The following is a 72,089-nucleotide window of genomic DNA, read 5'->3' on the forward strand; positions in this document are numbered from 1 at the left end:
GAGCTATGGCACAGCTCCAGCCTGTGATGCCTAAATGCTATATGGATGCCGGTTTGAGTCTTGGGTGCTCCACTTTCCATCCAACGCTTCACTAATGTGCCTGGGAAAGCAGTGGGAAATGTCTCAAATACTTGGCCCTGGCACACACATGGGGCACCTGGAAGAATCCCCTGCCTCTTGGCTTCAGATTGGCCCAACTCAGGCCATTGTGGCCATTTTGGGAGTGAAGCAGTGGATGGAAGATCTCTCTGTCTCTACCTCTCTAACTTTGTGTTTGAAATAAACAAAACAAATCTTTAAAACAAAAAAGAACTCTTGATGTAAACAAGGCAAATACCCCAGTTGCCCCTCTTCCAGGTCAGCTCTCTGCTGTGGCCTGGGAGTGCAGTGGAGGAGGCCTAAGTCCTTGGGCCCTGCACCCCATGGGAGACCAGGATAAGTACCTGGCTCCTGCCATCGGATCAGCGTGGTGCACCTGCCACTGCGTGCCGGCCGCGGCAGCCATTGGAGGGTGAACCAACGGCAAAGGAAGACCTTTCTCTCTGTCTCTCTCTCTCTCACTGTCCACTCTGCCTGTCAAAAAAAAGAGGCAAATACACATCTCATAAAAGTTAACATGTTATGTTTTCTCAGAAGTGCCATTAATACTTACTAATCTTGTAAAATCTCTTATATTTGCCCATTTCCACAATAACATTTCTGATTCCATTTTGATGAGCTGCTATGTTGATTTTTTTTAATAGGAATCAGCAGATGCCATCTTTTCTCACTAAGGACACTGATGACAGAGTGCAGAAGCCATGTTCAATGTGAGTGAGGCCTGGATCCCCTCCCTCCTGGCTGTGTTTGAGGGAAACATAATTTGGTCACCCCTGGCATCTTACACTAGGTGGAAGCAGGCGTGCCTTGTTATGAACATAGGACCATTTGTTCACAGCCAGGGCTAAATCCTGGGGCCTGTGCATTCCCTCATAAGATGTGCATGCCTGAGCCCCAACTCCTCATGCACCAACACTGCCACAGCAGGAAGAACAAGCATGACCCTTGCCCCTGCAGCAGGAGCTAGTTCTATCCTCACTTACCACTTGCACTGACAGGTGGGATGGATCACTCCCTGAAGTCCTGGGATGATGCTCTCAGTAGAAGACATGGATTTGTGCCAGGGAAAAGCATCAGAGCTTGAGGATCATACAAGCCCAACCCCATTTCTGCATAACAAAATATTTCTTCTGTTGTGTTTCCTTGGAGTAGAAGTTTTTATTTTTTTCTTTTTATTCATCATTTTCTACATCTTGAAAATTTATTGAGTCTTCTTCAGGGTTCTATGTATATTTTGAATTCCTCATTTTGTTCCCATATTATTCTTGATATTGAGTTGTCCACCTGTGTACTTTTCTAGGTTGAACAACATGTATACTCAACCACAGAGCACTACAATATGTAAAGCAAATGTTGACAGCTCTGAAAGGGTAAACAGCAATGGAACAAACAGAAGAGGCCAATACTCCACTTTCAAAATAAAAGAGGATATCTAGGTGGGAAATCAATAGAGAGTGGTAGATTTGAACACTGTAAATCAACTTTTCCTAACAGTTACACAGAGAGCATTCTACCCGACAGCAGCAGAACATGTGTTCTTCTCAACAGCTGTCAAAAATTCTCCAGGTGGGATCATCTAATTCAGAAAAAAATATGTCAACAATTTTTAGAAAATTGAAGTCATACCACTGTCTTTCATAACCCCAATAGAATAAAAATAGGAATCTATTTGAGAAAAACTGGAAAAGTCACACATACGTGGATCTCAATCCACACTGTCAGCCATTGGCTTGAAGAAGAAATGAAAAAGGAAATAAAAAATATTTCAGTGAGTACATTCTGAGTTTTTTTAAAAGATTTATTTATTTATTTGAAAGGCAGAGTTACACAGAGAAAGAAGGAGAGCCAGAGAGTCAGGTCTTCCATCTGCTGGTCATTCCCCAGATGGCCACAATGGCCGGAGCTGAGCCAATCCTGAGCCAGGAGCCAGGAGCTTCTTCCAGATTTCCCACATGGGTGCAGGGGTCCAAGAACTTGTGCCAACTTCTGCTGCTTTCTCAGGCCACAGTAGAGAGCTAGATCAGAAGTGGAGCAGCCGGGACTTGAACCGGTACCCATATGGAAAGCTAGCAGTGTAGGTGGTGGCTTTACCCACTGCACCACAGCGCCAGCCCCTATTTTGAGTTTTGAGCTGGGACCCATATCAACAATCACAATCCTCAAGTCCAGGCTTGGGTACAAAGAGAAACCAGGTGGACATGGAAGGTCACCAGTAGAAAAGCTCTTTGAACACTGAGAACCATGGGGATCTTTAAACAGAGCAGACAGAAGTCTTTTTTTTTTTTTTTTTTTTTTTTTTTTTTTTTTTTTGACAGGCAGAGTGGACAGTGAGAGAGAGAGACAGAGAGAGAAAGGTCTTCCTTTGCCGTTGGTTCACCCTCCAATGGCCGCCGCTGCAGCCGGCGCACCGCGCTGATCCAATGGCAGGAGCCAGGAGCCAGGTGCTTTTTCCTGGTCTCCCATGGGGTGCAGGGCCCAAGCACCTGGGCCATCCTCCACTGCACTCCCTGGCCATAGCAGAGAGCTGGCCTGGAAGAGGGGCAACCGGGACAGAATCCGGCGTCCCGACCGGGACTAGAACCCGGTGTGCCGGCGCCGCAAGGTGGAGGATTAGCCTATTGAGCCACGGCGCCGGCTTTAGACAGAAGTCTTCTTACTGCCCACAACAAATTTAGGAGACCAAGATGCTGATGCTTATGACCGAGTTCAAAGGCAGACTGCAAAGTCATATATATTTTATTTAAAATATCAACATTCCATAGTCTGCTGAGCTTTATTTTATAAATGGATTGATTATACATGAGCTCCCCCATAACACTTAGTAACTAGCTCAGTTTGCTCATTCAGCATATGTTCTTTACATATCAGGCACTAGACACTATTCTAAGTATATGGGATGGAGCAGCAAAAAGACACAATCAGGAAGGCTGCTTTTTAATAGGTCACAGACTAGATACGAGAAAATGAATGAAAATTCACACTGATGCCATAATAAGTGCTATAAAAACATAAGTGTGTGATATAAAAAAGCTGCTTTGAGTACTCTGACCAAATCAATCCATTTCCTCCTAAAGTGTAGTATCCCCAAATGCTTGATCATGATGGGAGATTTTATTTTGCTGAAAGGCAGAGTAACAGGGAAGGAGATTCACATACATGAAGGAGGAGTGCAGAGAGAGAGAGAGAGAGACTTCCATTCACTGGTTCCCTCCCCTAAATGGCTGCAACAGTTGGGCCTGGGCCAGACTGAAGCTAGCAGTCAGGAACCTCATCTGAGTATTTCATGTGGGTGGCAAGGAGTCAAGTAATTGAGCCATTATCTGCTAATTCCTAGGCACAGGTTTAGAGGATTGGATCAGAAAGAACATAGCTAGGATTCAAGTTGGCACTCTGATAGGGAGTGCAGGCATCATAAGTGATAGTTTAATGTGCTGTACCACAATGCCAGTCCCAGCAACTGAGTTTTATGTTCATGTTCTTGATGATTATTTCCTATTCCATTTTTGCATTGGAACCTGTGAACTAAACTGCAGTAGAAGGCAGAGAAAAGTTTATGTTCCTGAGAACAAATGTAGGTTTCACTCAGACTTGTTCCTGGAGGCTATTTAACACATCTCAGGTTGTTTCTTTGGTTGACTTTTCTTCTAGATGTTCCAGTGTCTCAGGGTCTTTCACATATTAGTCTCCTTGTGCTCCCCTCTCTGGATTGTCTGTTCCAAGGGCTCTTGTTTCCTCACCTATTAACATCCTCCCACTGTCTCTAACTCTCCTCACTGTGTAAATGAGGGCATAGGCTTTTGGCTTGGTGCAGGAAAAGTGCCACACATGCCACCTTAGCAGCCTCCATGTGATATCACTTATCACTTCCAGCTTTTGCATGACAAGGGTAAACTCCAGTGTCACAAAACAGCCCAACATGGACTGACCCAACAAAAAAGCCCACAGACAAGTCACACACCAGTCAGCTGAGATGTGCAGATTTGTGGATCAAGAATCTAAGTATATTGCAAACCCTCAGCAGTTATGTCACTGTTGCATCCCAGAGTCCTTTCAACAGAAAGATAAGACTAAGGGAGGTGCTTTAATTCAAGCTGTTGAAAGCATGTATGTTTCTTAGACAAATACTAAAATTACAGGAATTTCTACTATCCAGATCTTTATCCTTCACCAACATTCATCAACTTTTCAAAGCTTGGTTTACACTCTAAATTGCTTAACATCCATTGTAGTGTCATAGTAAATGTTACTATTGTCTGAAATTCTGTGACAGTGGGCATACTTGATGTGAGATTCCTAGTACGTCCAGATCTATATGACAGATTAGCATGGTGTCTTTGGAGTGACTGTCTAACTGCTTGTTTCCAAGAAAACAAGCATTCTATGTGACATCCATCGTGACCAATAGAAATCTGTGAAAATCAGGGCCAGCACTATGTGCAAATATTAGGCCTCAACCTGCAATGCCAGCATCTTGTATGAGCATTCATTTGAGTCCTTACTGCTCCTCTTCCAATCCAACACCCTATAAATACATGTTGGAAAGCAGTGGAGTCATCACCCAAGTACTTGGGCCCCTACACCCACATGGGAGACCTGAATGGAGTTCCAGGCTCCTGGATTTGTTCTGGTTCAGCCTCAGCTATTGTGGCCATTTGGAGAGTAGACTAATAGATGGAAGATCTCTCTCTCTCTCTTTCAACTATCTATCTTTCTCCTTCTCTGTCACTCAGCCTTCTATATTTTAAAGATTTATTTGTTTCTTTTGAAAGTCAGAGTTGCACAGAGAGAGGAAGAGACAGAGACAGAGGGAGAAATCTTCCATCTGCTTGTTCACTCCCTCCAGATGGCTACAATGGCTGGTGTTGGTTCAGGCTAAAGCCATGAGTCAGGAGATTCTTCCAGTCTCCATGCGAGTGGCTGGAGCTCAAACACTTGTGCCATCCTCTGTTGCTTTTCCCAGGCCATTAGCAGGGAGCTGGACTGGAAATGGAGCAGCCAGAACATAAACATATAAGATGGCAGCATCACAGGTGCTAACTTTACCCATTACCCCTCAAAGCCAGCCCTTCTGCCTTTCAAATAAATAAATAAATCTAGTTTTAAAAAATAAATCTTGGAGTATCTTCCTGGTTGTGTCTGAAATCATCTAGCCAATGAATGCAATGGTGTGATAACATCACTACAATGAACAGGGACCCAGACACTGGGAATTGATCCTGTGCCCAGCATGTAGAATTTGGTAGGTTGTTTTCTAAGTCTTTTTAAAAATCTATTTATTTGAAATAGAGCTACAGAGAGAGAGAAGAGACAGAGAGAGAGAGAGAGAGAGAGAGACCTTCCTTCCACTGGTTCACTCCACAAATGCCTGCAATATCCAGAGATGGGCCGAGCTGAAGCCAGAAGCCAGGAGCTTCATCCAGGCCTCCCACATGGCAGGCAGGGGCCCAAGTCCTTGGGCCAGCTTCTTTTAAGATTTATTTTGCTTATTTGGAAGTCAGGGTTACACAGAGAGAAAAGGAGAGACAGAGAGAGAGAGAGAAAGGTCTTCCATCCACTGGTTCACTCCCCAGTTGGCCACAATGGCTGGAGCTGCACCCATCTGAAGCCAGGAGCCAGGAGCTTCCTGCAGGTCTTCCCATGTGGGTGCAGGAGCCCAAGGACTTAGGTCATTTTCCACTGCTTTTCCAGGCCATAGCAGAGAGCTGGATCAGAAGTGGAGCTTCCAGGACTCGAACTGGTGCCTATATGGGATGCCAGCACTGCAGGCTGTGGCTTCACCTGCTATGCCACAGCACTGGCCCCTGGGCCATCTTCTGATGCTTTCCAGGGCACACTAGTATTGAACTGGATCAGAAATGGAGCAGCCAAGTCTCAAACTGGTACCCACATGGGATGCTAGAATCACTGGAAGTGGCTTAAGCCACTATGCCACAACAGTGCCCCCCCCAATGTTTTGAGAGTGCTCCTGGGATGGCAAGTATTTGTCAAGGGGTTTGTATGTGTCAGACTCTACAGTACCTCAACATGTTATGAGTGTCCCTCATATTCAGAAACCGAGTCACCACTCCTCCAAACCTGTTTCCTCTGAGACTGAGTTTCTGAACAGGATACTGCTGCCACAAGAGCCCATCCATCCTCCAGGTCACAAGGGATGCTGGGATGACAGCAGCTGTCAGCTAGCAAGGGGTCATAGAACACTTCAGCACTGGCTGGGGGTGCAAAAGAACATTTCAATTTTGCAGAGACCTGAAATCTGGGGCCTGACCCTGGAGGAGAGAAGCAGCCTCTGTGCTACTGGGAGGAAACATCACAAGATTTCCCTGCTGGGACCCCAAGTTACAGAAAGATGCTGCTGCTCCCTTTTCTGAACCTCCAAATGACAGGTTTGCCAGCTGCAGTCTTTGCAGCCTTCCTGGGCTCCCTTAACCCACATGAGTAGGCACAAGACCCAACAGACAGGTGCCAACCAATCACTGGATTTGGAGTTTTACTGCACGTCACTATTGCTCCCTAGAGAGTCCAGTTGACACATTTCAGTAATTTCTCTCTGTGGGACACTCGAAGCAAGTTTACTCATCAGTGCAGTGTATAAGCCCTCTGAGAGTGGTTCTGAATTGGATGCTGAGGAGCCATTGATATTTAGCTCTACCCAAAAGGTAAGGATGAACCCTGGGATGTATGTCATTTACCTGTGTGTTTACCTATTCAAATATCCCCAAGATATCAAGCATTACAGTTATTAAAAATATATCTTGGGTCCACTGTCTGAAATGATGACACCCTATATAGGCACTGCTTCATGTACTAACTGCTACACTTCTTTCTTTTTTTTTTTTTAAAGATTTATTTACTTATTTGAAAGGCAGAAATACAGAGAGGCAGAAACAGAGAAAAAGAGGTCTTCCATCCAGTGATTCACTCTCCAGATGGCTGTAATGGATGGAGCTGAGCTGATCTGAAGCCAGGAGCTAGGAACTCTCTCTGGATCTCCCACTCAAGGGTAGCTGCCTGATGACTTGGGCCATCTTCTACTGTTTTTCCAGTCAGAGAGCAGGATCAGAAGTGGAGCAGCCAGGACTCAAACTGGCATCCATATGGGATGCTGGTACTGTAGGTGGTGGCTTTACCTGCTACACCACAGTGCCAGCCCCTTCTGCTCTTCTGATCTAGTTCCCTGCTAATAGGCCTAAGAATGCAGTGAAAGATGACCCAAGGCTTTGGGCCTCTGCACCCTTGTGGAAGACCCAGATGGAGTTCAAGCCTCCTGCTTCAATCTGTCCCAGACCTAGCCATCACTGATAGATTCTGTGTGTGTGTGTTTGTGTGTGTGTTTGTAATTCTGCCTTTCAAATATATATATATGTATGTATGTAAATATATATATAGTACATCAAGCTACTGCCTAAAAAAAAAAAAGAAAAGAAAAACACTCAAAATCAATGGCTCCCCTTGTGGCACAGTGGGTTAACCCACCAGCTGTGGTGCTGGAGTCCCATATCAGAGTGCTAGATTAAATTCTGAATGATTGACATTTTGCCCAGTTCCCTGCTGTTCCAGCAGAAAATGGCCCAAATACTTGAGTCTCTGACACTCATGTGTGAGATCCAGTTAGTATTCCTGTCTGATGGCTTCAGCTAAGTCCATCTTGGTTGTTGTCATCATGTGAGATGTGAACCAATGGATGAAAGTTCTCTATCAGTATGCCTTTCAAATAAATCATTAAAAATAAAAGAATAAAATGCATAAATATTTAAGCTTAATGCTAGAAAGCATTTGATTAAATTCAGCATCTAAGCTTTAAAGAAACTGTTAGCAGAGAAGTAAAATATCATAATTTTTTATTATAATCAAAATTGTCTCTGAGGAGCCTATAACAACCATTATCATTAAATAAGACAATGAAAGCTCTTTTCCTGGGAGTTTACCCTGACAAAACTACCTCCTTCCATTCTATTTCTGCAACATTGTACTAGAAGTGTAGTCAGGAAAAGGAAACAACAAAATGGAAGCATTAGATAAATGGATCAAATTCTAAGCAACAAAATTTTATTTTGTTTTTAGAAAACTTTTGTTTAATAAATACAAATTTTGAAAATACAACTTTTGGATTATAGCAGTTTTTCTCCCCATCACCACCCTCCCACCTGCAAAACATCCCATCTCCTACTCCTTCTCCCATCCCGTTCTTCATTAAGATTCATTTTTAATTATCTTTATATACAGAAGGTCAACTTAGTATATACTAAGGAAAGATTTCAACAGATTGCACCCACACAGACACACAAAGTGTAAAGTATTGTTTGAATACTAGTTTTACCATTAATTCACCTAGTACAAAATATCAAGGACACAGATCTTACATGGGAAGTAAGTGCAGGGTGACTCCTGTTGTTGATTTAACAATTGGTACTCTTATTTATGATGTCAGTTATCACCTGAGGCTCTTGTCATGAGCTGCCAAGGCTATGGAAGTCTCTTGAGTTCACAAACTCTGACCTTATTTAGACAAGGCCATAATCAAAGTGGAAGTTTCCTCCTCCCTTCAGAGAATGGTACCTCCTTTTTTGATGGTCCCCTCTTTCCACAGGCATCTCACTCACAGAGATCGTTCATTTAGGTCATTTTTTGCCACAGTGTCTTGGCTTTCCATGCCTGAGAAACTCTCATGGGCTTTTTAGCCAGATCTGAATGCCTTAAGGGCTGATTCTGAGGCCAGAGTGCTGTTTAGGGCATTGGTGATTCTAGGAGTCTGCTGTGTACCCTGCTTCCCATGTTGGATCATTCTCTCCTTTTTAATTTTTTCAATTATTTTAGCAGGCACTGATCTTATTTATGTGATCCCTTTGATAATTAATCCTATCTTTATGATCAATTATGAACTTAAACTGATCACTTTGACTAGTGAGATGGCATTGGTACCTGCCAACTTAATGGGATTTGGAGCCCCATGGCATGTTTCTAGCTCTACCATTAGGGGTAAGTCCGAGTGAGCATGTGCAAAAATGTACCTCTCCTCCCTCTCTTATTCCCACTCTTATTTTTGACAAGGATCAATTTTCAGTTGAATTTAAACATCTAAGAATAATTCTATGTTAATTAAAGAGTTCAATCAATGGTATTAAGTAGAAAAAGGAAATACTAAAAAGAATAAAATAGTAAGCTACTCCTCAACAGTCAGGACAAGGGCTGACCAAGTCATTGTTTCTCATCGTGTCAGTTTCACTTCTACAGGCTTCCTTTTAGGTGCTCAGTTAGTTGTCACAGATCAGGGAGAACATATGATATTTGTCCCTTTGGGACTGGCTTATTTTACTCAGCATGATGTTTTCCAGATTCCTCCATTTTGTTGCAAATGATCAGATTTTTTAAAAATTGCTGTGCAGTGTTCTATAGAGTGCATATCCCATAATTTATTTATCCAGTCTTCTGCTGATGGGCATTTAGGTTGATTCCATGTCTTAGCTATTGTGAATTGAGCTGCAATAAACACTGAGGTACAAATAGCTCTTTTATTTACCAATTTAATTTCCCTTAGGTAAATTCCAAGGAGTGGGATGGCTGGGTCATGTGGTAGGGCTATATTCAGATTTCTGATGAACCTCCAAACTGTCTTACATAATGGCTTTACCAGTTCACCTTCCCACCAACCGTAGATTAGTGTGCCTTTTTTCCCACATCCTCTCCAGCATCTGTTGCTGGTTGATGTCTGTATGAAAGCCTTTCTAACTGGGGCAAGGTGAAACCTCATTGTGGTTTTGATTTGCATTTCCCTGATGGCTAGTGATGCTGAACATTTTTCATGTGTTTGTTGGCCATTTGGATTTCCTCTTTTGAAAAATGTCTGCTTAGGTCCTTGGCCCATCTCTTAAGTGTGTTGTTTGTTTTGTTGTTGTGGAGTTTTTTGATCTCTTTATAGGTTCTGGTTATTAATCCTTTATCTGTTGCATAATTTGCAAACATTTTTTCCCATTCTGTTTGTTGCCTCTTTAATTTTCTGACTGTTTCTTTTGTGGTACAGAAACTTCTCAATTTGCTGTAATCCCAATTGTTAATTTTAGCATTGACTTCCTGTGCCTCTAGAGTTTTTCCCAAGAAGTCTGCCTATGCCTATATCTTGCAGGGTTTCTCCCATGTTCTCTAATAATTTGATGGTGTCGGGTAGTAAGGTTAGATCTTTAATCTAAGTTGAGTGGATTTTTGTGTAAGGTGTAAGGTGTGGTTTTGCTTCATACTTCTGCATGTGGAAATCCAGTTTTCCTAGCACAATTTGTTGAACAAACTGTCCTTGCTCCAGGAATTGTTTTAGCTCCTTGATCAAATATAAGTTGGCTGTACATGTTTGGATTGATTTCTGGTGTTTCTATTCTGTTCCACTGGTCTATCCATGTGTTCCTGTACCAGTACCATGCTGTTTTGATTACAACTGCCCTGTAGTATGTCATGAAATCTGGTATTGTGATGCCTCCAGCTCTGTTTTTGTGTACAAGATTGCTTTAGCTATTCGAGGTCTCCTGTGCCTCCATATGAATTTCAGCATCATTTTTTTCCAGATCTGAGAACAATGTCTTTGGTATTTTGATTGGCATCATATTGAATGTATAAATCGCTTTTGGGAGAATGGACATTTTGAAGATATTGATTCTTCTAATCCATGAACATGGAAGATTTTTTTCATCTTTTGGTATCCTCTTCTATTTCTTTCTTTAAAGTTTTGTAATTCTCATCATAGAGATCTTTGACATCCATGGTTAAGTTTATTCTAAGGTATTTGATTGTTTTTGTAGCTATTGTGAATGGGATTGATCTTAGAAGTTCTTTCTCAGCCATGGCATTGCCTGTGTATACAAAGGCTGTTGATTTTTGTGCACTGATTTTATATCCTGCTACTTTGCCAAACTCTTCTATGAGTTCCAATAGTCTCTTAGTAGAGTTCTTTGGATCCCCTAAATAAAGAATCATATTGTCTGCAAAGAGGGATAGTTTGAGTTCTTCATTCCCAATTTGTATCCCTGTAATTTCTTTTTCTTGCCAAATGGCTCTGGCAAAAACTTCCAGTACTATATTGAATAGCAATGGTGAGAGTGGGCATTGCTGTCTGGTATCAGATCTCAGTGTGTTGTGTTCCAGATTGCCCAGATAGAAAGAACCAGTCAGACTGACCATAATGCAAAGAATGAAGGGACTTTATTTGTAGGTCCAGCATGCTGGGGCCCCAGCCTCCCATGCAATGCAGTGCTGGGAGACCAAGACCCCCTTCTCTTTGTTCTCAGGGTTTTATAGTTCCCAGGCAAACAAGTATTACATCTGCATTCCTTCCTTCCCCTGGGCCTGCAGGAGCAAGGGCGGCCCACCTTATGGGTTGCCTCCACCTGGTCCTGAGGACAGGACCAAGGACTGCCCAGTGTCAGGTTTCATCTTCTCACACCAGGGGCATCCTGGGCCTAGTCAGTTTTTTTGTCTTGTGAGAAGCCTGTCATGGCATGGCTCTGGCCTCTCACAAGTGGAAATGCTTCCAACCTTTCCCCATTCGCTATGATACTGCCTGTGGGTTTTTCATCAATTGCCTTGATTGTATTGAGGAATGTCCCTTCTACACCCAATTAAACAACAAAATTTTCAATATATGTGGTTGACTCTACAATCTACAGAGGTAATCCAAAACAAACTATAAACTGGCAAGAGAATTAAGTGATATTAGTGAGTATAAGATCAATATATATCAAGTGGCTTTCCATGTAGCAGCAGGAAAAAATAGAAAGCCATTTTAAAGGACAAAATACAGACTAGAAAACTTCTATAGAGTATCTTTAAATATTTTTCAAATCATTAAAAAAGCAAAATGACCTAAAACAAAAATAAGTCAAAAAAATGAAGAAAATGAAAAGCTCAGAATTCATTAAATTTTGAGTAAATTTCATCTCTTGTAAAGGAGTTTATTGGAAGCTCCAGGTCATAAGATCCCAGCAGAATCACAGACATTGGAGGGTGGGAGAGATCCCCACTCTCATGTGGTTGAGTCATCATGAAGGTGACAGCAGCCCCTGCTCTTAGGAGAGCGAGGCCCAAGGAGGGTGAGCACCTGCAGACCTGAGCCCAGTACTAAACCCTCACTACCCCCACCAGCCACAGCCTGGATGAATGGCACCCCTTCTCCCCAACTGTCACAGAAATCTAGTAGGTGTGACTCTGATTGGCTGCATCTTCTCTGACATGATGCCTTCTCATTGGCTTAGCAAACTGTCCAATCAGACACACTGGATCAACAATGAAGAGCAACATGGGGTCTTTTTCTTCATGCTGCTAAATACAGCTTCTCCAGTCTGCTGCTTATAGTGGTTCCACGAGGCTCATTCTTTGTCACCTGTGAAGTTCTCTCACTACAAAAACCATCAGAAGGATGCCTGGAATCTGGAATATGGTGAGTTTGTGGGGTTAGTTGCCTCCTGCTTGCAAGATGGTATCTGGCATGGGACACTGGATATCTTCTCATTCCTGAATGTGGTGACTTTGGCTCAGCCCTAGAGCTCTGTATTTTTCCAAATTGTGTGGTTAGGATGCACAGGTTCTCAGGGAGAATCCAGATTTCATGCATGAAATTTGGGGCAGAACCCATGATTTGTGGGATCCCCTGTCCCTTGTTTTTCCTCCTGGATAATGTAATTCCCCTCAGTTAGGAAACAGGTCACTAAATCCACAACCCAGTCCTCTTGCCACAGCTCTTCCTAAGGGAGTGAGGCTCTCATATTGTGGTTGCTGGGTATGAGCTGACCCTGGGGCAGAGAGCTGGATTAGAAGTTGGGCAGCCAGGTCTCAAACCGGTGCTCATATGGGATGCCAGCGCTTCAGGCCCGGGCAATAACCTGCTGTGCCACAGCACCGGCCCCTGTACTGTTTGCTTTTTAAAAATTGTAAAAGACAATGGACTTTTTTGTTTACATAAATCATTGATATAAGACAAACCATTTTAGACTACTTTAGAATAATTTGAAATTCTTTGCTCTTATTTTAAAGGCTTTTTAGGATTATTTCAAAATGCAAATTAAGGAACCAATAGATAGGGAAGAGAAAAATGAGAATGATAATGTGTCTTGGCACCCAAGATGTGTTCCAAATAACAAAGAGGTAGCTTTGGGATCCATAAGAGAGAAGTCCCACACTTCCAGGAACAAAAAGTCCTTGCCAAGGTCCCGCGTGCACCTAAAGGTCAACCAATGAGGATCAGAAGCACCTCAACCTTTAACCCCCATGCCCTGTATCTATAAAAGGAGCCCTCCCAACCTCTGAAGTGTGACTTGCCTGGCCCCCACTCTGTTGGAACTGGTGAACCTTGCCCAGGAGGGGAATCCCAATAAATACCTGTAAACTGATTCATTTGGCTAGGAAGATTTCTTACACACTGGACACCTTGCACAAAGAATGCAAGTGATCTTTGTCCTAACATGACATAAAACTGGTGTTTGGCAAGGAGAGAGAGGAACAAAGCAGAACAAATAACTTAAGGAATATAAGGGAATATAAGAATGTTACAGATTTGTAGCAGATAACTTTTGTGAGGTTGCTTTGGCTGAGATTAGAAGGAAATTATTTCTATGAGTTTCTCATGTTATATAAGTACAAAGACAGAACTATGGATTTGGGCAACATGCTAAAGCAATAGTTATTTAGTTACAGGTATATATATATGTATATATATTTATCTGTAAAAAGATACATATATGTGTATATGTATGTATATATATCTGTAATAAGTCATATATATACTTTATATATACATATATATGTGTATATATATATATATACACATATAAGTCTTAATGTTTCATTTTGAAATCTATTTTTAATGCAATTTCCCTTTTAGTAATTTCTACTTAATTGCTGATTTTCTTTGTCAAATTTCTAGGCATCTCCTGTAAGTTATTTCTTCCTCCTTGGTTCTGACTGTTGTGACCTGACATTAAAACTGTTTTATTTAGAAACCTAAGGTTATGCCTTCTTCACTAGGATAACTTGATTCTTCTGTCTTTTTGTTAGGTAAGAAGTCAGAAATTAACCTATGTGTGTGACAAGGGCCTAAGGAAAGGGACATCTACAGCAGTCCAGCATTCGCATTTCAAAGTCACCCAATAACATTGCAGGTGCTGTCCAGTATCTGCACTTCAAAGTCCTGCCCTCAGACCCTGATAACCTTCCAGGGGGCCCTGCCTCTTCTACCTGGCCTGATAAGCATCCTTCCTCTAAGGCAGGCACCCTAGAGAGAAACCCCTTGGCTAAGCTAGCCAGGCTTCCCCTGTCTGACTTCAGTGGGAAACTCAGAAAGGAATTTTTTGTATTTACACCCAAGAAGTCCTTTGTTCTGGAGAAGAAGGAGACAGCAAAAAGGCGGAAAGGCAAGACCCAGCCCCTTAAAAGCCCCAGCCTAAATGTGAACTAGGCACTCTCTCTGGTTTGTCTGGAGAGGTGCCCATCTGTTCTTACGGACGTCCCAACCCTGATAAACTTTGCTACTTTGCTTTCCACTGTTCTCTGTCTCACACCTGAGTTCTTTCTTGCACAAATACAAGGACCCTTAGCTTCTTCTCCAGTGGCATTTCCTTAATGTGTTTAATTTTTCCCATGTAATCAGACAATTCCTTCAGCTTTTGTTTCTAAGGGTATTTTTCTATTGAAGGCATTCATGTTCTTCAATAATATTTTTAGATAGGAAGATAGAAGTTAGCCTATGTGTGTGAAAGCAGCCATGGGAAACAAAACACATGCCCCGCAGAAGTTATGCAGTAGTCTTAGAAGCATGTGCAGGCCAGCAGCACCAGTCAAACAGAACCTGAAGGGGGCAGTGGGAATGAAAAGAGGGACAAGGGTCAGAGAATGGAGCCAAGACAAGTCTCCTTTATTCCAGTGTCTCAGCGATATTTATACATAACCAGCTATAGGTCAAGGCAACACAGAGGATAACACCATACACAAGCAACTTATCGGGCTTTCTGCAACACAGTCATAACATAGTTAATTTTAGCAGAATGTTCTTGTTTGATCATTCTCCTTCAACATGGGAGTACATGACTTTTTTATCCCAGGAATTCCACAAGCCAAGACGGACCTTGACTTGTCGATGACTTCTTTATGGGCTGCCTACAGAAGCAGGCCTTGGGAAACAGCCCGATATTTTATACTACAAAGTCCTGCCTTATCCCAATAACTTCATAGGTGGTTCTAGTCTTCCCCTCCAATAAACACACACCCGGAAAACACTGTTCACTTGGTGCAAAGAAGGCTACTGAGTCTGATAACATTACCTAATTTTGTACCTGGGAAATCTTTTGTCTAGGAGAGGAATGTGTGTGTGTGTGTGTGTAGAAACAGTGAGAAGTAGACACCCAGCTCTTAGAAATCCCATTATTGACCAGTGCCACAGCTCACTAGGCTAATCCTCCACCTGCGGCACCAGCACCCCAGGTTCTAGTCCCAGTCGGGGCACCAGATTCTGTCCCAGTTGCTCCTCTTGCACTCCAGCTCTCTGCTGTGGCCTGGGAAGGCAGTGGAGAATGGCCCAAGTGTTTGGGTCCTGCACCCACATGGGAGACCAGGAGGAAGCATCTGGCTCCTGACTTAGGATTGGCACAGTGCACTGGCCACCAAGTGCTAGCCGGAGCGGCCACTTGGAGGGTGAACCAATGGAAAAGGGAAGACTTTTCTCTCAGTCTCTCTCTCTCACTAACTCTGCCTGTCAAAAAAAAAAAAAAAAAAAAAAGAAAGAAAGAAAGAAAGAGAAAGAAAGAAATCCTATTGTTAACTTTTGTCCTCACAATCAACTTCATAGGGGCATCTGTGGAAATTTACAGTAGGTTTTTAAGAGAGCAGGGAAGCCCCAGGTCTCTGTTCTACCATTAGGCTGAGGCAGAGCTGAAGGACTCAGGTGCTGACCACCAGGAGGAATCAGAGAACTTAAGCCTTGTCATTGATCTAGCAACAAGCCATGACATCCGACACCAGAGACTGTCAACTCTTCCATGACTTCACCACACCAAAGTAATGGGGGAAAATGGTGATGAAAGAAGGTGCCTGGGGTGCCTGTCTCACAAGGAATTTAATGTGGACACGCAGTGAGCAAAGCAAGATTTATTTACATGAGAAACCTCTTGCCACAGCAGCCACTAGGGGGTCTCCAAGAGAGGGAGACCTGAAAAATGGAGTGGAGTTTTTTAACCACAATTTGGATGAGCAGAATAATAACAGCTAACAATTAGTCAGAGGCTGGGGACAAAACCCATCAATAATCCTGTCTAGCTAGCTCTTGTTAAAACAAAAATCCAGCTGAATAGTAGGATAGGCAAATTCTTTCTATTCTCCTAATAAAACTAGAAGCTCAGAAGGGCAGATCATTGCTTCCTTGCTATTCTCATGATAAAGCTAGAAACTGGGGGAGTGGGATCACCACTTCTGTCTTGCTAATAGACAGGTTCTGGGGAGAAGCAAGCCTGTTGTCCACTCTTACAAGAACTCCCCATTAGGTCATCTAGTCCTTACACCAGCACCCCCTGCATTACAACCTCTTTATAAACCCTGATCACCCTCCTCCAACAGCATGGTAGTCCTAATGAAGGCATCCTACCTTCCCCTAATCTTGTGAGTAATATTTGCAGAAGAGTTTCGGAAGCCTACTGAAAAAAAGGAGGTGATTTGGAAGGGCAGGCTTTTGACCCAGCTGACAGAGAACCCTCCCCCAACTGAGGTAGAAAGCACCTCCCTCCTGACACCCTGGACTCCCCTGACTGTCTGGTGGGACCTTCCTCAGAACAAAGCCTGAAAATCTGCATAATTGTCAATTGAATAGACTCATTGTTTTATTTCAAGCCTGGTGCTCCAATTACCCCTGTCCCTTTAAACATCCTCTGTGCTGCGCGGTTGGGTAGAAAAAGGCTTCTTTGGATTGGGAGGACTTTCTTTCCCAAGACTGCAGCTGCCTTCTGGCAATACACCCTTTCCTCTGGCCAGCACTCAGCTATGGCGAATTGAAGCGGTGAGCATCCAGAGCCGGATTATGTGTCTGGAAACAACACTGGTGAGCTAGCCCAGAAGTCTGCAATGTATTTTTGTTGTTGTTGTTGTTATTTAAAGATTTTATTTATTTATTGGAAAGTCAGAGTTACACAGAGAGGAGAGGCAGAGAGAGAGAGGGAGAGGCCTTCCATCCGATGATTCACTCCTCAATTGGCCATAATAGCTGGAGCTGCACCGATCTGAAGCCAGGAGCCAGGAGCTTCTTCCGGGTTCTCCCACACAGGTTAGGGGCCCAAGGACTTGGGCCATCTTCTATTGCTTTCCCAGGCCATAGCACAGAGCTGGATGGGAAGAGGAGCAGCCGGGATGAGAACTGGTGGCCATATGGGATGCTGGCACTTCAGGCCAGGGCATTAACCCACTGAGCCACAGCGCTGGCCCCTGGAATGTATTTTTCAAGTGGCTTAACCCTTTCACATTAGTAAGGACAGCAATGGTCACTTGTACCTCCACTCCAGAGCCGCTTTTGAGCTAACATTTTGGCTGGGACTCTGGGGATATCTCCGCAGCTTCTGAGAGCACTTTCTCTCCGGGACTTTCCTTTCTGTTCCCGCTGTGACATTAGCTACCTTGCGGGGAGTCAATGGCTCCCCTTTGTGTCCGGAGTCAACAGCTCTGAGACTGGGTAAGTTGAACCAGGGGCATACCTGTGCCGGCCTGCGGCACAATGAACTGGGTTTCCTGAAACAGAGAGTGGGAATGCGGGGACAAGGACGCAAAGAATGGAGCCAAGACAAGTTCTGATCAAGGCTCCTTTATTGAATAAATCCAGTAGTATTTAAACATGATCAATTGTTTACAAGAAGGAGCACAAAAGATTTACATATCAAAAAGGCTCTTAAGGTTACAAAGAGTTCCCAATAAGCTTCTTAATTATTGATTACAAGGGTACAATAAAACACTCAGGGGATAAATGCAGGTTACAGGTGTGACTGATTATCTGTATCATCTCTTGTGAAAGGTTTAGCTTCTTCCTGTCTCTTCCCGGAATCTCCCTAGCCCAATTGTCTGTGTCGGGAAGTCTCCATTCATATGTTTAAGTGTAAACAAAGGGAGTGACTACCTGTGGCTGCCCACACATACCTGCAATTTCTGTCTCTGCTCTTTGGGCTCATGGCATTTGGACCTGGTTTAGGTCATTTTTTGTGGTACTGGTGTGTAGGAGATGGATTCTAAGATTTTTACTTCAGCCTCCCTGTGAGGAAACTTGGATATTTTTTGGAAGAGTACTCATTTGGTTGTTTGTATGAGGACTTCTTCCTCTTGGGTGAAATATGAGTGGTTCAATTTAATTTCCATCCAAAATCACCTTGAGTTGCATCGTGGCTGATTGGGCAGGATATAGTTACGATCTTATGACTAAGAAAAACATGGTGTTCTATTGTAATATTGCATGGCCTGCATATGTGTTAAATTTAAGAGAAGGTGGTTGTTGAGTGGGATTTTTAAATGTTTATTTTATTTGAAAAGCAGAGTTAGAGAGGCAGAGGTGGGGGGGGTGTCCTGTTAGGAAAAGAGGCACAGAATAGAGAGGAGGTAGTGTATGAATTTGTAGCCGGACCAAATTTATTCAGGGAAAATAAATCCGTAGAGATGGTAACCAACTGCAACTGTCCACGTACCCATGATGGAACACCTGACAGAAGGCCCTGACCCCCAGGGAAGGCTGGGGATGGGGGTGAGGTAGGGGGCAGCAGGCAGAGGGGAATTCCTGGAACTGGTCTTTCAGGTGGCTGTAAGGGGTGGAGTATGAAGACAGCAGAGTGTGAGACCCAATTGAGGTTTTTTTTTTTTTTTTTAAGATTTATTTATTTACTTGAAAGTCAGAGTTAAGCAGAGAGAGAAGGAGAGGCAGAGAGGGAGAGAGAAGGCTTCCATCCTCTGGTTCACTCCCCAGATGGTCACAATGGCCAGAGAAGGTACATCGATCTGAAGCCAGGAGCCAGGAGCTTCTTCTGGGTCTCTCCCATGGGTGCAGGGCCCCAAGGACTTGGGCTGTCTTCCACTGCTTTCCCAGGCATAGCAGAGAGCTGGATTAGAAATGGAGCAGCCAGGACTCAAACCGGCACCCCTAAAAGATTCCTGCACTACAGACAGCGGCTTTACCCGCTATGCCACAGCGCAGGCCCTCCAATTGTGTTTCTAGGTCAAAGAGTACATTCCAATGTTTATCTCTTTCGTTCAATGCAGGAGAATGGCTGAGGCTTATGTCCTTCTTCCTTGTTCCATCAGGTCCTTCATCTACTGGTTTATTTCTCAGATGGCTGCAATGGCCAGAGCTGAGCTGATTTGAATCCAGGAGCCAGGAGCTTTCTCTGGGTTCCCCCCCAACACACACCCAATGCAAGGGCCCAAGGGCCTGAGCCATCCTCCACTGCTCCCCCAGGGCCACATCAGAGACCTGGATCACAATTGGAGCACCCAGGACCAGCCCCAATGGGCACCCACATGGGATGCTGGCACTCACTGCAGGTGGCTGCTTTACCCAATATGCCACAGCGTCAGTGGGTTTCTAACAGTAGAGGTTTTGTGAGAGTTCTGGTAAATGGGACAGAGTAAGCGTTTAAATCCCTTAAACTTTCCAGCAACTGTGTCTGTGGCTGTGATGCCCAAGGAGACAGGTTAGGAGTCCTTGTCAATTTAGAAAATGCAGGAGCTTCAGCTCTGCCTCAGCCCAGTGGTAGAGCAGAGACCCTGGGGCTCCCTGGTCTCTTAAAAAATCCATCATAGGGGCCAGTGCCATGGCTCACTTGGTTAATCCTCCACCTGCAGCACTGGCATCCCATATGGGTGCCGAGTTCTAGTCCCAGTTGCTCCTCTTCCAGTCCAACTTTGCTGTGGCCCAGGAAGGCAGTGGAGGATGTCCCAAGTGCTTGGGCCCTGCACCCACATGGGAAACAAGAAGCACCTGGCTCCTGGCTTCATTCAGATTGGCACAGCGCCCACTGTAGTGGCCATTTGGGGGGTGAACCAATGGAAGGAAGACCTTTCTGTCTCTCTCACCGACTATCTGTCAAATAAATTTAGAAAATTTTTTTTAAAATATTGTAAATTTCCACAAAGGCCTCTGATAAAATTGACTGTGAGGAACAAGAGTTAATAAAGCAATAAAAGATGTTTTTCCAGCAGAGTGCTTACTGAATCTGAAATGAGGATATAATTATCTTCATGTATGTTAGTGTCCAGTACCATCACTGGGACTAGAGTTGCTTTCTGAGTTAAATGCTCAAGTAAATTTTTCAGGAACAATAGGGTTAATTGAGGTTACTAACAGCAGGAAGTAATTATATTCAGTTGATTGGAGCTTTTAAAAATGAATTTTAACCATACTAAAGCCATCCTCCTTCTCTTTTCCTTTTCACATTTTATATAGCAAAAACCAATTACTGATATTGTATATTGCCTGAATTACTCTGGTGAATAGTAATATTTGTATAATGGTGGACTTTTGCCCCAGCTAACAAAGAAGCCTTCACCCAACTGATGCTGAGCCCCCTGGTTAAGAGGCCTCATCAGAAAAAAGCTTGGGCATTTACATATTGTCAATTAAGGTGACTCATTGTTTTATTTACCTCCCCTGAAGCTACCCTTGTCCTTTAAGAAACCCTTAAGCAGTTATGGTCTGGGACAGCAATAGAAGATGGCCCAAGTCCTTGGGCTCCTGCACCCAAGTGGGAGACCCAGAATGATCTCAGGCTCCTGGCCTCGGATTGACACAGCTCTGGCCATCACAGCCAATTGGGGAGTGAACCTTTGGATGGAAGACCTCTCTCTCTCTCTCTACCTCTTCTTCTAACTCTTTCAAATAAATAAATAAATCTTAAAAAATTAACCCTTTAACAGAGATAGAACATTTTATATCAAGAGCTCTCTCGTGGCTGTGCTGTGGCATATAGAGCTGGACCTCCACCTGTAGTGCTGACATCCCATGTGGTCACTGTTTCATGTCCCTGTTGGTCCTCTTCTGATCTAGCTCTCTGCTTTGTGGCCTGGGAATGTGGTGGGAGATGCCCAGGGGGGCTTGGGACCCAGTACCAATGTGGGAGATATGGGGAAGGCCCTGGCTCCTGGCTTGGGATTAGCCCAGCCTCAGCCATTGTGGTCATTTGGGGGTGGTCCAGCTGATGGAGGACCTTTCTCTCTGGCTCTCCCAAGATGCCAGCTTCTAGAAATAAGCTCTTCTTACCAACATTCATCCCTGTGCAATTGGCTACCCACATGGTGAACCATAGGGCCTGATTAAAAGATTTAAAAAGAGTTGCAGAGATTTCTATATTTTTCTGTGTAATAATGTATGCTATGCATTATGTGTGTGTACTGTTGTATGTGTAAAAGTTGGTTGTGCTTATTTGTGTTATTTAAAATCACAACGTAATTTTCACCTAAGCACAAACACTAGATGAAAAGATGATACAGTGTTCATTGCTTCCTATGAAGTCCAATTTAAAGTTGTTCTGTGGCAAGATCATGACTTAAGAGAATAACCATACTTATCTAATATGGTAGTTTCTCAGGCAATGTAAGTGTAATTGCTGAAAAATGAATTGGTGGTCTTTGCTGTGGCACCTTGTGCATCATCAGGTCCCTGCAACCTAAGGGATGTCTCCCTCTCCTCACCTTCCTGAGAAATAGACTCAAGTATGCACTGACTGGAGAGGGGGTAGAGAAGATAATGTAGCAGTGCTGGGTCAGAATCCACAGCAAGGTTCAAGCTGATGCTGCAAGCCTTGCTGGATTTGTGGATATGTCTGAGATGGAGCAAACATCAGCATCAAGCCGACAGGTGAGTATTTGTGCCTGATCTTTGACACCACAGGGCTGTCTTGCTGTTCACTACATCACAGCAGAAGCCACGTGGTGGAGACATGAGCTGGAGGTGGTATACAAACTGAACACACACTGAAGAGAATGCCCAGTACGAGCTGTGCAAGGTGTGAAGGATGACTGGGTACAAAGGGAATCCCACCCCTGATGGCTCATGATGCTTGTGCCATGTGCAACCCAGATCCTCTCCTCAAGGTGATCACGGGATGGATTACTGATTTGGGGACCCTATGCAATTAGACCTCAGGTTTTCCTGCCCAGGGATAAGAGCATCTCTGACTTAGAGTGGCTGAAGAGAGATAAAGCAGTGTAACAGCTAGAGAGACCAAGGGCTACTCTGCAGTAGGATGACTTTTTTTGAATTGCTAAATGTAAAAGATAGATTTTTCTAAATACATGTACTCTTGCCTTAAAATATATAGAAGGCATTGGGCCTTTTGGTAAAATTTTTTTTGACAGTCAGAGTGGACAATGAGAGAGAGAGAGACAGAGAGACAGGTCTTCCTTTTGCCGTTGGTTCACCCTCCAATGGCCACCATGGCTGGCACGCTGTGGCTGGTGCACCACGCTGATCTGATGGCAGGAGCCAGGTGCTTCTCCTGGTCTCCCATGGGGTGCAGGGCCCAAGCACTTGGGCCATCCTCCACAGCACTCCCAGGCCACAGCAGAGAGCTGGCCTGGAAGAGGGGCAACTGGGACAGAATCTGGTGCCCCGACCAGGACTAGAACCTGGTGTGCCGGTGCCACAAGGTGGAGGATTTGCCTAGTGAGCCGCGGCACCGGCCCGGTAAATGTTTTCATAAGTTGTTAACATATAACTGTTCAAAATTACTTGCTAAGTTTTCACTAAACAGTAAGTTTCCAAGGATAAGAAATAAAAATTAAGATTTATTTATTTAAATATTTGCAAAACAGAATAACAGAGAGAGGGAGAAGGAGAGAGAGAGGTCCTCCATCCACTGGTTCACTCCCCAGAGGGCTGCAATGGCTGGACCTTGCAGATCTCAAGCCAGAAGCCAGGAGCCTCCTCCCACTCTCTTACATGGGTGCAGGGGCTAAAGGACTCTGGGCCACCTTCTCTGCTTTCTTAGGTCATTAGCAGGTAGCTGGATTGGAGTGGAGTAACCAGGACTTGAACCAGTGTCCTTATGGGATGCCAGCACTCCAGCACTGCGGGTGGAGACTTAACCTACTATGCCACAGCACCAGCCCCAATAAGAAATAATTCTAAGTCAATATCCCAAAGCCTAGAATTTTTGAAAGATTTATTTATGTATTTGAAAGGCTGAGTCAGAGAGACAGAGACAGACATCTTCCATCTACTGGTTCATCCCCAGATGTCTGTAATAATCAAGCACTGGGCCAGACTGAAGGCAGGAGCCTGGAGCTCCATTCTGGTCTCCTACATCAGTAGCAGGGGCCTAAACACTTGTGCCATTTTTCTTTGCTTTTCCCAGGCCATTAGCAGGGAGCTTGATCTGAGGTAGAGCAGCTGTGATATGAACCAGTGCCCATATGGGATGCCAGCATCACAGGTGTTGGCCTTACCCATACATCACAACACTGGCCCTGACATTAAGAATTTTCAAAGTGGGGGCAGCATCATAGGTTAAGTGCAGTCTATCATACCTGCATCCCATAAGAGTGCTTCTTTGAGTCCAGACTGCTCCACTTTAATCCAGCACCCTGCTAATGTGCCTGGGATAGCAGAAGATGGCTGTGACCCCTGCCACACATGTGGGAGAACCACATGGACTTTCCTGGCTTCTGGCTTCACCCTGTCCCAGCTCTGGCTGTTGTAGATGATTGGGGAGTGAACCAGATAGACAATCTCTTTCTCATTGGCTTTATTTTTCTGTAACTCTGTCTTTTAAATAAATAAAACTAGGATTTAGTCCCCTGTGTTAAATCAGTAAAGTTTTTTTAGAAAATATAAATATTAATGATAAATATTTGCTAGAGATTTTTAATACTTGATTTTAAAGAAGATAACTTTCTAAAAAAGATTTATTTATCTGAAAGGCAGAGATACAAAGTGAGAAAGAGGAAAAGAAAGAGCTCTCCATCCAATGACTCACTACCCAAATGGCCTCAATGGGTGGGGGTTGGGTCAGGCAGGAGCCAGTAAGCAGGAGCTAGGAGCGCCTGCTGAGTCTCCCACACAGGTGCAGGGACTCAAGTACTTAGGCCACCTTCCTCTGCTTTTCCCAGGTGCATTAGCAGAGAGCTGGATCAGAAGTAGAGCAGCTGGGACTCAACTGAGCCAGAGTCCACATGAGATGCTGGCACTGAGGAGGAGGCTTAACCTTCTATACCACAGTGCCTAAAATTTTGAGAGAGAGAGAGAGGGAGAGGCAGAGTGAAATGTCTTCCATCCATGGGTTCACTCCCCAAATGACCACAATGGCTGGAGTTGAGCCAATCCAAGAGGAGCCAGGAGCTTCTTGTGGGTCCCCCATTTGCAAGCACATCTTGCTCTGCTTTCCTAGGATTAACCTACTATGCTCCAGTGCCTGGCCCCTCTAATAACATTTTCAACCATCTTCTCAACTGCAGCTTCTTACAGTTTCCATTTGGTTGACTCCTTTCCAACAACTAGCCATCTCTTATAAGCTTTTTCTCCTCCTTTATTGTTTAGTTATGGCCTGTCATGAGAAATGCTTGTCTTTACAGCTGATACTGTGGCACAGCGGGTTAAGACACTGCCTGTGATGGCAGCAACCCATATGGGCACTGGTTTGATTCCTCGTGGCCCACTTCTGATTCATCTCCTAGCTAATGCACCTGGGAAAGCAGGAGAGGATGGCCCAAGTCCTTGGGACCCTGCACCCATGTAGAGACCTGGATGAGTCTCCTGGCAGTGACTTCTGCCTGGCTCAGTTCTGGTTGTAGTGGCCATTTGGCTAATGAACTAGCCAATGGAAGATCTCTCTCCCTGTAACTCTACCTTGGAAATAAATTAATCTTGAAAGAAATATTTATCTTAGGAGACTAGGGATAATAAGAGTACTTGATCTTTACACCTGATTTTTTAAAAAGCTTTATTTATTTATTTGAAAGTCAGAATTACACAGAGAGAGAAGAGGAAGAGAGAGAGAGAGACAGGTCTTCCATCTGCTGGTTCACTCCCCAGATGGCCGCAACAGCCAGAGCTGTGCTGATGTGAAGCCAGGAGCTTCTTCCAGGTCTCCCAAGTGAGTGCAGGAACCCAAGGACTTGGGCCATCTTCTGATGCTTTCCCAGGCCATAGCAGAGAGCTGGATAGGAAGTGGAGCAGCCGGGACTCAAACCAGTGCCCTTATGAGATGCTGGCACTGCAGGCAGTGGTTTGACCCACTACGCCACAGCACCAACCCCTACACCTAATATTTTTTAAGCTTTCTTTTTATTTGAGAGGCAGAGTTTACAGAGAGAGGGAGAGACAGAGATCTTTGGTCTACTGCTTCACACCACAAATGGTCACAATGGCTGAACTTGAGCCACAACGGCCAGGAATCAGGAGCTTCTTCTGGTTCTCCCACCTCGCTGTCAGGGGCCCAAGGACTTTTTCATTTTTCATTGGTTTTCTAGGCACATTAGCAGGGAACTGTATCAGAAATGGAATAGTCAGGACTAGAATCAGTGTGCATGTGGAATGCCTGTGTCACAGGTGGTGGCTTTTACACTCCACGCCACAACACTGGCCCCTACACCTGACTTTTCTAGATGTATTTAAATTGTTCTATGGGTTTTTTTTTCTGCTTTTGTTTCTAAGGTGTATTATTTTCTTTAATTTTGATGTATTTATTTATTTGAAATGCAGAGTTACAGACAGGCAGAGAGAGAGAGAGAGGTCTTCCATCTGATAGTTCACTCCCCAGATGACGACAATGGCCAAAGCTGCACTGAGCTGCAGCCAGGAGCTTCTTTTGGGTCTCCCACAGGGATGCAGGGGCCTAAGGACTTGGGCCATCTTCTGCTGCTTTCCCAGGCCATCGCAGAGAGCTGGATCAGAAGTGGAGCAGCCAGGACGTGAACTGACACCCATATGGGATCGCAGCATTGCAGGCGGTGGCTTTACTTGCTAAGCCACAGTACTGGCAACAGGTGTAATGTTTTCTAAGTTTTTTCATTCTTTTATAATGTTGAATGCTCACAGCCTCCAGTGGCTAAGGTTGGGTACCTTTCCATTGGGTTTAACTTCTAAGTAATCTGGAGGAGCTTCCCATTAGAAGAAACACAGCACAAAAGAATTTTCTTTACCTTTTGGTTATTACAGAAGGGAAAGAAATTTTGTGTTTTGTCAAGATTATCTCATGTATTCTCTGACTTTGGGTTTAGAAAACTGAGTTTTAAAAGTTGAGATTTTTAATATTTTTTAAATGTCTATTAATTAAATATTCAATATACTTAGTATATTTATACATAATTTGACTTAATATTATGTAAGTGATTATTATAATGATCAGGGATCCTATGTGGTTTTCCATCCACTGGTTCACTCCCCAAATGACTGCAATGGCCAGATCTGAGCTGATCAGGAGCCAGGGGCCTCTTCTGGGTTTCCCATGTGGGTTCAGGGGCCCAAGGACTTGGGCCGTCTTCTACTGCTTTCCCAGGCCACAGAAGAGAGCTGGATCAGAAAAGGAGCATCTCATATGGGATGCTGGTGCCACAGGCTGAGTCTTTACCCTGCTGTGCCACAGCACCAGCCCAGAATAGCAGGCTTTGACCCAGCTAAGAAAGGAGCTTCAGCCCCATCAAAACATCTTCACCTGGTTGATGCCTTGGATATCCCCAGATGAGCACTTATTAGCGCAAAGCCTGGACAGCGGCCAAATTGTCAACTAAGTAGAATCACTTTGATTTCTAACCTCCATCTGAAGCTACCCATTTTTTAAAAAAAGATTTATTTATTTTATTCGAAAGGAAGAGATAGAGAGAGAGAGAGGAAGAGATGGAGAGAGATTTTCCATCAGCTAGTTCATTCCCCACATGGCTGCAATCACCTGAGCTGGGCCAGACCAAATCCAGGAGTCAGAAGCATCTCCCAGGTCTCCCAAGGGGGTGGCAGGGGCCCAAGCACATGGGTGACCTTCCACTGATTTCCCAGCTGCATTCACAGTGAGTTGGATCAGAAGCAGAGCAGCTGGTGCCCATATGTGACAGTGGTACTGCTGGTTGTGCCTTTACCCCATATGCCAGTGTCTGCCCCTCGACCCGTGTTCTTAGAAACAGCTTTTGCTGGCTTGTTGGGTGGAAAGAGCACATTTTAGATGAAGAGATCTCTTTCTCCCCAAGATGCCGGCTTCTTGAAATAAATGCTTTCCTCTCTGGTGAATCCAGTTGTCGAGAAGCAAGGGCCTGATTACTGTTCAGTAGCCTTATTTTCTGCTGACTTTACATAAAAAGTATAAACACCCACAGAATGCTTACCCAAGTGAATGAATGGGCATTTGTCAGTTCAGGTGTCTTCCTGATTTCTTCCCCCACTGCCCTCAGAAGTGACCAGGTCTAATTCTTTGTGGTTCTTTTTGTAGTTTACGATCTGCTTCTTCCAAAGAAGAATTTTGCTTGTGTTTGTCTCTTGGCTTTTCAACTTTTCAGGATGCTGATATTAACTATTGATATTTTACACAAAAAGATGTCTTCCTTTTTTGCCTTGAGTGTTTTTTCCTCAGATGTTTCTTTTTTTTTCTTTTTTTTCTTTTTGACAGGCAGAGTGGATAGTGAGAGAGAGAGACAGAGAGAAAGGTCTTCCGTTGCTGTTGGTTCACCCTCCAATGGCCGCTGCAGCCAGCTGTTGGTTCACCCTCCAATGGCCGCTGCAGCCAGCTGATCTGAAGGCAGGACCCAGGTGCTTCTCCTGGTCTCCCATGTGGGTGCAGGGCCCAAGCACTTGGGCCATCTTCCACTGCCTTCCTGGGTCACAGCAGAGAGCTGGCCTGGAAGAGGAGCAACCAGGACAGAATCCAGTGCCCCGACCGGGACTAGAACCCGGTGTGCCGACGCCGCAAGGTGGAGGATTAGCCTAGTGAGCCAAGGTGCTGGCCTCCCCAGATCTTTCTATTCTAGGTTGTCATGAAGAGTTAAAATTGTATATGTGCAGGTGTAAAAAGTTAAGCTTAAGCTTACAGGTTTAAACCTTCCTGGTACAGATGTAAAAATAAGACAGAGTGAAGTAGCACCTTGACAGTAGGGACTCCATTTTGGAGCACTTGAGACTCCATTCTGAGAAAGCACTCCCCCACCCCCCCACCCCCATGAGACTGGTCTGAAGCTATGATCTCAAATAGTCGGACAATAGCAGTGCACTACATCACCCTTGGCAATGCACAAAAACCCCCTAGCATGATTGCTCAAGCTTAAAAGTAGAAAGGTTGCACCTGGGTTACCTGGGCTAATAATAAAGATGTGATTTGTCTGTGTCTTACATTAATGTCAAGTCCTAATTGCTAATTGTAATATTGTAACTGGTATTGTCAAGATTATGATAAATATTAATTTCACTTAGGTTTTAGGTTATGTTGACCCCAGTAACCATATACTCTCTTTTGATTTTATGTACTCTCTTTTGATTTTAGCAACTGTGTATAGCAACCGTGCATAGCAACCATGTATTCCCCCCTTCCCGGTTTTGCGGTTTTTGCCTTTATAAACCCTAACCTTTGGTTATTCGGGGCTGCTCTGCTCATGACGATCAGACAGCCCCAGCATGCTGGATGATCAATAAAACTTCCCCATGTTGTTTGCATAAGAGACGTGTCTCTTGGTGACGTTTTTTGGGCGGTCGACTCTAACAGTCGTTCAGGAAGTTCACGTCAGTGGTTCCAGTGGTTATGGAACATTGCTTTCTTCTAGATTATTATTCGATGTCTGTGACTGTTACTTTTTTTAATTCCCCACCAGTGCTAATGCATGGCAAATATTTTAAATATGTGAAAAAAATATTGTTAGGCGGCAGGTTGTGGATAAATTCATATTTAATATGAAGTATTCATAGAGTGGAGGGATTAACTAAATTTTCATTGATGTGTATTTTGTGACTTGTCAACACTGGGATGACCTTATTTCCTTATTCCATCTAGTAGTAACTGGCATCTCTGATTATTCATTACTAAATACCAGTTTCCAGTGACTTGGTATTTCCACTTATATTTATTTGTACTGATTACCACTGATGTATCTGTAATGCCCGTTCAGTTGTATGGATTTTACTTTGCACAGATTGATGCTAAGGAAACAGTGTACTATCCTTTTGGAAAACTGCCTTCAGTTTCATTGTGTAACACTTAAAATTTTTCTGACCTAAATCCTAATCAGAACTGAAGCTATCTTTGTGTTTATCCTACTCTTAATGTACTTATATATTTTCACTTGAAAAAAATGGAATAATTTAACACATTAGTGGTGATAAATATGTGTGTAGAAGTGAAATAAACCTCACCACCATATGCATTCTATCATGTAGTTTTTTTTTTTTTTTTTGATGATGGCAGAGTCACCATGTTGTAATGCAGATCTTTCACATTTCATATGCAAGTGAAATTTATTCTTTCTTAAATATTTATTTATTTGAATGGGAGAGTGACAGAGAAAGAGATCTTCCATCCTCTGGTTCACTCTGCAAATGGCTGCAATGGGCTGGATTGGGCTGGGCTGGGCCTAAGCCAGGACCCTAACTCTTCATCTGGAGGATACCTGAGCTCCATTTGGGTTTCCCACATGGGTGGCAGGAGCCAGGTACTAGGACAATCATCACTGCTTTCCTAGACATTAGAAGGGAGCTCAACTGAAAACAGAGCAGCTGATATTTGATACTCTGCTGGATGCCAGCACCATAAGTAGGAAGTTAATCTTGATACAGCGCTATAATGCTGGCATCCAATTTTTTCTTTAATTAACTCAGAATCAGATCATCTGTTTGTGTCTTTATATTTAAAATGGTTTTCTTATAGATCACACATAGTTTGGTCTTGGTTTTATTTTGGCTGTTTCAATCTCTTTTTTTTTTTTTTGACTTTTTTTTTTTTTTTTTTTTTTTTTACAGGCAGAGTGGACAGTGAGAGAAAGAGACAGAGAGAGAAAGGTCTTCCTTTGCCGTTGGTTCACCCTCCAATGGCCGCCGCTGCAGCCGGCGCACCGTGCTGATCCGATGGCAGGAGCCAGGATCCAGATGCTTTTCCTGGTCTCCCATGGGGTGCAGGGCCCAAGCACCTGGGCCATCCTCCACTGCACTCCCTGGCCACAGCAGAGAGCTGGCCTGGAAGAGGGGCAACCGGGACAGAATCTGGCGCCCCGACCGGGACTAGAACCCGGTTTGCCGGCGCCGCAAGGTGGAGGGTTAGCCTATTGAGCCACGGCGCCGGCCTGTTTCAATCTCTTTTAATTGGTATATTTAGATAATCCACATTGAACACGATAATTTATATAGTAGAATTCATTAAAATAGGATATTTTAATTGTTCTCTTTTGCTGTCATTTTTCTTTAATGACTTATTTATTTTCATTTATTTGAAAGGCAGAGACAGAAAGACCTTCTCATCTGCTGGCTCACTGCCCAGGGGCCTGCAGCAGCTGTGGCTAGGACAGGCTAAATCCAGCATCCAAAAACTGCATTTGCAGCTACCATGTTTCTGAGGGGGGGACTCAAGTACTTGAATCATCATCTCAGGATGAACATTAGCAGGAAGATGGATCAGGTAGGACAAGCAGGCTCCAGCAAGGCACTCCAGTATGCAATGACGTTATCACAAGTGGCATTTCTTACCCTCAAACCTCCCTGCAATGTCCACAGTAAGCAAATCTATTTTAATGCAGCACATTTGTGGTTGCTTGTGTTGCAAAGTTTAGAAATAGGGAAAAGAGCAGAAGAGAGCCACATTTTTTTTTACATTTTTTTTTTTTTGACAGGAAGAGTGGACAGTGAGAGAGAGAGACAGAGAGAAAGGTCTTCCTTTTGCCGTTGGTTCACTCTCCAATGGCTGCCGCGGCCAGCGCGCTGCGGCCGGCGCACCGCGCTGATCCGATGGCAGGAGCCAGGTGCTTCTCCTGGTCTCCCATGGGGTGCAGGGCCCAAACACTTGGGCCATCCTCCACTGCACTCCCTGGCCACAGCAGAGAGCTGGCCTTGGAAGAGGGGCAACCGGGACAGAATCCGGCGCCCCGATCGGGACTAGAACCCGGTGTGCCGGCGCCGCAAGGTGGAGGATTAGCCTAGTGAGCCGCGGCGCCGGCCTTTTTTTACATTTTTAAGCTTTTATTTAGTGAAAGAAATGCATAGGAGAGTGAGAACCCTATCTACAGGAGAGAAGCAAATCTGAATTCATGCTGAGTACTAGGAACCAGCCACATGGAGGAACATCTAGGCCAGGAAGCATGGGGTGGGTGGCCCAAAGGCCACGAGCCCTGGAGGTACAGCGCCGCAGCAAGCCCCATACTGGCAAAAGGCCAAGGAAAGGAGAGAGAAGGACATCATGTCCCAGACTTTTATTCCACTTCCAAAGGGGAGAGGTTAATTAACCTGATGGGCCAGTGGGTACACAGGTGTGGCCAGGTAGGGGTATGAGGTCACACAGGGGCATGGTGAAAGTGTAGTCTTTTAGCTCACACACCTAATGAATTTTATTCTATATGCCTGCCTACAACATTCTCCCCTCAGAGGCCCCATTCTCTTAATCCTAAGGGACGTTGAGTGGCTTAGAGTCAACATCTCTTCTGTAGCTGCATCCTGCTTATGAGTGGAGTAGTACATTTCTTTCATTTATTCTTTTATATCTTTTAGGCAGAGACACAAACAGATACAGTGCTTTCATCCTCCAAGGCTCACAACTGAGTCTGGGCTAAATCAAAACCAGGAGCTGTGGGGCAGGGATTGTGCTGCATCAGTTTAATCTGCTGATTGGGAGGCTCACATCAAATACCAGGGTGTGTGTCTTGTCTACTATGATTTTTTAAAAAAATTATTGTTTTCCAATTAATGTGAAATGTAGTTTGTCATATTTGATATATAGAGCTATGGTGAAGTGCATTGACAAATATCAAATGATTTGTAGATGTCACAAACTCTGGTTTATTTATTTTTGAGTAGGGTTATTTAATTTACCACATTTATATTAAAAGTTGTATTTTGAGACCCATTTCAGAAACCACAGTTGATTTGGAACAAACTGTTTTGGAAGACTTTTCCTTGTTCATGGTTACACTTTTTCCCTAATAATCTCTATGGATTGTGTATCCAAATGTGGGCATTATACAAGGTTTTCACACTTAGTATCAGCTACTTATATGCTACAAAATTTAGTGTGAATCTATTTTCCATTACTTAACATGTGAATAATTCATGCTTTTACTGCTTGCTGGTTTGTAAAATACAAATAAATCACAGTTCAGTGCTCAAATAGATGTATAAGATTAAAACAGTTTTGCAGCCTGTGTTGAGGCATAGCAGGTGAAGCCACTGCCTGTGACCCTGGCATCCTATATGGCACCAGTTAATGTCCTGGCTGCCCAAATTTTGATCCAGTCCCCTGCTAATATTCTGAAAAAAAAAAAAAACACAGGAAGATGGTCCAAGATTCTGGGCTCTTGCACTCAAAATGGAGAAAAATTGTGCAGGTATAAAATTCAACCATTTCATTTGTAATTCTTAGTAAGCATTTTAGGGTGGCCTCTGCTAGGCCATCCATATGCTGCTGGCACCTGGAATCACAAATCACCTGTTTTAGTTGTCTACTGCTTTAATTGAGGCTGCTGCCTTCAAGATTGCTTAACTCACACCAATATATGTTTTAAAATTTATTTATTTATTTGTTCATTTGAAAGGCAGATTCATAGAGAGACAGGGAGAGACAGATCTATCTTTCTATCTAATACCTTCTGCTGGTTCACTCTTCAAATGGTGTCAGTGGCTAGGACTGGACCAGGCCAAAGCCAGAAAACAGGAACTCGATCCAGGTTTCCCAGGTGGATAGAAATGGTCCAAGTAGTTGGACTATCTTCAGGTATTTTCCCAGGTGCATTAGTAGGGAACTGGATTGGAAGTGGAGCAACTCTGGCTTTAACCAGTGGTGGTAGAGACCCACTGTTCCATATCGCATACCGATAATTTTCTACTGATTTGTTTATTTGAAAGTCAGAGAAAAAGGTCCTCCATCCACTGGATCACTCTGCAAAAGCCCACAATAGCGAGTGTTATATCTATGAAAGCCAGGAGGTAGGAACTCTATGTGGGTTTCCCATTCAGATGGCAGGAAACCAAGTTTTTGAGCCATGATCTGTTGCCTCAAGAGAACACTTTTGAGCTGGTGCTGTGCTGTAATAGGAAAGTCACAACCTGCAGTGCCAGCATCCCATGGGCACTGGTTCCAGTCCTGGCTGCCCACTTCCAATCCAGCTCTCTGCTGTGGCCTGAGAAAGCAGTAGAAGATAGTTCAAGTCCTTGGACCCCTGCACCTTCATGGGAGACCTGGAAGAAGCTCCTGGCTCCTGATTTTGGATCTGTGTAGCTCTGGCCATTATGGCCATTTGGGGAGTGAACCAGCAGGTGGAAGGCCTCTCGCTCTCTGCCTCTGCTTCTCTGTAGCTCTGCCTTTCAGACAAATAAATAAATAGTTTTTAAAACAAACAAACAAACAAAAAAACCACTTGCAGGAAGTTGAGTTGGAGGTGTGGAATAGCCAGGACACAAACTAGGCACTCTGTGATGTGGTATGTCCAGAGAAGTAGGTAAGCCTACTGCATCATAATGCCTTCCCTTCCAATGTCTGATTTGCACAGCCTATGGCCTAGGCCCCAGGTGTCCATCAGGTAAGTCTCAGGGTTCTCCATGTGATTACTGTACAAGAAGGCACACTCCCAACTGTAAAATACTTTACAAACTATGTTGATATCATACTTATGGTCATCTCATGGGCTAGAACAAGTGAACTGGAAAATGTCAGGGGTCTGTGTGGTGGAGAATTATGTTAAGATTTGGATACAGGGAGGAGTGTCACATGGAAGTTGCAGAAAGCTGTGCTAGTAGATTCTGTCAATTTTTCCTATACATATAGTTGTGGCCAAAAACTAATTTTCAAGCTGGATACTTTTAAGGAATTTGAGATACATAAAAAAAGCAAGAGATGTTTTAAGGAAAACAGTACTGCCTGAGTAATTTTCTATGTAATATAGATTCTAGTGAAATCATAATTTTTTTGGTGTACTGCTACTTATTTGAACAATAGTGATGAACATAAATTATTTCTATATGATTTATTTATTTGAAAGGCTGAGTTACAGAGACAGAGGAAAAGAGAGAGAGGCCTTCCAGCTGCTGGTTCACTCCCACATGTCCTCAATGGCTGGGGCTGGGCTGATCTGAAGCCAGTAGCCTGGAGCTTCTTACAGGTCTGCCATGTGAGTGCACGGGGCCCAAGGACTTAGGTGTTCATCCACTGCTTTCCCAGTCCATAGCAGAGAGCTAGACCAGAAGTAGAGTAGCTGGGACTCAAATTGGTGCCCATATGGATGCCCACACTGTAGGAGGTGGCTTTACCCACCACTCTACAGTGACAGCCCCTGACAATGATTTTTTTTACATAATTGGTAATAAATTAATATTTTAGTAAGTCTAACAATGGTTTATGTTTAATCAAAGTGATTGGTAGACTTGTGTGTGCTCTTTTGGCATCTTTTCTGTTTTTCCCATGTGTAAAGATTATATTCCCCCACAGGGAGGCTACTTCATTTTTGTCACTGAGCCAATATGCCCATTTTTCTATATACATTTCCTTCATGCTCTTGATTAGCACAGTAGAATCTAGGAAGAATCTAGACTTTGTCTGACCCCTCCTTCTAAGCAATTTCTTTTGCAGGTAAGATTCTAGAGACATCTACATGTGGCCAAGACCGACAAAAATAAATATATTGCTGGTAGGTTATTTATTCCTCAGCTTCTTTCACATTGTATGTTAAGAGTTTTATGAGATATTTTAAATAAATTGGAAAAGCATAAAGAAATATAATTCAGAATCAGGATTCATATAAGATAAAGTAATAATGGTTTCAAGATTTAAAGCCATCTGAGCTGAATTCACTTTGGTCTTAATTTTTTTTATTGCCATAGCTACAAGACTTTTTACATGGTTTGAATTCAAACTTTGGCATGAATTTGCTACCATCAGAAAAAATTAAAAAGATAATATTTTTAATAATTAAAGTAGAGTGTCTTTAAAAGCTTTTTGGAGGCTGAACTTGCTTCATGGGTTAGATCAGAAAATGTGTAGAGGATAGAATCTATTGCAGGTCCTTAAATAACTCTCCATAGTTTTATCACAGTGAGTGTACAAATGCAGGATTACTTCAGACTCCACAAAGTTATGTTTCAGTCAAATTATTCCATTTATCAATGGCATAAACTATAGTCAGAGCCCAAGACAATTCTCTAGTTTTTGACTTGAATCTTTTGCCATCTTTTTTTTCTTTGACAGGCAGAGTGGACAGTGAGAGAGAGACAGAGAGAAAGGTCTTCCTTTACCATTGGTTCACCCTCCAATGGCCGCCGCGGCTGGCGTGCTACAGCTGGCACACCATGCTGATCTGAAGCCAGGAGCCAGGTGCGTCTCCTGGTCTCCCATGTGGGTGCAGGGCCCAAGGACTTGGGCCATCCTCCACTGCACTCCTGGGCCACAGCAGAGAGCTGGACTGGAAGAGGAGCAACCGGGACAGAATCTGGTGCTCTGACTGGGACTAGAACCCAGTGTGCCAGTGCCGCAGGTTGAGGATTAGCCTTGTGACCCATGGTACTGGCCAATCTTTTGCCATCTTAAAGTATTTATATACTTGAGAGAGAATGAGAAGTAGATGGAAATACATAGAGACTTTTTTAAAAAAAGATTTTATTTATTTATTTGATGGGCATAGTTACAGGGAGAGGAGAGACATACAAATTTTTTATCCACTTGTTCAGTCTCCAAATGGCAAAAATAGTTGGAGATGGGCTGATCCAAAGCTAAAAGCCAGGAACTTCCTCTGGGTTTCTCAGGTGGGTTTAGGGGTCCAAGGACTTGGGCTATCTTCCACTGCTTTCCCAGGACAAAATCAGAGAGCTGGATCCAAAGAAGAGCATCTGGAGCCCTTGCTGTGGCATGGTAGATTAAGCCTCTGCCTGTGGTGTCGGCATCCCATATAGGCACTGATTTGAGTCCCAGTTGGTCCACTTCCAATCCAGCCCTTTGCTATGGCTTGGGAAAGTAGTTGAGGATGGCCCAACTCTTTGGGCCCCTGCACCCAAGTGGGAGACCTGGAGGATGCTCCTGGCTTCTGGCTTTGTATCTGCCCAGCTCCAGCTATTGCAGCCATTTTGGGAGTGAACCAGCAGATGCAAGACCTTTCTCTCTGTCTCTGGCTCTCTCTCTGCAACTCTACTTTCAAATAAATATTTAAAAAAGAAGAAGAGCATCTGGAACACAAATTGGTGCCCATATGGGATGCTGGCACCATGGGTGGAGGCTTAGCCTACTCTGTGTTATGGAATGAGAGAGAAAGGGAGAGAGAGAGAGACAGAGACAGACACCTTCAATCCATTGATTCACACCCACAACAACCAGGACTGAGACAGGGTCATAACAGAGAGCCAGGAATATAGTCCTAGCCTCTCACTTAAGTTGCAGAAGCTTAATTTCTTGAGTTGTCCACACTCACTTCTAGTGTCTAAATTTACAAAAATTGTGACATTGCAGTATATTGGGTTAAACAGCTGCCTGGGATTCGAGTATCCCTATGGGTTCTGGTTTGTTTCTTGGTTGCTCCACTTCCAATCCAGCTCCCTGCTTAGGGCACCTGTGAAAGCAGCAGAAGGTGGTCCAAGTGCTTGGGCACCTGTCACCCATGTGTGAGACCCAGATGAAGCTTCTGGCTCCTGGTTTCAGTCTGGCCCAGTTTTGGCTGTTACAGCCACTTGGGGAGTAGAGCAACAGATGGAAGATCTTCCACTGCCTTCTGCTCTCTCTCCAAAACTATGTCTTTTAAAACAAAAAAGTAAACAATTAAAAATAAATAAGATGAAAAATGCATCATTCATTCTGTGCTTTTAAATATTGCTACCAAATAGCCTTGACCCAAATCATCAAAATGAAAATTTTTCTGGAATATTCCTTTCATATCTTTTTTCCTTAGAAACCTTTTATTTAAGGAAGACAAACTTCATGCATTTCATAATTACAACTTTAAGAACATAGTGACTCTTCCCACCATAGCCACCCTCCCACCTACACTCTTCTTCCTCTCCTATTCTCATTCCTATTTTTTACTAAGATCTATTTTCAATTAACTTTATACACATATGAGTAACTCTATACTAAAGAGTTCAGCAGATAATGTGAAAAAATTGTTCCTCAATAGTCAAGACAAGGACTGTTCAAAGTCATTGCTTCTCAAAGTGTCAATTTCATTTCTATAGGTTACCTTTAGGTGTGCTATTAGTTATCACAGATCAGGGAGAATATATGGTTTTTGTCCTTTTTAGACTGGCTTATTCACTAAGTACGATGTTTTGAGGTATCTCCATACTGTCTTCCATGGTGTCTTTACCAGTTTACATTCCCACAAACAGTGGATCAGGGTTAAGTTTTCCACACATCTTTGCCAGCATTTGTTTGATTTCTATGTGAATGCCATTCTAACGGGGGTGAGGTAAAACTTCCTTGTGGTTTTGATTTACATTTCTCTGTTGAATGGTGATCCTGAGCATTTTCTCATGTATCTGTTGGCTATTTGGATTTCTTTTTAAAAATACCTATTTAACTCCTTTGCCCATTTCTGCACTTGGTTTTTCGTTTTGCTGTTGTGGAATTTCTTGAGCCTTTATATATTCTGGTTATTAATTCTTTATCAGTTGCATAGTTTGCAAATCATTTCTCCCAGTTTGTCAGTTGGCCCTTCACTTTGCTAACTTTTTTTTTTTTTTTTTTTTTTGCAGTACAGAAGCTTCTCAATTTGATGTGATCCCATTTGTCAATTTGGGCTTCAATTGCTTGTGCCTCTGCGGTCTTTTCCAGGTAGTCTTTTTCTATGCCAATGTCTTGCAGGGTCACCCCAACTTTCTCTAATAATTTGGTATCAGGTTGTTATTTAAATCTTTTATCCATTTTAATCCATTTTGAGTGTATTTTTGTAAGGTGTAAAGTAGGAGTATTGCTTCATACTTCTGCATGAGGAAATCCAGTTTTCCCAGCACTATGTGTTTAAGAGACTATCCTCTCCAGGATTGATTTCTGCATTTATATTCTGTTCCATTGGTCTATCCATCTGTTTTTGTACAAGTACTAGGCTATTTTGATTACTGTACTATAGTATATCTTGAAACCTGGGGGCAGTGCTGTGATACAGTGGGTGATTCTCCACCTGCAGTGCTGGAATCCCATGTGGGCACCAGTTGAAGTCCTGGCTGCTCCTCTTCCAATGCAGCTCTCTGCTCTAGCCTGGGAGTGCAGTAGAGGATGGCCCAAGTGCTTGAGCTCCTTCCTGTGTTCACATAGGAGACTTAGAAGAACCTCCAGGCTCCTGACTTTGGATTCCCCCAGCTCAGGCCATTGTGAACAATTGGGTAGTGAAGCAGTGGATGGAAGATCTCTCTCCCTCCCTCTCACTGTCTGCAACTCTACCTCTCAAATAAGCCTCCAGCTTTGTTTTTGTTGTATAAGATTGCTTTAGCTATTCAGGGACTCTTGTGTTTCCATATGAATTTCAGCATCCTTTTCTATATCTGAGAAGAATGTCCTTGGTATATTGAATCAGTATATTGAATCTTGGTGTATTGAATCTTTAAATTGTTTTCAGTAGTTTGGAGTTTGATATTGATTCTAACTGCATGAACATGAACAATTTTTCATTTTTTGTCTCATTTCTTTCTTTAATATTTTGTATTTCTCATCACAGAGATCTTTGACATTGCTTAAATTTACTCCAAGGTAGTTGATTGTTCTTGTATCTATTGTGAATGGGGTTGATGTTAGAAGTTCTATGTCAGCTGTGGTATTGTCTGTGTATACAGAGGCTATTGATGTCTGAGTGTTATCTTATATCCTGACCTAATCCAATCTGATATATAAAAGATTATTTATTTATTTGAGAGATAGAGTTATAGACAGTGAGAGGGAGAGACAGAGAAAGATCTTCCTTCCATTGGTTCACTCCCCAAATGGCCACAATGGCTGAAGCTGTGCCGATCTGAAGCCAGGAACCAGGAGCTTTTTCCCAGTCTCCCATGTGGGTGCAGGAGCCCAAGCATTTTGGCCATCTTCTACTGCTTTCCCAGGCCATAGCAGAGAGCTGGATTGGAAGAGGAGCACCTGGCACTCGAACCGGCATCCATATGGGATGCCAGCACTGCAGGCATGGAGGATTAACCTACTGTGCCACAGCGCTGGCCCCTCCAATCTGATTTTGAAAGAGAGTCCCTAGAGATAGGAGGAGAAACAGACTAGATCCCAAAGGTTATGTTGGAAATTTGATGATCTTGAAACAAGAGAATGTCCTCAGAAGAAATCAAAACTTCAGGCAGCATAGTGTGAAACTATGAGAAACTAAATTTCTGTTATTTTATTCATCTAGTGTTTAGTACAATATTATGGAATTTTCTCACTCAAAATTATAAATCATATACTTCATGTACTTGTCAAGTTTTTGTACATTTGATGTGATCTTTGGATTCCATTTTAGCTTTTTTCTGTATTTTTTAAGATTTATTTATTTTTGTGTCTTGATCCAAAACTTTATTTTTGTAATTTCTTTTTTGTAAAGATTTATTTTACTTATTTGAAAGACAGAGTTACAGAGAGAAGAGAGGCAGAGAGAGAGGTCTTCCATCCGATGGTTCACTCCCCAGATGGCTGCAATGGCCAGAGCTGTACCATTCAGAAGCTGGGAGCCAGGAGCTTCTTCTGGGTATCCCCACGTGGCTGCAGGGGCCCAAGGACTTGGGCCATCCTCTACTGCTTTCCCAGGCCATAACGGAGATCTGGATCAGAAGAGGAGAAGTCAGGACTAGAAACTGCACCCATATGGGATGCTGGCACTTCAGGCCAAGGCATTAACCTGCTGTGCCACACGCCAGTCCCTTTTCTCTGTATTTGTGTTAAGCACTATTTATTAAAATTTCCAGAGATATAACCCAGGGACTTGCAGTGCCATCTATTTATGAGTGCCATCTACTACAGCTAATGGCCTTTTAATGGCTTTCTCAGGTAACCAATGACCCAGTTTCTTCAAGTCTTCCACAGTTAAGCTGTGCATCAGCTGTCATTTTGACCTCAGGCTGATAGAATGGTGTCTACTGATGGTCATTGTGGCTGGATGATAAAGAACAGTGATTTTCTGTGATTTTAAGTATAGGAATGGGGGTGTAAGATCCTCTCACAAGAAACAACACTGAAGATGAGTGGTCCCTGGTCATCACATGCTGGAATGTCTCTTCTCCCACAGGTATCTTTTTAAAAAAAATTATTTGACAGAGTTATATACAGTGAGAGGGAGAGTCACAGAGAAAGGTCTTCCTTCTGTTGGTTCACCCCCAAAAATGCTGGCACAGCCGGCACTACGCTGATCTGAAGCCAGGAGCCAGGTGCTTCTTCCTGGTCTCCCATGCAGGTGCAGGCACCCAAGCACTTGCGCCATCCTCCACTGCCTTCCCAGGCCACAGCAGAGAGCTGGACTGGAAGAGGAGCAACCAGGAGTAGAAGTTGAGCTATGGCCTGTAGTGCCAGCATCCCATATGGGTACCAGTCTCACTTCTTTGCATCATATTCTTGTTGATTTTTTTTCCAATTTCAACTTCCTGTGCCAGTGTCCACACAGTCTTTCATGTACACATCATGGAATTGAACTCCACTTTCAACCCTCTGCGTAACCAATTAGTACCGAATTGTGTTCACGCTTCCTGTCTTTTTCTTCAGTATTCTGACTACTCTATGTCTAATGGTTGGTCATCATGTCTTCTCCAATTCTTCCTCTCTATTTCTTCATTCTCCTTCCAGATGTTGACTCTTAAATTCAAATCTTCTGGGGGCTGGTGATGTTGCACCAGCATCCAATATGGGTACCCGTTTGTGTCCTGACTGCTCACCTTCTGATCCAGCTCTCTGCTTGTGGCCTGGGAACATAGTGTAAGATGGCCCAAGTGCTTGGGCTCTGGCACCCACGTGGGAGACTTTGAAGGAGCTCCTGGCTCCTTGCTTCTGAGTGACTCAACTCTGGCCATTGAGGCCATTTGGGGAGTGAACCAGCAGATGGAAGAAATATTTTCTATCGCTCCCTCTCTGTGTCTGTAGTTGTACCTCTCAAATAAATCAATAAAATCTTGTCCCTTTGATCTGTTATTTTTAAATATTTATTTTTATTTATTTGAAAGATAGAGTTACAGATAGAGGTAGAGCCAGAGAGAGAGAGGTCTTCCTTCCACTGGTTCACTCCCAAAATGTCTGCAACAGCCAGAGTTGAGCTGAACCAAAGTCAGGAGCCAAGAGTTTCTTTTGGGTCTCACACATGGGTACAGGGGCCCAAGCACTTGTGCCATCTCCCACTGTTTTCCTAGGCCACAGCAGAAGCTGGGTTGGCAGTAGAGCAGCCGGGACTCAAACTGTTGCCTGTATGGGATGCTGGCACTGCAGGCTGGGGCTTTAACCCACTGTACCACAGTGCCAGCTCCAATAAAATCTTTAAAAAAATGCAAATCTTCTAAGATAACTTTCCAAGTTTATGTGCCCTGTTCGAGGACATACACAATATCTTTCATGTAAACAATAGCAATTACATTGATTTTTGGAAGAAATATGAAAAAGCTTATAAGTATACTTTTGTTTATAAATAATTTTCAAAAACAGTGATTCATTCAGTTAACACTTCTTTGAACATGTTTACTGTTTTTTTCTCCTCACAGTCCAGGACCACTCACCTAGATATGGTGCATTTGTAGTTCCCATCACTTGGTCTAGTTTTTTCTTTGTCTTTTTGCCAGTGTGTTTTGCAATTTTATATTCATGAGGACACATTGATGAAGAGATATGTCTTTTCTGTGAAGTGTAACCTGATGATCCAAAAAAGTTTTATTTACTACTTCTTTATTTATTTGAAAGAGAGTTACAGAGAGAGAGAAAGAGATAGATGTCCTGTCTGCTGGTTGTCCCCAAATTGTTACAATGGCTGGGGTTGGGCCAGTACCTGCCCAGAACTTCTTCCAAGTTTCCCAGGTGGATGGCAGAAGTCTAAGTACTTCAGCCATCTTCCACTGGTTTTCCACGTTTATTCACAGGGAGTGGATAAGAAATGGAGTAGGTGTGGCTCATATTGGTGCTCATGTGGGATGCTGTGGGTTCAGATGGTAGCTTAATCTGCTGTGGCACTTATAAGAGGCAAGATAGACATAAATAGAAGAATGAACTCCCTGTCACCCTTCTTTGTGACCCAGAGCTGATACCATCTGGAGAAATGCACTGTTACAAGTGTGGACTGTGGACTTCACCCTGGAGGAGCAGCAGGAGCTGGACACTTTAAAAGGTTTAATATTATCTGTACCGCTTGTGTAGCCCCTGCATTTCCAGGCAAAAGAAGGAAATCATTTTGCTGATGGAGCAACTGTGTTCAGCATTAAGCAGCACAATCCTTTGTCTCTGACGCAGGTGAAAATACAAAATCCCCAGGATATTCAAACATGCCGCCTTCTTACAATTGGTATGTAGTAAACCCTGCAGGGTTTTCACCCTGCCAGCCAACAGACAAGAGCATGTGGGTGGTAATCTGAACTGGCTCTTCCTGGGCTTGGCTTACATGCACAGCAGGGGTTGTATGACTGTCCCAGAGGCATCAGCAGAGTCCAAAGAGGATCCGTATGTGAGTATGGTGGTTGAGAGCAAGGTTCAGAGATTGTAGGGTCTTGGTGGGGAGGCATCCTTGCCACATGCTAGCATCACGGCACTGCTTCTTTCCTACATGAAGATGGGGAGAATTACCCCTTCCTGTCTCCACCTTCTCCATTTTACTGTTTATTTCTTCTGCTTTCTTGTTTTGCCTTGAGTTTTCTCTGAAAAATTTTTTTTAGCTTCAAATGTTAGAATTATAGCTATGCCACAGTGCTGGCCCCTCAAGTTTTATCCTGCTATGGAATGCATGGAACATTTCTCTTTGTATTAATACAAAAAAGTTTTTTAAAAAAGTTTTAATCCTATACAGATTATATTGTTCTTTTTTTTTTTTTTTTTTGTGTGTGTGTGTGTGTGTAACCTGATAATATTTGCCTTTATAAATATTCAACTGAAAAATAGTTGTAGATACTTTAGGGTATGATGTGATCATTTGATGAAAGTTAATTCTGGGATTTTCAAATGAGAATTATTCACATTCTCTCTTTTTTTTTTTGAGAGGCAGAGTGGACAGTGAGAGAGAGACAGAGAGAAAGGTCTTCTTTTGCCATTGGTTCACCCTCCAATGGTCACCGCAGGCAGTGTGTGGCGGCCAGCACACCACGCTGATCCGAAGGCAGGAGCCAGGTACTTATCCTGGTCTCCCATGGGGTGCAGGGCCCAAGCACCTGGACCATCCTCCACTGCGCTCCCTGGCCACAGCAGAGAGCTGGCCTGGAAGAGGGGCAACCGGGACAGAATCCAGTGCCACGACTGGGACTTGAACCCGGTGTGTCAGCGCCGCAAGGTGGAGGGTTAGCATATTGAGCCACGACACTGGCCCAGAATTATTCACATTCTTCACCTCATGTATTATGGTGAGAACATTTGAAAACCTCTACAAGAAATTTGAAATATGAAATGCAACATTATAATTTCATTCACGGTGTCTAGGGGAAACTTTGTGCATATTTACCAATGTGTCCCCTTTATCCTTACTCCACCATTCTTCTCTCTAACATGCATTCTAGATTTTTAGTGAGATAATATTTGTCCTTTTGTGTCCTTCTGGGTTTGTCACTTCACATATAATCTCTATATTCACATAAATTGTCAAAAGTGACAGAATTTCACTATGGAAGGCTCAGTGGAACCCCATTGTGTTTATGTGGCACATTTCAAGTCTATTCATGTGTAGGCAGATATGTCCACTGTTTTTACATCTAACATTCTGAGTAATGTGTAATACACATGAGAATATAGGCAGCTCTTTATTATACGGGTTCTATGTCTTTCATTTATATACCTTAGTAGAGGATTGTTAAAACTAATGGTATTTCTGTTTAAGTTTATGCTATTTGCCAAAGCTGTCTGTTTTAATACACAATTGCATATGGTACAATGAGTTTCTTAATGGTGAAACATAATTTAGTAGGCTATTTGTAAGCTGAGGAGGGACTAACAATGACCTAATTTCATTCAAAATATCACCTCATGTCAGCTTCAGCAATTCACTCCCCAAATGTCTGAAACAGCTGTGTAGGGCCAGGCCAAAGCCAGGAGACTGGGACTCCATCCACATCTCTACTTGGGTGGCAGAGATCCAAGAACTTGGGCCATCTTCCACTGCTTTTTTAGGAGCAGTAGCAGGGAGTAGCACCAGAAGTGGAGTAGCCAGGACCTTAACCATATGGGATGCTGGGATCACCAAAGCATCACTGCAATTTTACTCTATCTTGCCTCCAGCTGGGGAATGTTTCCCTCACCAAAACCTTGATGGTCAACTGGTCAATGCCTGTATTGAGCTACTATAGACCCACAAGGGGATAATTGAGATGTGACAGAGCTTAGCACAAGACATTGCCTTGCATCACACAAAGAAATAGATGTGGTGTAATAAACAGACTGGGTATAGAAAACTACACATCAGCATGATCCAGGCCATAGCTAGATCACTGCTCATGGTATTCAGTTGTCTCCTCTAATATCAAGGAGATAAGGATCCCTGCCCTCATCATTTCTTTTGCTTGTAGCAGTGGAACTTCAAACTAGAGCTATTAGGCAAGAAAGAGAGCAAACTGATAAAAATAAGAACGTAGTAGAATTAGTTGTCTGTTACATGGCATGTGTATCATTAACAGAGACAGCAGGGGGTTGATGCTTCAAGTCGTCCCTTTCCCTCACATGAGAAACTTAGATTGAACTCTCAGATCCTAGCTTTGACTTAACTCATCCCCAGCTACTGTGATCATTCGGGGCATGAACCAACACGTGGCTGCTCTCTGTCCATCCATCCCTCCCCTCTTTTGGAATTTCAAATGTCAAAAAACCCTAATGAGTCCATTACAAATGTTAGAACTCAGAAAAATTACAGAAGATAAAATCAAACCAATGCACTTGCAATGAAAATTTCAATGTTATTCTTTAGGGATGCTTTTAAGATTTATTTGAAAGCAGAGTCACAGAGAGACAAAAAGGGAGAAGTAGAGTTGTCAACTAGTATTAGGGCACATGTATTTGCCATATTCAGTAATGGAAAGAAGTTTGCAAAGTACCTTGCAATATATTGGAAAGGATATAGGAAATATGAACATCATGAAAAAACTTGACAGTATAGTTGGACAAGAGAATACACTTGCTGTTCAAGTGCACATGTAATACTCTGCAGAAGAACTTTTGCTAGGTCACAAAAGAGCCTAAATAAACTGAAAAGATACAAATAAAACAATGAATGTTCTATGACCACAGGGATTTATCTTGAGTGTCAATAACAGAAGGACGTTTGAGAAGTGCACATATATATGGAAAATAGCAACATATTCCTAAATAGAGAGCTATAGAAAATAGATAACAAGTGAAAGTAAAAAATGCGAGATGATAGGAAATGAAAATGAAACATAAAAATAGGATGCAGTTAAAACAGGTTACGAATATGATCCCTCTCAATTTCTATAGCTTTTTAAGTACTAAAATGGAAAATTAGGATCACTTCAACTCTGCTATTCTTCATTGTGTAGGGTGGTCTGTAAGCAGTTTGTCAGTGTCTAACAAAAAATGTATTAGTTGCATCAGAAGTCCAGCAGAGGGCAGCAAGAAGCCACTGAACAATGAGTTTGATCCTGAACTCACCCAAGAGGCCTCCTATGGTGCGCATTCTTAATCCACCAGGTGGTGTAGGTGCTGTGCCTACAGTAAATACAAGAACATTTTTCCTTCAAGACTGTGCTAAGGAAGCACCACTGCAACTTCTGGAAGACTTGGGGCCGTTTCCACATGGAGGAAATGATCCTGCACATGAGCCTTGTTGCAGTCTAGGATGTTTCTCATTTTTAAAAAATTTTTATTTGAAAGGCAAAGAGAGACAGACACATATACATAAGCAGAGAAAGAGGGAGAGATAGTGATTTTGCATGGGCTGGAACTGGCCAGGCCAAATCAGAAGCTGGTCACTCATCTGATCTCCCATATTGGTGGCAGAGAGACAACTATTGAGCTTGCTGCTTCCGTGGTTGTGCATGTGCAGGGAGCTGGAACAGAATCAGTACTGGGACTTGAGACAGACAGCACAGTATGGAATGTGGGTCTTCAAGTACCAGGCCAAGTGCTTATTCCCTGGGAGTTTCTCTTAACTAGCAACAGAGAAGCAATCATTTACTAAGATGTTCCTGGGTGGCTTATTTATTTTTTTCATATAAAGTCAATTATCCATCACTGAGTGTTTTAATCAGATGAAGCTGCACTGGGCTATGTTGTTTTTATATGTATCCCAGAGTGTTTGGGAGAAGAAATCCCAACACAGATTCAGAGATTGGCAGATAATGAAAGTGTGATAACAAATTTATCAGGATTTTGCAGTACAGACTTGGGGAGCACTCACTGCTGGTTTAGTCTGAGGCAAGAGGAAAAGATGTGAGCTCCTAAACTAATGCCTTCATTAATTCTCTATCACTGACTTTTTAAATCTGGGGAGGGAGTGTTGAGTAGTGGCCCCCCAAAGCCACACTGTATTTTTTTTCTATTTATTTTATTGGAAATAGGTACAGAAAGAGGTAGGGAGAGCGATAGCTAGAAAGATAGCTGTGTCTTTTATGCACTGGCTTACTCACAAAATGACAATTGCCAGAGTTGAGCTAATCCAAAGTCAAGAGTTTGTCCTGGATCTCCTACATCAGTGTGGAGGCACAAGGACTTGGCCATCCCCCGCTACTTTCCAAGGTGCATTGCCAGGGAGCTGGATTGGAAGTGGAGCAGCCAGGCTCCCATATGGGATGCAGATGCTACAGGCTGGTGCACCACAGCACAAGCCCAAATCAGTAATTTGCAGCTTCAAATTATTTCTAAATATTTTCAAAAGCAGAGGTGTGCAATATAATCATGGCTGATGCTGTGGTATAGTGGGTAAGCCACCACCTGGAGCACTGGCATTCCATATAGGAGCTGGTTCCTATCCCAGCTGTTCCACTTTCAATTCTGCTCCCTGTTAATGCACCTGGAAAAGCAACAGAAGATGGCCCAACTGCCATCCATGAGAGACACCTAGAATGAGTTCTGAGTTCTTGGCACCTCACTTTGGCCTCTAAGCCCCAACTATTGTGGACATTTAGGGACTGAACCAGCAGATGGGTGATCTCTGCTGTGTCCTTCAGTCTATCTGGAATTCAAAGAAAAAATTCGTTTAAAAATGTAAGGGAATGGGATTTGGCATAATGATTGGAGCACTCCTTGAGAAGCCTATCTTTTATGTCAGCATGCCTGGGTTCAAGTCCCATCTCTGCCCTTATTGCAGGACATACCTCCAATCTGGTTGGTGGTGTTACTGTAGAACCCCTAAAACCTGTATATACTTGCCCAACATACAGTAAGCCAATCACTGGCTTTGGTGTGGTGGAGTAAAGAAGCATTTATTTTAAAGACCACATCAAGGAACTTAACTCCAGGGCTCCCCAGGAAGTTAGAGGCAAAGATTCTTATAGATTGAAATTAGAGGTGACAGATGCATGTTCAGCTTGTGTCCAGGTTCCTGATCAGTTCGTGATGCTTTTGACCTTCATCTTCCTAGTTGAAGATGCTATATTCTTTAGGGAAGTGTAATGGTGTTCAAGTGGGCGTCAGTGAATCTGGGAGTTTACATACAATTGGTAGTTATTTGCTGCCCCAGACTGGGATGTTTCCTTACCTAGATGTGGAACTCCCCTAAATAAACCCATCCAGACAATATTGGCCAGCAGGCTTCTATCTGTTGCAGAAAAGTGACTTCTTGTGTGCAGGCCAGCTCTATCACTCCCTCAATTCAGTGAATTATTTTTGGTACAATATGGATAAGGACGCCTTGGTCTAAGGGAGACAGAGGAGATGCTTGGTCCTGCTTTTGTTTTATAGGGGTTTCATTTTAGATGTTTTTATTTTTTGTTACTTCTCCATCCTTAGGGAAAAGGGACAGTGATTGGTTAGACTGCTTCATGAAATTTGTGGGGTAATGTGGGGGTATTTTTAGGATGAAAGGAGAGGAGGTTGGAGGCATTTCTTTTACTTACTCATTTGCTTACTTAATAGTTAACACACACAGAGAGAGAGAGATATCTTCCATCTGCTGGTTCACTTCCCCAGGTGGCTGCATCAGCCAGGGCCACAAATAATGAGTCATCTTCCAAGGCCATTAGCAAGGTGTTGGATTGGAAGTGGAGCAGCCAAGACTGAAAGCAGTACTCATATGGGATGCTGGGGTCATAGTTGGCAATTTTACTTGCTACACCACAACATCAGCCACCATAGGCATTTCTTTAAGAAAAAAACTTGCTAGTTCTGGGTTTTGCTGTAGCAATCTTATATATAAATAGAAGGGTTACACAGCCAGTTTTTGCATAGCTTTACCTTGCAGGTATATAACCATTCTACAGTGTTAATAAAAGCAACATGCTAGTATTTCTGTACCTCAAATGAAACCAGAGAAATTAGTGATTTTTCTGCCAGAAAACTTCCAGTTTAAAACCAGGGATAGTCACTGATTAAGATTTGTGTGCATGTGGCTGGCACTTTGGTGTAGAGGGTAAAGCCACTGCTTGCCTTGCCAGTATCCTATATGGGCATGGGTTTGAGTCCCAGCTGCTCCACTTCTGATCCTTCTTGCTGCTAATGCACCCAGGAAATGAGCAGAGGATGGCCCAAGTACTGGGACTCTGGAACCACTTGGGGGACCTGGAAGAAGCTCCTGGCTTTTGACATTGGATGGGTCCAGCTCTGGCTGTTGCAGCCATTTGAGGACTGAACCAGCCACTGGAAGATCTCTCTGTCTCTTTCTCTCTTTGTAACTCTGTCTTTCAAATAAATGAATATTTAAAAAACAATAAAAAAGAGACTTAGAGTAAGACCAGACATTGCATTTTAAGACATGTTGAGTTGGAAAGCAGTTCATACAGCAGACTCATGGAATGACAATCATTTTATATAGCATAGTGACCTCAGAATGAGCCCTTAAAGCATTCTTGTATGGTTGAAAAGCCCATGAAAACATTTCAGACATTGAATTCTAAGACACTGTGGCAAAAATAAAAAAGTCCTACATGAAGGATTGCCATGAATGATACCCCAGTGGAAAGAAGGAGCCATCCAAGAAGAATGTAGTTTTCTTTGAAGGGAGGACAGAACTTCCATTTTGCCTTTGGCTTTGCCTAAATACTGACAAAGACTGTGGTCTCAAAAGGCTTCCTTAGCCTGGGCAACTCATGGCAAGAGTCTTGGGTGATCACTGACATCATACATAAGAGATTCAATTGTTAAATTACAGCAGGAGTTGTTGTACACTTACTCCGCATGCAAGACCTCAGTCCTAAATGAATCATTGTATATTTATTTGAAAGTTACACAGAGGAGAGGCAGAGAGAGAGAGAGAGAAGTCTTCCATCTGCTGGTTCAAGGACTTGGGCCATCTTCTACTGATTTCCCAGGCCATAGCAGAGAGCTGGATCAGAAGTGGAGCATCCAGGGCTCAAGCTGGTGTCCATATAGGAGGCCGGCACTACAAGCAGCGGCTTTACTTGCTACACCACGGCGCCAGCCCCCAAGTTGTGTTTCTTAACCTCCTCTTCTACTTTGTTCTGGGGAAGTGGTTATTTATCACTTGCAATCACCTTTCCCCCTCCCATATGCTTTCCTTCGTTTGACATATTTTGACCTTCAGTTTTGTTTGTGGATGTGGAAGGATGATAATTCTAATTTTTGGTTTCCCTGAAATTTTTTTGTTTGTTTTTTTGTTTGTTTGTTTGTTTTTCTGTACTCTTCTCTGTTGGTTCCCTTATCCCATTGTCTTATCCATTCTGCCTCTGTGTGGGCCTGGGCTATGCAGTAGGTTAGATGTCCCTTCAGAGCTCCAACATGCCCGCAGAGTCTGGATAGACATTCAGACCCAGAAACACATCCTGACCTCAGCAGCCGCTATCTTCTTAGTGGGAGCTACAACACTCTTCTTTGCTTGTACGTGTCCAGAACTAAGCCTGAATATGTCACCTGCAGTGCCCATCTACAATGCATTTATGTTTCTCTTTGTTCTGGCCAATTTCAGTAGGGCCACCTTCATGGACCCAGGCATTTTCCCTCAAGCTGAGGAAGATGAGGACAAGGAAGATTTTCGAGCTCCCTTGACAAAACAGTGGAGATCAATGGCATCCAGGTGTGCATGAAAGGATGTGCCACCTGCCGCTGCTACTGTCCTCCTCGGCGTTCCCACACAGTGTCTGTGATAATTGTGTGGAGGAATTTGATCATCCCTGCCCCTGGGTGAACAACTGTATTGGCCGCCAGAACGAGCATTGTTTCTTCCTCTTCCTCCTTTCCTTGACAGCCCACTCTATGGGTCTATTTGGCTTTGGCCTCCTTTATGTCCTCTGCCACATAGAGGAGCTCTCAGGGGTCTGCACACTGTCACAATGGCAGTGAAGTGTGTTGCTGGCTTATTCTTCATCCCTGTAGCTGGCCTCACAGGGTTTCATGTGGTGCTGGTGGCCTGGGGACGCACAGCCAATGAACAGGTTATGGGTAAATTCTGGGGAGGCATGAGCCCCTTCACCAATGGCTGCTGTAACAATGCACTTTGCAATTCCCCAGCACCCAGATATTTGGGAAGACCAAAGAAAGAGAAGACAATTGTAATCAGACCTCCCTTCCTTCAGCCAGAAGTGTCAGATTACTGTGAAGATCATGGATAATGGCATCCAGGGAGAGCTTAGGGGAACTAAGACTAAGGAAAGCTTGGAAACAACAGAGAGCCAGTCTGCAAATGCCAAACCCCGGCCTCCTCCTATGCCAGACCTGAGCAGCTGCATGGGACTGCGAACACACCTTTGCCTGGCTACTAATGGAGATAGCGGCTTTTGGGGCAAGGACAGCCCCCCACACCAACCATGTACAAGTGTCAGCCGGGTTACAGTAGCAGCAGTGCATCAGCTGCCCTGCCTCATTCCTCCAGCACCAAGTTAGTCATGGGGACAGTTTGAGGAAGCCAACCTCAACTGCAGAGAGCAGCCGTCATCCCAGTTACCACTCAGAGCCCAGCTTGGAACCCGAGAGCTTCTGTTCTCCCACCTTTGGCAAAAGCTTTCACTTCGATCCACTTTCCAGTGGCTCTCGTTCCTCCAGCCTCAAGTCGGCGCAGAGAACAGGTTTTGTACTGGACGAGTTGCAGTCCATGCATTCAGAAGGCACCACTTCCACCTCCTGTAAGAGCCTGGCCAGTCAGACATGCAACGGAAGCCTGAGCCAGACCCAGCTTTCAGCTACACCTCTCCCTTCCTGTCAGTATTCCTGGCCCAGCAACAGGAAGCCAAGAGGCATCCACGTTTGGTGCCAACAGGTCCAACACGAGAGCCCTCACCAGTCCGTTATGACAATCTGTGGTGCCACATTGTGGCCTCCCTCCAGGGATGAGAGAAGCTGCTCCACAAGTCACCCAGCTCCCAGTCCATGAGGAAGAGCCAGGCTTGGGAGACTCAGGCATTCAGTCAACACCTGGCTCAGGCCATGCCCTCATAGGGCTTCCTCCTTAGCTGATCCGAAGAGATCACCACCGAGCAAGACTCCATTTGGATGCCCAGCTGTCCCCCATTTGGGGAAGGCAGAAAGCCTAAGGGGCCAGGGACTAGGGTCCCCTGAACCAGGTCCAACCACCCCATATCTGGGCCGTTAAACATCTTACAGCAGCCAAGAATCCCCACCTGGTGTCTCTTTGATAGAGGAAGTGGCCTTGCAGCCACTGCTGATGCCTGAAGATGAAGTACAGCTCAATACTGCCCACAGCAAATCCAACAGCAACCCAAGAGCATCAGCTCAACCTCCCCTGGCCGCACAAGGGGAGGAGTCAAGAAACTGTCCTGAGTGGGTGGTACCACCTGAGATATGGGGTGAGCTGTCAGTGCCTCCCCTTCCCTCACCACTGTGTCTAGACCAAAGGGCCCCGGGTGACCACCTTCCTTCCCTCAAGGGGCTCCCTTCCCCTGCATGGACATGTTTTAAAACCCCAATTCCCAGAGGATGAGTGTTTTATAAAATGCAACCGAGTTGGGGAGTTGGAGAGTTGGGGCCCTGAGGCTGGGGTAGTAGCTCCCCCATTTTACCTTTTAAGACCTTCCTTCCCTAATCCCTGGACCAGACTCAGTGGACATTTGTGCAATTGCTTGCCCTGGAGGGAACCAGATCATTTTTAAACCAGAAATAATTTTTTATTATTGTTACAGATCCTATTTTTTAATCTTCTGTGTTACCAGGTGTGGGTATAAATATCAAAGAAATTATATATCTATCTTGGGATGGCAAAATGAGGGAGGGATATGTAAAAGAAGGAGGGTCTTACTTTTCCTGGTCCTCAGACTAGCAGGAAAAGAGGGGAGACACCAGAGTCTTCCTTTCTCCCCACAGTCCCTCTGTTGTCTGTTACCAACTAAGGAAGTAGTAGAACCCCCTGTTGGTGCTAAGTGATCATGAAAGAAACCTGGGGAGAGAGGAGTCTGAGCTCTTGGTTAGAAGAGGAAAGGACTTGTGGAAAGTTAGTTTTCTAGGCTTATTGGCATTTAGCTTCCCAGGAAAGGGGTCAGAGCTCCATGACATTGGTGGTGGTGGTAGGAGGGGGATCAGGAAAAGCATCTGGCCTAATTCAAAACACTATTAGAAAATCCCCCCTTTCTTGGGAGAGAGGGGTTGGGTGGCTTTCTTAAGTGAGCCCCTCAGAGCTTCCCCTAGCCTACAGTTAAGGTGATTTTAAAGTGCAAGGACAGAAGAGAAAAATCCAAAATGCAATATTTTTCATCACATGCCAAAAATGGGGTAGAGGAAAGGAGTGGCAGGCCTAGGCCCCTCCAGATGTACCCTGGGGGTTACCCCTCAGCCCACCTTAGAATGGTGCTGGGTAGAGGAGATACCTGGGTTCTAATCTCTAAATAGGGGAGACTCCAGCCTCTTCACAGAGTCCTTTTCATTTTTTATTCTGATTAGCCATTTTCAACTGACAAATGAGAGAAATCCTGATCTATCAGCAAACAAAAAAAGAGTACTTCAGTTTATATTTAGAAACATTTATGTCATTTGCTTTACCCAGTTTATGCTTAACAGCAATACCTAGATGTCTTAAGGAACTGAGATAGTATATAACTAAAGTTATAATTTCTTTTCACTACCCCAGAGCCAGTGAATGACTTGCTATGTCTCAGGCAAACGAACCCATTTGAAGTTGCTGTAGCAGTTCCTCCAGGCAGTTTGGGGAGTGTTCAGCAGCAACATTTTATTTTAAAGATTTATTTATTTATTAGAAAGGAAGAGTTACAAAGAGGCAGAGGCGAAGAGAGAGAGAGGTCTTCAACTGGTTGGTTTACCTCCCCAAAATGGTCGGAACTGCTGGAACAGGGCCAATCCAAAGCCAGGAGACAGGAGCTTCTTCGGGGTCTCCACATGGGTGCAGGGGCCCAAGGACTTGGGCCCCCTTCTACTGACTTCCCAGGCCACAGCAGACAGCTGGGTTAGAAGTGCAGCAGTCACTCAAACCAGTGCCCATATGAGATAATGGCACAGCAGGCAGTGGTTTTACCAGCTATGACTCAGTGCCAGCTCCTTAAAGCTACGATTTTGAAAATTTTTCCTATGAAAGAAAACTCAAAAGGCTGATTCTGATTCATTGTACTCAATACACAGAATATAATTTTAACCTTAGTTAAAATTTTCATATTTTGGCTGACACTCACTGGCTGCTGGTGTTTTGAATGACCTATGAATAATAGTGTTTGCATGGGAGTTTCAGGAGCCCACTGAAAGGCAATGACAGAAGGAAGACCTCACTGACAGCTCATGAGGAAACATGTAACCATCGACTGTGAACAACTGAATTCTATTTCCAAGAAGCCTCCACCCAGACCATCTGTAGAGTTATAGAGGAAAGGAGAGACAGAGAGAAAGGTCTTCCATCTGGTTCACTCCTCAAATGACCACAATGTCCATTGCTGGGCCAATCCTAATCAGGAACAAGAGTTCCTTCTGGGTATCCCACATGGGTGCAGAGGCCCAAGCACTTGGCAAATCTCTACTGCTTTTCCAGGTCGCAGCATAGAGCTGGATGAGAAGAGGAGCAGCCAGGACTAGAAATCATGCCCAGATGGGATGCAGGCACCTGCAGTGGTAGCTTAGCCCACTACGTCACAGCCCCAGCCCCATTCAGAGATCTTTTAAGTGGCCATTTCTTATTCAGTCTTAAGGAGGTCAAGCAGTATTATAGTAAAACAGCTTTTTCTTTTGTAGTTTCCAAATATAATTTATTTATTTTAGAAAATAAGTGCTAAGGGGCAATAAGAATAGAGCTCTGATCACAATTGCTGTTTAGTCCAGACCTGTAAAAGAACCAAGTTAGAAAACAATTTCTTGGGCTGGCGCTGTGGCACAGTGGGTTAACACCCTCTCCTGAAGTGCCGGCACCCCATATGGGTGCTGGTTCTAGTCCTGGCTGCTCCTCTTCCAATCCAGCTCTCTGCTATGGCCTGGGATAACAATAGAAAATTGCCCAAGTCCATGGGCCCCTGAACCCATGTGGGAGACCCAGAAGAATCTTGTGGCTCCTGACTTTGGATTGGAGCAGCTCCAGCTGTTGCGGCCATCTGGAGAGTGAACCAGCAGGTGGAAGACTTCTCTCTCTGTCTCTAGCTCTCTGTGTAACTCTATCTTTCCAATAAATAAAATAAATCTTTAAAAAAAAATAAGAAAGCAATTTCTCAGGGAAGAGATATCTGACTACAAAAGGGAGAGCTCTCTTTCTTTCTATTTTATTTAATTTTTTGCAAATCAGAGTTACACACAGAGAGAAGGAGAGGCAGAGGGAGAGAGACAGGTCTTCCATCCACTGGTGCACTCCCCAATTGGCCATAACAGCCAGAGCTGTGGTGATCTGAAGCCAGGGTCCAGGAGCCTCTTCCGGGTCTTCCACACAGGTGCAGGGGCCCAAGGACTTGGCTGATCTTCTACTGGCTTTCCCAGGCCAGAGCAGAGACATGGATTGGAAGTAGAGCAGCCAGGACTCAAACTGGCACCACACCACAGCACCGGTCCCAGGGAGAGCTCTCTTAAATGCAATGTTCAGGGGTCAGCAATGTAGCATAATGGGTAAAGTCACCTCCTATGTTGTTAGCTACTCCACTTCCAATCCAGCTGCATGCTATTGTGCTTGGGAAAGCAGCAGAAAATGATCCAGGAATTTGGGCCCTTGAACTCATGTGGGAGACTTGGAAAAAGAAGCTCCTGATACCTGGTTTTGAACCAACCCAATCCTGGTCATTATGGCCAAATGGGGAGTGACCCATGGATGGGAATTCTTTCTCTGTCTCCCTCTCTCTCTGTACCTCTGTCATTCAAATCAATTCAATCTTTTGAAAACAAAACAAAAAAACCAATGTCCACTAACAGCTGAACAAAACATTAAAAGAGATATTACCTGGTAGCACCATGTACAAGTTTGATACTTACCAAATACATTTCCCTAGATTTCAGTTGGAATTTTAATGTGGTTTGTGCCAGTCTGAAACTCCTTAGGCCAATGACACCAGGTCAACAACTAGTTGCTCAGGTTATTTCTGGTTCAAAGAAATATTCAGGAAGCAGCAAGACAGCTCACTGGGGTGATTTGTACCAGGGGCTGCTTTGCCTACTCTGGACTGTGCTCCCTTCATGATTGCTGTATCTGTCTTTCAAAATGAAATAAAATAAAATAAATCTTTAAGATAAATTGAAAAAGCCAGAATCATGGAGTAAATGAACCTTAAGCACCAGAACAGTGGTGCTTCTAATACAAAAGTATTAGAGGTTAAAGCATGAAATATGGATATGCCATGTAAGGTAATTATAAAAGAGATGTATATACTTGCTGACCATTCCAATAAGAGAAGAAACTCTAAAATAAAGGTACTACAGATAAATGACATTTTAGAGTAATAAAAGGGTCAATCAACCTGGATAAGATTAATTCTAGATATGCATGTATCTAACAAATAAGCCCAACATTAAATGAAAGAAAATGACAAAAATCGTAGAGAAAAGACTGGTCAAGACTAGTATTAGGAAGGGGCACTGTGGCATAGGGAGTAAAGCCACCAATTGTGGCACTCATTCGAGTTCTGGCAGTTCTAGTGATCCAGCTCCTGGCTAGCTCACCTTTTCAAAAGATTTATTTATGTGAAAGAGTTACAGAGAGTCAAACAGAGAGAGAGAGGTCATCCATCCACTGGTTCACTCCCCAGATTGCCAAAATGGCTGGAGTTGGGTGCAGGGGCCCAAGGACTTGGGCCATCTTCCACTGTTTTCCCAAGCCATAGCAGAGAGCTGGATCAGAATTGAAACAGCCAGGACTCAAACAAGGACCCATATGGGATGCTGGCACTGCAGGCAGTGGTTTTGTCTACTGCGCCACAACGCTGGCCATCCTTGTAGCAATTTTGAAAGAAAATCAGCAGAGGAATGCCTCTCTCTCTCTCTCTCTCTCTCTAGTCCAGCATTAGATATAATAATTCTTAAAAAATTAATATTAGGAGACAGAAATATGTCTCTTAATAATGGACAGAACAGGTTTGCAATATATTGGAAATGATAAAGCAACTTGACCATGTACTTGAACAAAAGAATACACATTCTGTTCAAGTACTCACAGAACATGGTCTGCAGAAGACCTTTTGCTAGGTCACAAAAGAACCTAAATAAAATTAAAAGAATAAAAATAAAAAAGGACATCCTTTGAGCACAATAGATTCACCTGGAATATCAGTAACAAGAACATTTGAGAAGTGCACAATATGTGGAAAATAAGAACACACTCCTAGGAGCTACAGAAGCAAATCACAAAGGACAATAGCAAACATTGTGAAATGATTGGAAATGAAATGCATATAAAAAAGGTAATGGGATACAGTTGAAGCTGAGATTAGAGGAGGCTCAGTCTCTCCATTCCTATAGCTTTATAAAATGGTAAGTTGTGACCACTTTAACTTTGCTATTCATCATTATGTAGGGTCTTGAAAGTTTGTAAACAATTTGTCAGTATCTGCCAAACACTTTATTAGTTCCACCAGACGGCCAGCAGGGGGCAGCAAGGCACCGCTAAACAGTAAGCTTTGCACCAAAACTCACCCTGGAGGAGTCAAGCACAGGCTTGCTACTACCAGTGATGTACGCACAGCACCTACAGGAAAACAAGAGCATTTTTCCCTCAAGACGGAGCTAAGATATGATTGCAGCTTCTGGAAGACTTGGGCAGTTTCCACATGTAGGTAAAGATGCTGAACATGACCCTGATGGCTTAAGAAAAAATATTTTTCTTGTCCACGATGTTTCTCATTTTTAGAAAACATTTCATGGGGCAGCACTGTGGCATAGTGTTACCGGTAAAGCCACCACTTGCAGTGCCGGCATCCAGTATAGGCATCGGTTTGTGTTCTGGCTGCTCAAGTTTCGATTCAGCTTTCTGCTATGGCCTGGGAAGACAGTAGAACATGGCCCAAGTCCTTAGGTCCCTGCAACCGTGTGGGAGACCTGGAATAGGTTCTGGCTTCTGGCTTCAGATTGGTGTGGCTCCAGCTGTTGCAGTCATCTGGGAAGCGAACCAGTGGGTGGAAGACCTCTCTCTCAAACTCTCTCCGCCTCCTCTCACAAATCTTTAAAAAAAATTTCATTTGAAAACAGAGATACTGATTAAGAGACAGAGGGACACACGCACTCACACAGAGAGAGAGAGACAGAGGGAGAGAGATTGTCTTTGCATCTGCTGGGACTGGCCAGGGTAGTCAGAAGCCAGAATCTTATTCTGAATCCACCACGCTGGCAACAGAGAGATAACTATTGAGCTTGCTGCTCACCTGCTTGTGTATGAACAGGAAGCTAGATCAGAATCAGTACTGGGACTTGAACCCAGGTACCATAACATGGAATGTGGGTCTTTTCACTACCATGCCAAATGCTTTTTCCCTGAATGTTTACCTCATTTTCTGAAATGCTTCCAGGTGAGTTATTCTGTGTTTCTTCATATAAAGTTTAAGGAAGAGTCATGTATCCATTATTGAGTGTTTTAATGGGATGGAGCTATATCATGCTGTGATATTTCTACAGATTCAAGAAGGCTTGGGGAAGAAATCCCAACATAGATTCAGAGAGTGGCAGACAAAAACAGTGTGAAAATATGCATAGTGTATCCGAACATTGCAATACGGACTTGGTGGTCCTGCATTGAAGCCTGAGGGGAAAAGAAGAATCTGACCTCCTGCATTCCTGCTTTCATGAATTCTATATCATTCTCTTCTACACAACTTCAATGTAGTTGTAAATGTCTCTAAAGCAGAGGTGTTAAAACTCATGTTATGCTCGGTTTAGATATATTATTTGTACCCAAACCACAATCTATTATTTTCTTACTTTCCTGAATTTATTAAAAGCAAACTTTCAAATAATATATTTAATATAATACTGAGTGTATCTCATTTACGTTTGTGAGAATCTCCCTGTTTAATTGACAATTTTTTCAAAGAAAAATCAGTTTTCCCTCTTCTACTTAGAGAAAGAGACTTGTGAGGGAAAATACCTCAACAAAGTTAGCTGGGCTGGAATTTGGCACAACAATTAAGCTGTCACTTGGGACACCCACATTTCGCTACAAGAATGCCTAGGACAGAGTCCTGGCTCTTCTAATCCCATCATCTTGCTAATGTTTGCCCTTGGAGGCTAAGCCACTCAGATCCATGCCAGCCATGAGGGAGACCTGGAATGAGTTCTTGGATCCTGGCTTTGGCCTCACTCAGCCCCAGACATTCTGGGCATTTGAGGAGTGAAACATCAGATGGATCATCTCCTCTGTCTTCTCAGTCTCTCTGGCATTCAAGTAGAAAGTTAATTTAACAAACTAAGGGAATGGGATTTAGCATAGTGATTGGAGCACTGCTTGAGATGCCTACATTCTATGTCAGCATGCCTGGGTTTCAAGCACCATCTCTGCTCCTATGCAGAATAATCCCCCCAAACTCATTGGCATTGTTGTTATAGAACCCCCTAACCAGGACCTGCCCCATGGCATAGCAGATAAAAATCACTGCCTGCAGTGCTGGCATACTATATGGGCACCACTTTGAGTTCCAGCTGCTCCACTTCTGATCCAGCTCTCTGCTTTGGCCTGGGAAAGCAGTGGAAAATGCCCTAGGTCTTTGGGCCCCTGCACCCACATGGGAGACCCAGAAGAAGCTCCTGGTTTCAGATCAGTGCAGCTTCAGCCATTGCAGCCAATTAGAGAGTGAACCAGCAGATGAAAGACCTCTCTCTCTCTCTTACTCTCACTCTCTCCCTCTCCCTCTCTGCCTCTCCTTCTCTCTCTGTGTAATTCTGAGTCTCAAAGAAATAAATAAATCTTTAAAACAGAAACAAAAAATAAAACAAAAGGAACTCCCTAACCTATATGTGCTTGCACAACACACAGTAAGCCAATCACTGACACTGAGTGATGGTAGTTTGAGGTGTTTATGGCAAAGTCCAAAGTAAGGAGATGAGAACTTTTCACTTAATTTCAGGGCTCCCCAAGAAGTTAGAGGTAAATGTTTTTATAGATTAAAATTGGGGCTGACAGGTGCATGTTGAGCTTTGTCCAAGTTCCCGATTGTTCAGTGGTGCTTGTGATCTTCCTTTTATTGGTGGCGATGACATGTTCTTTAGGGAATTTTTATGATGTACAGGTGAGCTTAATTTGTCTGGGGTTTATGTGTAAATGGTAGTTATTTACTTCCCAGACTTGGATTTTTCTTACCTGATCTGAAACTCCCCTAAATAATCCTTTCCAGACAATTTTGGCTAGCAGGGTTTTATCTATTGCAGAAACAAATGACTTCTTTTGTCCAGTGATTACTAGCTTGTAATGCCCGCTGTATCACTCCCTTTTTTTAAAAAAAGATTTATTTATTTACTTCAGAGGCAGAGTTTACAGACAGGGAGGGAGAGAGAGAGAGATAGAGAGAGAGAGAGAGTGAGTCTTCCATCAGTTGGTTCATTCCCCAAATGGCCACAATGGACAGAGCTGAGCTGATCTGAAGCCAGGTGCCAGGAAATTCTTTCCACATGGATGTAGAGGCCTAAAGACATGAGCCATCTTCTGCTGCTTTCCAAAGCCATTAGCAGGGAGCTGGATCAAAAGTGGAGCAGCTGGGACTAGAACCATCCATATGTGATGCTGGCACTGCAGGTAGAGGCTTAGCCTACCATGCCACAGCATTGGTCCCAAATTTTTTTGATACCATACAGGCAAGAAAGCTTTGGGCTAAGAGACAGACAAGAGGCTGAGCCCTGATTTTGTATTATGGAAGTTTTGGTTTAATTGCCCCAATTTCTTGTTATTCCTCAAACCTCAGAGAAAAGGAACAATGGCTGTCTGACTGGGGTATTGTAAGAATGAAAGGAGACAAAGTTTTAGGTATTTCTTTTATTAGTTATTTATTTACATGATAGTGAAGTTAACAGAGAAAGAAAGAGAGACAGAGTTTTTTCATTGCTGGTTCACTTCTCAGATGGTTGCATAATCCAGGGATTGATCATGACGAAGCTAGGAGCTTCTTCAGTGTGTTCCACATGAGTGGTAGGGGAACAAGTACTTGAGTCACCTTCTGCTGCTTTTGCAAGGCCATTAGCAGGGAGCTGGATCAGAAGTGGAGCAGCTGTGACTCTAACCAGCATCCATATGGGATACTGAGTAGAAGTTGGCAGTTTTACCTGGTACACTACAACACCAGCCCCTGTAGGCATTGCTTCAGATAAAGTTTCTAGTCTTGGGTTTAGCTGTAGAGATCCTCTGCATTATGAGAAGGATTGCACAGCCAGTTTCTGTGCAGCTTTTTGTTTTTTAGATTTATTTATTTATTTGAAAGGCAGAGTTACAGAGAGGCAGAGGCAGAGAGAAGTCTTCCATCTGCTGGTTATCTGCCCAGATGGCTTCAATGGCAGAAGCTGAGCTGGTTCAAAGCCAGGAGCCTTGGAGCTTCTTCCAGGTCTCTCACACAGGTGTAGGAGCCCATGTACTTGGGCCATCTTCCACTCTTCTCCCAGGCCATAGCAGAGAGTGGATTAGAAGTGGAGCAGCTAGGACTTGAACCAGTGCCCATATGGGATGCTGGCACTGTGGCATAGCAGGTAAAGCCCTTGTCTACAGTGCCAGCATCCCATATGGGCATTGGTTCAAGCTCCAACTGCTCCACTTCCAATTCAGCTCTCTACTATGGCCTGGGAAAGCAGTAGAAGATGGCCCAAGTCTTGGGGCCCTGTACCTGCTCAGGATACCCAGAAGAAGTTCTTGGCTCCTGATTTGGATTGGCCCAGCTCCAGCCATTGTGGCCGTTAGGGGAGTGAAACAATGGATGGAAGATCTCTCTCTCTCTCTCTCTCTCCCTCTCTCTCTCGCTCCTTTTCAAATAAATAAGTAAATAAATCTTTTTCAAAAAAGATTTAGCCTGCTACAGGTTTATTGAATTTCAAGTCCCATTTGCAGTTGCCTTAGCAAGGTCAGACCCATGGGCTTTCTATGACATGGAATAGGTGTTCCCCCCTCTGCTAAAGGGACATTGGTCAGATCTAGCTGTTCAATATCATATAATCATTCACATATATATGTCCCAGAGCGGTCTCATGGCAAGGTGACTGGATTAAACATTATAGCTTCAAAGTAACATTTTGGTTATCAAATACTATGGCTTAATATCTCCCAGAGAGCCCAAAATGAGTCAGTAACCTTTGCTCCAGGAGTGGAAGCACACACAGTGAGTTGTATGTATTGTGCTGGGTTGGCCAAAAGTGAGCTACTCTGCGTCCTGCAGTACACAAGTGACTGTTATTCTGAGACACATCAGCCAGCCTCACGTGGCAATGCCCAGATCAATCTTACAGCATCGGTAATTTATTTTTCCAAGGTTTGAATTAGTGCTCTGCATCCTAATCCCAGCTTCTCAGGAACAACAATGTCAAAGAACTTCCTCAGAAGTTCACTGTGGGTGCTGTACAAAATTTCTAGCATTAGGTATGAGAACACTAAGTATCACATCAAGGTAGCATCTCTCCTTCAAAATGGATGCCCTCTCCAGAGGATATAGTTCTGACAGAATGTTCTGTTATAGTTACTATCAAACAATAATTCATTAAAAATCCCTTCCTTTATAACCATCCTGCTTCATCGAACCTGATTTAGGATCGACACTAATGACTCATTGCATCTTGATTTTTGTTTCCTCTTTGTGACCAAAATCCATTTCTGAAAATGCAGCTGATCATGTTCCAATTTTTCCAGGTTTTATTTGACCTGGTTTTTGATCCAGACCCATGTCAAGAGAGAAACATTTGATGAGAAGGGGTCAGTGTGAGCACATTTTTAGCCAACTTTGAGCAACAATGAGGGTTTAGAAGGAGTGGTCTTCAGGCTAGTTTTACTTGCAGTCCATTAATAAACTTAGCTATATTTGTTATGTAGCCAGAATTCACTATCTCAAAGTGCCAGGCCAGGAGTATTATGCTGGGAATTATACTTCTGAAAAATTCTGCCAGGCAAGAGGTATAAAGCTCAAAAGAGAAATATATAACAATGCTGGCCCTGTGGAGTAGTGGGTAAAGGTGCTGCCTGCAATGCTGGTATCTCATAGACACTGGTTCATGTCCTGGCTGCTTCACTTCTGATCCAGTTCTTTGCTATGGCCTGGGAAGATGCAGAAGATGGCCCACATCCTTGGGACCCTGCACCCACGTGGGAGACCTGGAAGAATCTCCTGGTTCCTGGCTTTGGATTGGCACAGCTCCAGCCATTACAGCCAACTGGGGAGTGAACCAGTGGATTGAAGACCTTGCTCGCTCTCTCTGCCTCTCCTTCTCTATGTAACTCAGACATACCAAGAAATAAGTATTTTAAAAAAGAAAAACATGTAACAAAACCAAAGAAGATAACAAATTGTGTTGTCATCCTAAACAATGAAGAGAGTTAAAAGTTAATAGCAGAATATTATACTATAATTGACATTATATAAGGAAACTAGAAATGTTGATTAATCATACATTAATAAGCCCCATAAAACATTTTTTAAAAAAGGATTTATTTATTTATTTATTTGAAAAGCAGAGTGACATAGAGGCAAAGGCAGAGAGAAAGTCTTCCATCCACTAGTTCATTCCCCAAATAATTGTAACAGCCAGAGATGGGCCAATCCAAAGCCAGGAGTCTTGGAGCTTCTTCCAGTTCTCCCCTGTGGGTGCAGGGACCCAAGCACAGGGGCCATCTTCCACTGCTTTCCCAGGCCATAGCAGAGCTGGATCAAAAGTAGAGCTGCTGAGACTTGAACCAGTGCCTGAATGGGATGCTAGCACTGTAGGCAATGGGCTTGGAGATGTGAGCTAATGCTGGGCTGATGAGAAAGAGGGAGAGTTTGGGCTAGATTTCAGGGTCCTTTGAGATAACAGTGTGAGCTGGGAGAGGTTCAGGCTGAGACTGGACTCTGAGGCTGAGCAGCTGAGATATGGGGAGATAGCTTGAGAGGAGGAGTGAGAGAGATCTCGGGCTGACAGCAGGAGTCTTCTGATAGTAATGTGTCCAAAAGTCAAGGCAGGACAGGCCTGATTAAAGTAGGGTGGCGCTGTATTGGCAAGGCCAAAAAACAGGGGCCTGCTTGTTGCTTTGTAAGAGGTCATCATGGATCCAAGGCTTTTGTCCTTGCTCCATCACTGTGTATGATAAAGTCAGAACAAAGCATGCTCTGATGAAGGTGATTTCTGGGAGAAATTCTACAATAAAAATCTATCCAATCACAATCTGCTGCAGTTCAGACAGATTTCACTCTTTAGCTAAAGGCATTCATGTTTGGTGCCTTTCAGCTGGGAATGTGAGGAAATGTCCAACCAGGGTAAATGCCATAAGAGTGGCCGTGGACTCTAGTAGAGACAACAGTGTGCACCACCAGTGACAAAATCCAGCTCTAATTACAGAACTCCAAATCCCCAGTGAGGGGCCACACAGTCAGCATCTTTCAAGTTCACAAGGTGTACTTATATTTTGCAAGAACTCTCAGTCAGGCCTCAAGCTATGTGTATGTTTTAAGTAGATATCACTTGCTGTACCTTTTACAGGAAAGACACTTCAACCCTAATTGTGACAGTCTGCAAATAGATTTCTATTTCCTTGTCTCCTCTACTAGGCAGTTCTTGGGGGTCACAACTCTTATTTGCTTGTTTCCATATCCTCATTTATTCATTGAACTAAGAGACTTACTCTGTCCAGATGCTGAGTTAATTTCAAGGCAAACATGTTTCTTGTCCCCATGACATTTTCAATTTGGCAAGAAAGAGCAGTCTACCCAAAGAATATTGCCTGACAGTAAATAGTGCGAAAGCAATGGATAAGTATTTAAGCATTCCTAATCCAGCAACAACTCTAATCCCATGAACTAGAATTGACAGAAGCAATCATAAACATAGACCTCCATGTCATCCAATTATCCATTTGCATTTCTACTTAAACATTTTAAAAATCATATGTATACCTAAGATTGCATAATATATATGCTATCTTGATATTAAACATAAGAAAAAATGAAAATGACAATGAAATAATAGCAATTTTGAATTGTCTTCCTTTTTAGACAAGTTAGAATCCTATGTTCTCTACAGTGTAGATTATTGTTGTAGGTACTCTTGCTCTCTCTCACTTTTTTTTTTTAAAAAGATTTATTTATTTATTTGAAAGTCAGAGCTACACAGAGAGAAGGAGAGAGAGAGAGATCTTTTATCTGCTGGTTCACTCCCCAACTGGCTGTAATGACTGGAGCTGTGCCCATCTGAAGTCAGGAGCCAGGAGTTTCTTCCAGGTCTCCCACATGGGTGCAGGGAGCCAAGGACTTGGGCCATCTTCTACTGCTTTCTCAGATCATAGCAGAGAGCTGGGTCCAAAATTGAGCAGCTGGGACTTTTGTCCCACATGGGATGCCAGCACTGCAGGAGGCAGCTTTGCTTGCTTCACCATGGTACCAGCCTCCCTCTCTCTCACTTTTTTCCCCAGATGACAAATCTGGGGTTTTAGAAACTGAGCCCCAAGACAAAAGAATTTCTTAAACCAGTATTATATTTTAGCTAGTCTTTAACCTAGACATTTTAATGATATTCCCATGGGCATGTTCTAAACTCTTTGCACCTCAGTTTCCCCTTTGTGAACTCCTGATTATACTGTCTCCAGAATTAATCCAAGGTATAAATGCTATGAGGTAAGGCATGCAGTCCCTTAATCTTGCTCCTAGAAGACACTTAGCAATGTTAGTTCATTATCCAGTTCCCTTCTTTGTTTCTATGCTTGAGGAATTAAAAGATGGTGTAAAATGATTTGAGAAGAACTATAAACATCAATAAGACACAAATAAAATTGTATTATCAAATCTGCATGTTAAACTCTACCCTCTACACCTCTGCTAAAAGGTATATTGCTTTCATAATCATTTATTATGTGAGAGAAGTTTCCAGGAACAATGCAGCCCATAAGATGTTTCTGGAAGAAGACAGAGGTTATGAAGGAGCCAGGATTTGGGATCAGTTACAAAAGAGAGTGCCATGCTTTAAGATTTGATTCAGGAAAGAACACCAACTCCAACTGATCCTTGAGATTTTGGGTGGGAAGGAAAAGAGGGGATGTGAACAGAGCGGATGCCCCCTTCTGGCAGTATTTCTCCATCCACTCCACACTGAAGCCCTTGGGGATCGCCCACTGGTCTCTAGAAATGCGTGGCCTGGACTCCATTTCCCAGAGTCGCCAGGTGCCCTGACGTATTCTGTGTTCCGATTGCCTGTGCGTGTGGACGTGGGAGTACCTGCGCCTGCGTATGTGCATGTCGGTGCCTGCTCTCTGGCACAGAGTTGAGAACAGAGCAAGTTCATTCATGGGGAGTCAGCCTGAGAGGCCACGCTGCTCCTTCTCCCACATTCACTGTGGCTCTTGCCCTGCACGTACAATCCCAGGAAGTCTGCGGAGACACCCTGAGCCGCCACCCGCTGCTTCTGTGCCTCTTCAGCTGCCGCCTGTGGGTCCCACATGCCAGGGACTTTTTCTGTCCCACACTCTCTGCTTTGCTCCCTGAGTGTCCTGAAGCAGGGGGATGGGCTCCCGGGACTTTCAGGCAAGTATGGAGAACAGAAGGGACACAGATGTGTGTGTGGGAGAGGGATGGGTGAGAGGGCAGGTGGCGGCTCCGCCACGTGGCTCACTTGATTCTCAGTGATTCTGGTGGGTTCCCGGGGCAGGGTCAGGGCTGGGACCTTGGCTCTCCTGTCTCCCACCGCCACTGCGCAGCCTTCCAGTGCCCGGCCGGCCCGCGTGTTACCTTGATCAAATTTTCCTCAATGTGCTTTATGTGGTGGTTACGAAACAGAGAACACCGGTCAGGACAACTGCACAAGCAGGGCAGGTGAAAGGGTGGGGAAGGAAGGCCGTGAGGCTGCCAGTTTGCTCTATTTAAATAAGCCCAGCTCCCACTTCGGGTGGGTCACAGAATGCCTTCTGGCTGCTGCTTCTGCAGGGTGGGGCTCAGTGGCCTTCAGAGGAGTGCGGGAGGCTGCAGGGGTGGGAAGGAGGGTCAGAATAGGAGCTGCTCCGTGGCCCCCATTCTGCACCTCATCGGGCGTTGGATTCCCCATGGACACACCTGGCAGCGGTGGCCCTGCTGCTGAGCTTTTCGCCAGAGGGAGCAGCGTGAAGGGTGAGCAGTAACTTTGCGGGTTGATCCTTCTTCCGTGTTTAGTTAACAGACTTTTCAATCTGGAGTTTGAGGCCACAGAATCTTAGCTGATGACTTAATTGCTGCTTTTCAATTTCTGTCATCAGCCCTTCTTCCTTTTCCTGTTAGGAAGGATGTCAACTACTATTGCCTGCCGCTGACTCCTTTTCAAAGTGAGAGCGAACTGTGCAGTCAACAGCTGGAGCTATTTTAGTCTGGATTTGCATGAAGTGGAGAACTATAAACACAAATACAGAAAAGTAGCACTTTCTCTGCCCAGTTCTTCAGTCACCCAGTGCTCCACCAGGCTGATTATCTTACAGTCCATACTTTTTTTAAAAAAGATTTATTTATTTATCTGAAAGTCAGAGATACAGAGGGGCAGAGGCAGAGAGAGAGGGAGAGGTCTTCCATCTGCTGGTTCATTCCCCAAATGCCTGCAATGGTCAGAGCTGGGTTGACCTGAAGCCAGGAGCCAGGAGCCAGGAGCTTCTTCTGGGTCTCCCACTGGGTCCAGGGCCCAAGGACCTAGGCCATCATCTACTGCTTTCCCAGGCCATAGCAGAGAGCTAGATTGAAGTGGAGTAGCTGGGACTTAGAAAAAATTCCCCCCTCCCTTTGAGAACAATCCACCTGGCATGGCCCATATGGGATGCGGGCACTGAAGGGGGCAGCTTTACTCACTCTGCCACAGCCCTGGACCCCACACTGCATTAACTAAGAAGTCCAGATACTTGTCTTATTTTGGGTTCTGTGTTTAACCCATGACATTTTTTGGCATAGGACGATATTAGTTCTACATTTTCATAAAGACTGTGGTCTGTGGAAGCATCTATACAAGTTGTTAATGGGAGGAGGGGTCAAAAAGAGGGGAAAGAAAAAAAGTTCACCTCTCCCCCCACAGAGATGTAGAGTAGATGTGACCTTGAAAACTATTGCTGAGTGAGTTTCAGTGTAATGCAGTTTTCACATGAAGAACTGAGTGATTCCAGTGTCCTGATAGAATGTCATTGTCACCAGATTACCAGTTTATGAAACTCATTAGCATAATGAGGCCATCTAGGAAGTGAACACAGAAAGTGATTTCTGGATAGAGGGTGTTAGGGTGATAGCATTTCTCCTCTCAGCCCCAGTGTGTTGTTTTTGACCTTTTCTCCAGTGCCCTCCCTATCACAGTGCTTGTGAATGGACCAGCATTTTTGTGCTTCCGGTGGGAAGCAGTTTTTTTTTTTCCATTTGATATTTGTTTATTGAAATAGCATTGTCACATTTTATAGGATGCACTACAGAGACTTTCATAGGTAAAAGCTTTCCCACAAAGATCACAAAACTGCAGGCAAGGGAAATCTTGACCCAATTTTACTGAGAACTTTCCCTGAACCTTTCTGGAAAAAAAAGAGACCATTTTATTTTTGACTTGTATCAAAATAAAGCTACTTCCCAATGACAAAATATCCTTGGATCAGAAAAATCAACTTCATTTGCCAACAGTTCTGATAAACACAAAACATAATTACAAAATGACAACATCTACTCTTTGGGCCCCACTGACTGAACTATGTGACTCCTAGTGTGGCTTCCACTGATGTGAGAGGCCACTCCCATGCCCCCTTATTTCACAATTCTCTTGTCATAAACTCACAGTGGTATTTAGACAAAAAAAGGATTTCTGTGCACTAAGGTATGAAATTGAAGGTAACTATGTATTACTAAAAGTTGCAGATTTAGTTGACACATTCAAAGGAAATGCTGTGCCTATTATTGATGGAAGTTGTTATGCAATATCATAACTTTGCCCCATATAAAAAGTTTCAATACAAATTTTTGCTGTTAAAGACTAGTTTGGGGTTATTTTCATACATGCTATTGTGAAACGATAATATGTGCAAATCCACTGCTGTGACACCACTGATAAGCAGGTTACTTCCTATGAATTGTCAGCAGCACATGTACACACAGGGATGCATTCAATTAAGTATGTATTGAGGTTATGTCCTAAGAAAATTGCTAATGGATCTCAACTGGTTGAAGTTGAAGTTTAAGAAATGAAATTATATCATCCACATGCAGACTAATAAAGAAATAGATGTAGTGAAGTTGCAAAAATTTACCTACAGTGATACACTTGCAGATAGCCTCACTTCCCAGTGATAATATCTCAATTAAGTTTAGGATATGTTCTATTTGGTACTTTGTGGATGAACTAGAAAAGAAGATGCAGATGAGGCTGACAAACCTAAGAGGAGGGAAAAGATTCACCAACAGCCTTGGAGCCATTAAAGGGGGCATCATGATGTTTAATGAGATCCTACAATAGGCAGGAATTACTCTCTCATTGTAGCTGGCAAATCTGCAATATATGAACCAGTTGGGCTAACTTGGATGTCATGAATCAGTGAATTCAATGATCATACCAAACCTAAAGGCAGAGCTGATTTAAAACCCAATTTGAATACTGTATGAAAGGTAATAAAAATGTTGATATTTATAAGTAAAACATAAGAGTATAGAAATAATGTTAGATGACCAGTTTTGTGAGTGAAAATGTCATTTCAAACCGATTTATTTTCTTGCTTGATGAGAAAGAGCATTCTAAAAGCAGTGCGGCCAGCATACAATCACAATGCTAAAGAACAATGAACTAGCAGAAGCACAGGGACGGTGAACTGCAGAAACTAGGAAATAGAGTCCAACAAGGGAGGAATAGAGTGGAGTTCCCATAGTGGGGATGTCAGCTGAGGCAGTCCATTCATGATGTTAATTACAACAATGGAATGGAAATGTTTTAGTTGAGACTTAGTATTTTCAGCTTCTCACTGTACCAAGCTTCACAAGTCCCAGTAGTCCCATAAACCAACATTGGTGTTTAACCATTAGATTGTTAAGAAACTGATTTAAACTTGGAAGCAAAATGATTTGCATGACTGCAGATATAGCATCATGGATTGTTTTGAAGGTCATTTGTTATGTCTTTGAAAAATATTTGCAAAAGTATCCTTTAGGATGTTAATTCTTTAAGCTTACTACATCATAGGTAGGGATTCAAATTCAATGAAGTGTAGACTGGAAGAATGGATGACGGATAAAATGTCCTAAGACGTTATCCATTAAATCTGGTGAGGAAATAATTTCTAGTGGGAACTAAGGCCTAAAGTCTAACATACAGTATCACAAGGGTGTATTCCAGATAGCCTAAAACTAGGAAATATCTTATTGGAGCAGCGGAAGCAATAAACAATCACTTATTTTATATACTTATATGTATAAGAAACCTTAGGCTCAAAAAAGAAAATACATGTTTTAAAACGGAAATCTAAGGCACACAAAGTACTAAAACAAGTCAATGAATTACCCTATTTTACATATTCAAGAAGCAGATATCTACTTGTACAAGATGATGGTCTATCAATGGACAAGTTGTTATTTACAATCCCTTCGTATTCCTTTACTTGAATTAGTCAAAAGCTTTAAACTGATACTTTGCACCATATATTATTTTAATAAGTTAGAATGAGTTTTGGGAAGCAGCTCTTGTAACAACTGCAAGACCACTTTCTGAGCAACTGTGTTGTTTACCTGTTAATACGACTTGGAAAAAGCTGAGAACAGGATGCTTAGACTCATCAGGATAACTGGCTGTCCTTGGCACATCCTTCCCCTCATGGCTATAGCTTTCTGCAAGTTTTATAAAATGTGTAAGAGAGAAATATTTTTTTTTTTGACAGGCAGAGTGGACAGTGAGAGAGAGAGACAGAGAGAAATGTCTTCCTTTGCCGTTGGTTCACCCTCCAATGGCCGCCGTGGCCAGTGTGCTGCAGCCAGCACACTGCGCTGATCTGATGGAAGGAGCCAGGTACTTATCCTGGTCTCCCATGGGGTGCAGGGCCCAAGCACTTGGGCCATCCTCCACTGCACTCCCTGGCCTCAGCAGAGAGCTGGCCTGGAAGAGGGGCAACCGGGACAGAATCCGGCGCCCTGACCGGGACTAGAACCTGGTGTGCCGGCGCCGCAAGGCAGAGGATTAGCCTGTTGAGCCGCAGCGCCGGCCTAAGAGAGAAATATTTTGTATGAGATACATAAGCTGGTAACGAAGTAACACCTGGACAGTAGGGACTCCATTTTGGAGCACCTGAGACTCCCATCTTGAGAAAGCACCCATTCCCCAACCATGAGATTCTGGTCTGAAACTATGATCTAAAGCACCATGCATTTGTGTCCCTTCCTCTTTCTTTCCTTCAATGCTGGAGCAGCCTTAACAGAGTTAAACTGGGTAGCACTGGTCATTTTGGCTTTGGGTGCTTGGAAAGCAAGAGGAATTGTTTTTTCTGCAGAAAGGGATTGAGGAGGCACTAGACAAAGTCAGCAGTAGCTTTCTTGGCTCCATCGTATGTCAAATTGAGTCAGAATATTTGTGGTCAGTTTTCTCTAAACAGAAAGGCAGAATGAGAGAGGGGCTTTTTTTTTATTTGTTCTCCTTAATTTTAATCTATTTTCTATTTTTTAAAAAAAGTTTTTTTTGTTTATTTGAGAGGTAGAGTTATCAGCAGAGAGAGAGAGATAGAGAGAAAGGTCTTCCATCTGCTGGTTCACTCCCCAGTTGGCTGCAATGTTCGGAGCTTTGCTGATCTGAAGCCAGGGGCCAGGAGCTTCTCCTGGATCTCCCACATGGGTGCATGGGCCCAAGGACTTGGGCTATCTTCTACTACTTTCCCAGGCCACAGCTGAGAGCTGGATTGGAAGAGGAGCAACTGGGACTAGAACCAGCACCCATATGTGATGCCAGCGCAGAAGGTGGAGGATTAACCTACTGTGCCACAGTGCTGACCCCTCTTTTTTTTATTCTAAGAGAGAGATCTTCATCTTCTGGTTCACTCCCCAAATAGCCACAACAGCCTCTGCTGTGCTAGACTGAGGCCAGGAGCCAGGAGTCAGATCTCCTACTTGGGTATAGGGGCCCAAGTACTTGATCCCAGACCATTGGCAGGGAGCTGGA

At 43.5% G+C, this 72,089-nt stretch overlaps 2 long non-coding RNA genes and 1 pseudogene across 29 annotated transcripts; 2 read left to right on the top strand and 1 right to left on the bottom strand.

Moving 5' to 3' along the window:
* Window positions 1-16,684: 16,684 nt before the first annotated feature.
* LOC149122872 (uncharacterized) lies at window positions 16,685-50,558 on the top strand. 27 transcript variants are annotated; one of them, XR_016219980.1, is made up of 7 exons: window positions 16,685-17,158; window positions 21,974-22,088; window positions 34,815-34,872; window positions 40,328-40,422; window positions 42,404-42,492; window positions 42,615-42,666; window positions 43,356-47,669. It is a non-coding gene; the product is annotated as an uncharacterized LOC149122872 (long non-coding RNA). The 27 variants fall into 27 exon arrangements; XR_016219977.1 differs by lacking the exons at window positions 21,974-22,088; window positions 34,815-34,872; window positions 40,328-40,422 and adding exons at window positions 21,739-21,940; window positions 50,392-50,558 and having other exon boundaries at window positions 43,356-43,481; XR_016219986.1 differs by lacking the exons at window positions 21,974-22,088; window positions 42,615-42,666 and adding an exon at window positions 21,739-21,940.
* LOC149122873 (uncharacterized) lies at window positions 17,178-18,778 on the bottom strand. Of its 2 annotated transcripts, none has more exons than XR_016220004.1 (2): window positions 17,805-18,778; window positions 17,178-17,438 (listed from the first exon to the last, which is right to left on the bottom strand). It is a non-coding gene; the product is annotated as an uncharacterized LOC149122873 (long non-coding RNA). The 2 variants fall into 2 exon arrangements; XR_016220003.1 differs by having other exon boundaries at window positions 17,727-18,778.
* Window positions 50,062-52,229, top strand: LOC100341750 (palmitoyltransferase ZDHHC5 pseudogene; annotated as a pseudogene).
* The last annotated feature ends 19,860 nt before the right edge of the window (window positions 52,230-72,089 follow it).

The sequence above is a fragment of the Oryctolagus cuniculus genome, chromosome 13, assembly GCF_051225735.1.
Source record: "Oryctolagus cuniculus isolate XC-2025 breed Fujian yellow rabbit chromosome 13, ASM5122573v1, whole genome shotgun sequence".
Taxonomy (NCBI): domain Eukaryota; kingdom Metazoa; phylum Chordata; class Mammalia; order Lagomorpha; family Leporidae; genus Oryctolagus; species Oryctolagus cuniculus.